This window comes from Cnephaeus nilssonii (genome assembly GCF_951640355.1).
Source record: "Cnephaeus nilssonii genome assembly, chromosome: 9".
NCBI lineage: Eukaryota > Metazoa > Chordata > Mammalia > Chiroptera > Vespertilionidae > Cnephaeus > Cnephaeus nilssonii.
In genome coordinates this window covers 41,515,494-41,587,582 of record NC_137080.1, presented here as the reverse complement: position 1 = coordinate 41,587,582, position 72,089 = coordinate 41,515,494, and the positions used below count along the sequence as shown (strand labels likewise).

Genomic DNA, 72,089 nt, shown 5'->3' with positions numbered 1-72,089 from the left:
GTCTCTCAATTTAGCTGAAAACATATCCTTTGATGCTTTTATTGTTGTTGCCTTATAACTCCATCTACCTACCTAAAAACAAATTTTAAGCATAAATTCCTCTTCTTACTGAAAGGAGTTTTAGGGGTCAAATAGGCAGGTTTAGGGAGTTCTAGATATAAAGAGGGTCCATGGGGGAAGAAGGCATAGGTGAGGGCTTGGAGCTGCCAAAGGCATACATTCACAGAGAGAGAAAAAAAGGTGCCACAGGATAAGGGGAGAAGAAGAAATCCATTCACAGAAGATAGGGAAAAGCCACAGGGTATGGGGAGAAAGAGGAAACAAACTTTCACAGAGGAGAGAGAAATGCTGACAAATGGGAGAAAGAGGAAAACAGATCTTCACAGGAGACAGAGAATTCTGAAGGGGGAGAACAAGAGGGGAGCACCACGTGGGGTTTGAGCTTTAAGCTGATACAGTGACCAATTGGAAGGCAGTATGAAGAGACAAAGAACTGCAGCCTTTATAAACCTTAGAAAAAAGGAGCTTAGTGGGTTATCCCCTTTGGGACCCCCTCCCTATGTGGGAGTCTGTACTTGTTTCCAATACATTTCCACCCTTTTTCATCTACCACCTTTTGTCCGTGGCTTCATTCTTCAAATCCACCTGGACAAAAACTCGAGAAAGAAATCACTCTTGCATCCTGCTCAGGAAAAAACAACAACACACAACTCATTACCAATGCTTTTACCCTGTAATGGGTCCTCAGTTACTATACCTTATTCTATTCCTGTAAATACTTCCTATGCTTTTATCAAATGGATTACTTTTTTTCTCAAGGGAAAAAAACCTACATCTTAAAACTTTGGTATATGTTTTTCTCTATATGTAGAATGGCACCTTCCTCCAAACATTTGTAAAATTCACCTATAAGCCATGTTAAATTACATTTCTTTATTCTACTCAATCAGTTGTAAGCTCTTTTCTAAACTTGCATAACAGTTTGTTTTTTTAACTCTTTATGAATAATTTCCCCCACTCTCTATTTGGTCTGTGAATGTGTGTGTGTGTGGATTTGTTGTATGTTTCTGTCTTATCCTTCTTATTGAATACATGTTCTTAGAGGGTAGGTTTTAATTTATTTCACTAATATTTATGCCACCTGGAGAATATTTGATGTATAATTATAAATCAGCGAAGAAATATCAGTAAGTGCTTTTGACTCTATTATATATGCAACTGTACACAAGTAATGGGGGGATACAAGAGATATAAAAAGCACAAGGTAAGTCTTGAGGAACTAATAGTATATTTAAAGAAATAAGATTAAACTCACAGAATTGTTATGACTATTAGTGAAGCTGGACTAAAAATGATAGATTTTTATGGGTTCTGTGGAATAATGAGCACATTTGTAGCAATTCTATGCTTATTTTTATAAATAAAATACTAAACATTATAATATTTATCCTGGATAAAATATTTCACTTAGGGATATCTAAAAACACTACTTTCTATATGTGATTTCAACCTGTACTTATATATTTTCTTTTCCCTTTTTTTTTTTTTTAAAAAATATGGCATAGTGAGATTACTTTACAAAGAGCCATTACATAGAAATGCAACCACTGTATAGGGCTGCAGGATTAGACAGTATAGCAGACAGAATAACATTTATATGTTATGACAAGTTTCTTACAATATTTCTGTATTATCGGACATTTCTGAAGCTCTGAGAGGCTGACAGGGAAATTAATGTATTTGATACAATCCTCTAAATGTTTAATAGAGAAATGTCACAAGAGAGTCAATCTTCAGTGCATCTCAAAGCTAGAAATTATTCTGAAGCAAAAGATGTGGTGTCAGGTGAGTGGTTAATTGGATGTCCATTGTCTTCATCAGATTCTTTATGATGGAAAGGAAAGAATACCACTGAATGCAATTTAGACAACTTCAAAAGTAAAATAAAGCAAAATAAACAATTTAAAGCTTCAAACTCTTTTGATATTAAAGCTTAAATAAAACAGAAGGTCTTTTTTTAAATATATTTTATTGATTTTTTACAGAGAGGAAGGGAGGGGGACAGAGAGTTAAAAACATCGATGAGAGAGAAACATTGATCAGCTGCCTCCTGCACACCTCCTACTGGGGATGTGCCTGTAACCCAGGTACACGCCCTTGACTGGAATAGAACCTGGGACCCTTGAGTCTGCAGGCCGATGCTCTATCCACTGAGCCAAACCAGTTAGGGCCAGAAGGTCTTCTTATCATTAACTAGTGTATGACTGTTCAATTAGAGATGTGAGAGAGCTATGACTAGAAGATTCATCTTTGAAATGTGTGCAATCTTTCAGGTGAAAGTGAACTAACTTGCAGATACTAGTAGACATCGTGGTCTCAGAATTTATTTCACATCAATCAGCTACTATATTATCTATGAAATCTTTGAGAGGATGTTGTTAAAAGAGTTTAACACATTTTATACTATATACTCTTATATTTTCTTTCATCACTACCCTATAAACTTAAATATATACTCAAATTTTGTTATCAAGTAGAGTGATAACCAGCTGGCTTAGAAAAAAAGATTGATTAAGCAAAATTTTATGAAATGTGTTGAATCTCATTTGGTGGGTCTGCTGATGACAGTTAACTACATGACTTGTTTCTTAAAATAATCTAGATGCAACAGATACATATAAATTTCGAAAATAAATATTCATAATCCAAAGGTCTCTATTTTCTGTTCATTTCTCTTCTGTCTCCCTTCCTTCCCTTTTGGAAGTTGAAAGTCTACTTCATTTACTAGCTATGTTTAATCAAGTAGCAGATATAGGGTAAAATAGAAAGAACACAGAAATAAATGTTCTGGATTTAGTCCCCATGTTTACTGCAAAGGTGACCCTAAATCTTAAAAGGAATACTGGAACACCTTCTATGCAATCCAGGGAAAGAATGTCCTTCTTAAACAAAATACTATAAAGCCTTAATGTTTTAAAAGAAACAATGTGCTATTTTTAAATCTACTAATTAAAATAAAATTTGAAAAATAAAAAATTAGATATAAGACAGAAAACAATAAAAATGGTAGTCAGAAGATAAAAATATGTTTGAGAGATATTTTACCACAGGATTCATTTTTTTTCAAAGATAAAATATGCTTTTACAAATTAATAAGAAAATAAACAGCCCCACAAGAGAAAAACAGTGAGCAAAATATATGACTCAACAATTTACAGAAGAGCAAGTTCAGATGACCAACAGGCATATGAAATCATGTTTAAATTCAATAATAGAAAATGCAAAATTATTAAATTTAAAATGACAGATAACTTTTTTTACCAGATTAGAAACTCTTTAAGATACAATTTTTGAGGGATGCAGGAAAATGTACTTTCATATATTGTTTGTAGAACTGAAATTTGTTATATTTTAAAATGAAACCTGCCAATATCTATGAAAATAAAAAAATATATTATGTATAGAATCAGGAAATCCATTATGAAAACCTACCATATAAAACCATATATACTGATTTCTTTTCTGATGTATGAAGTAACAGAAACTGGATTTAGCTTTCTTTTCCTCATCATCAATCACACAAACTATCGGGGGGGGGGGGCAGTAGAAAAAAAATACATAAAACAACAGTCTTCAAGACATTGAACATGACACAATTAAGGACAGTAATCCCTGAGAGAAAAAGAGAAGAAAGTAAGATAAGCCCAATGATTTCCACAGCATCCTGCCTTAGAAAATACTCAGGCCACAGTGCAAGGAGCTGGAATCCAGTCACACCTCCTGAATGGACAAGTTGGAGCTGAGTGGTCTCCATATAGACCAGGGAAGCCAGAATTTCAAGACAGAGTACAAGGGAGAAGAAAGCTGCAAAGAAAATCCCAGTCTGGCTGGAGTGGCTCAGTTGGTTGACTGTCAACTGTACTGAAAGACTGCTGGTTCAATTATCAGTCAGAGCAAAGGCAATCTATTGCTGTTTCTCTCTCACATTGATGTTTCTCTCTCTCTAAGCATGCCCTTGGATGAGGATTAAAATAAAAGAAAATCCCAGGTATTTGCAGAGCATCCCTTTTAATTATTCAGCAAAGTTTTGATCAGCATAAGTATTAAGGAAGCTACCCAAGACCAAGGAAAGAGTCATTCACAGTACTAAAGGGAACTGTACTTGGCACTCATAGAAGGCATGGCATAGTGCTTGTTCAGTCAAACAAAACTGGACAAATTCATAATTTGTGGAGTATGGGATGCACTACTCAGAATGGTTTTGCTCATCTAACCAATTTTAAAAACCAGGTGTTAAAGAATCAAACTATTTTGAAATTACACAACAGTGTCCCAGAACACAGCTCAGGAATATCTAAAGGATCACACACACACACACACACACACACACACACACACACACACAAAACAAAACAAAAAAACAGTTACCCAACAATATAAAATCAGTGTTTGGTATTCAATAAAAACAAATTACTAGGCATAGAAAGAAGCATGAAATATGACCCCTAATAGAGAAAAATAAATTGATCAAAATTGATCAAGAAATGACACAATTATTGGAATTAACAGAAAAGGATACTAAAACAGTAATTATAGCTATCTTCATATATTCAAAATATTTAACTAGAGACCTTGAAAATATAAAAAATATCAAATTAAACTTCTAGTGATAAAAGTTACAATGTCAGTAGAAAATATACTTAGTGAAGATTAATGGCAAATTAGATATTGGGAAAAAAAGATTGGTGGACTTAAATTCATAGCAACAGAAACTATATAGAATGAAACATAAAGAGGAAAATAATTGAATAAATAAAAAGAGTATCACTGAGTTATGACACAACTTCAACTCTTCAATAAGCATGTAATTGGATTTTTCATTTTAGGTGATAGAGGAGAGGCACAGAATATATATTTGAAAAAATAATGCCTAAAACAATTCCAAATTTAATGAAAACTATATCTTCACAGATCTAAAACATTCAAGGTTCCCCAAACACGAGTAACATGGAAAATAAAAGGCCCTATACATAGGTACATTAAAACTAATGATAATAAAAAATATTTAAAACAAACAGAAAAATATGCTACATCCAAGAGGAAGAGGAGTAAGAATGACAATGGGTCTCTCATCAGCAACAAAGTAAGCCAGAAGATAGTGAAGTACAATCTTTATAAAGTATTGTAAGAATAACTGTCAATTTAGAATTATATACCTACCAAAATATCTTTCAAAACCAAATACTAAATAGCAACTTTTTCAGACATATAGGAGCTGAAAGTTTTCATTGCCAACAGATGCAGCAGATGCAAATATATATTTACAAAAAGAAATTTAGATAAAATGGAATTCCATAGAATTATATAGCATTACAGAAAAATAGTACACACATGGATTAATACACCAGATTTTTTCATTATATAAATTATTTTTTGAATTTAAATATCTTCATTCAGCTCCTAAGTTTTCTTTCTAAAGCATCCCTCAAAATTTTCTTGCCTCCTAATGCTTTTGCTGCTTCTTCCTTTTCCTAGAATCTTGGAAAGTAGATTTGTCACAAATATCCTTGTTTACTATTATTTTTCTTCTATCCCTAACAGTTTCATTAATATTTCCTAGAAGCTGTTTTCCATTGATTTGTGGTAAGAGGAAGGATTCAAAAATATAAATGCTTAGTCTTTTTTAGTCGTTACTAGAATTGCTTGGGAATAGTGGGTGCAATAAATAACATAACTACTACAGATAGTTACCTACGTATCTCTAGGAAACGGATTTTTCTTACTAATTAAAGTTAGATGCAAGGCCCTTAAGAATACATTTAGGACTATAGAAATAACAATATTGAATGGAAGGTGGCATTTCCTATGAGAAATAAAAAACAGAAAAAGTTTTATTTACAATTCCTTGGTTAGAGGAAATTTTATCCTACATGGAGACATATAGGAGTCCTTTTTCATAGATGAACACTACCACACTTAGAATGCCCTTATAAATGCATATGTCAACATTAATATTATAAGAATTAGGGCAACTCCAATGAGGACACTGACAAGTATTTTATAAAACTTCAAAATTTCAGAAAAATTGGTCCAGAGAAAAAGATAACACAAAAAGGAAAAATTTATTTGTGTGTTTAAGTTACAATGTTAATGGATAAACATATTTTTAAAATCCTGAAAATAAGCTTTAAACTATTAAAAAATAACTAAAAAATGAGACTTATGTAATACTTTAAACAATATAGAATTTAAATTAAAAAATAAAAATAATGACTAAATAAATAAATAAAAAGTAGGATTTTTCTATCCTTCTAATGATCAACATGATGAAGCAATGGGGGGGGGGGAACACAGAAGCAAAATGCATTTTAGCTTAATACTCCAACTGATAAGTTATATTCAAGGTGAAATTTAGATTAATACTTTTTAAAACACAAATAATCACCTCAGAAAATTTAAAGTGAAGAAATGGTTTGTTTGCCTGAAATATAAGTAATATGAAGATATTTTGATTTATACACTTAAATTTAATTTTGAGGGAATTAAAAGGTATGAAATTTTAATTTTAGTTGATACTAAAGTATAGTAAATAGACTGTGTGGTCATCGTTGCATTAAGGCTCTGGCACATTTCTGATGTTTTTCACTCTCTTTGATCTCACTCACTTTTTGAAAATGATTATTGATTTTCAGAATAAACATATATTCATTGCAATCAATCCAGAATTATATGTTAAGAGTACATAATAATATCATGTTCCCTTTCACCCCACAAAAGTAAATCATATGAAGACAATGGGGAACAGCAAGAGAGTAACTATCCAAGCAAGAAAAAGAGAAAAGGCATATGCTTTGCATAGAAATTGGAATTACACAAATATGGTAATTGATTTAACATTTTAATCTCCCATGCATTGGCATTCTGTCTTTTTCAGTCCTATAACATAAAATAACAGTATGAATTTAAACAATAACTTAGATCTGCTGTCATCTGTTTTTTCCTCCTTATGAAATGATCATATTTACTTTCTTCAAAAAAGGTATTACATAGCTACAGCTTAGAGAATTTGTTCTAAGACACAGTTAGTTGAAATAGCCAAGTACCTAAACATTTTCCTCAAAGTAAATGAGGCACTTAGTGCTTGGTTTACTGAGCTTCCACAAATGCCCTGGTGTAAAAAGAATGCATCCAAGCCAAGTAAAGCAACCTGTTTTCAATCATCAAAAAGACTCCTTCCTGACCATTTCCAACTATTTATTGCTTATCTCTTCTCTCCCTGCATGCCTCACCTGTGGGCTACTCTCAAGGAAGGAGATTCTCAAGCCAGCACAGTATTTCTATTATAAAACCATTTATTATATATGGGTGGTCTAATGAGTTAAGACACATAAATATTCCACAGGAATACGGACAATACATCAACTTAGAACCTAGAACAGGTATTGATTTACAAAAATAGCTTAAAGAATGCATTCTGTAATGCTGCATAGCAAAAGTACACTTATATTTTCTCTATATGCCCATCACTTTCCTTCTTGCCCCTAGGAAGCAGCTTTTACTCAACTGTACTTATAATTATGCTATCTTGTTACACTGAAAGTTTGAATAAAGAACAGTCTACAACCTGTCACGAGAATTAATTATGAAAATATTTTTTGGAACTGTTTTTTCGTTAAAAATATTTTTCAGAGCAGTTTTTGGTGCACAGCAAAATTGAGTAGAAAGTACAGAGTTTCCATTTACCCCTTGTGCCCACAACCACACACACAACCTCTATCACTATCAACAAGCTGCACCAAAATGGTACATTTGTTACAATTGACGAACCTACACTGATGCATTTAAAGAGTGTTTTCTCTAAAAGGTTGCACAGGATACATTTTTGTTGTTTCAGAACAAAGAGTAAGTGTGTTTGGATGGATCTGACAGACTATATTATTGACCATTTGTTTTTCTGTGTCTGTTTTAACTAATAAAACAGTAAAGCCCTAACAGGTTTGGCTCAGTGGATAGAGCATCAGCCTGCGGACTGAAGGGTCCCAGGTTCCATTCTGGTCAAGGGCATGTACCTTGGTTGTGGACACATCCCCAGTAGGGGGCATGCAGGAGGCAGCTGATCGATGTTTCTCTCTCATCGATGTTTCTAACTCTCTATCCCTCTCCCTTCTTCTCTGTAAAAAATCAATAAAATATATTTTTATAAAAATAAATAAAAAGTTACAAAACTAAAAAAAAAGGTAAAGCCAACTTTCCAACTCTCAAAAGTCTCTCAACATATGTTTTGTGAATTAATCTTAATCCTGCTACATCTTATTTTCCCTATCTTTATTTTTTCTTAACTCTGAGATATTAATTTACATACTCCCTCAATTATTGCATTTTTGGCATTTTGTAAGTCATTAACTTTTTGAAACAAAGAAGGATAAAAATAAACTGCAGCATTTTACATAAATTAATAAAACAATTTTATTTGAATGTAGTTAGTAGCTTTTTAATTATCATTTTCATATGGGAAGTATGAAAGTGATACATTTTATTTGGTATCACATTTCAGAAAAACCCCCAAACTAGCAGAACTTACAAAATCTGTAATGCTCATTATAAAATAAATTAATTTATATGGATGAAAATAATTAGTAAAGACCAACACACATGTTGGGGACAGCACATACACATATTTCTTAAATTATGCACAGTGTTTACTGAATGGAGCTTTGTATAACAAGTACATGTGGGCCTTGTGATTACATGTTGACCTGTATAATTAAGAAAGTGATTTGCTTAACAAGTAATTTGTAATAAAATGCCTCACCAGAAATCATAAGCATAAGCCATATGTTTTTAAATATGACCCAAACATTTGCATAGTGTTTATGTACAATAAATTAAGGCAAAATGAAAAATCTGCTGACAAGAAATAAGTAGCAATAAGGGTAGAGCAATGTATTAAATCCTTCATTTTGGATCATTTAGGTAATGTTCCATTCATTTTAGATTCATGAGTAGAAGCCTTTACAGATTGGGCATGCATACCATAAATCTGGAGTTATCCATTATTAGGTGGCATTTTGCTGTTTGCAGTTGTACTTGTTTACTTTGTGCATAATTAACTGCATAATAGCTGTCTGTGTTTTGCACAGAATTTACACTCAGGCTCTCATCAAAACAAATGACTCCAGAAAGTAGGACACTTCCATTAAGTTCCCTGCAATCAGCATTTTCTAATGCAGGTTTACAGGAATGGTTTTGATTGTGACTGTTAGGATATTAATGTTTTCAGCAGCTAATGTGTATGTTGGAGCTTAATTTATTAAACCCCTAAGATGCATAAAGAATATGGATGGGGGAGGTAGAAGGAAGTAGAGCATACCTAAGAATAGCCAAGAAAGAAATTTCCATGAAAATAATAAGTGCAGAGCCAAGCTGGACAGGCAATTGATCACTGTGCAGTATAATACAATGGATCAAGCACATATCCATGCGGTATTTTGTGATGTACAATTGTGATGGTCGCATCAACAGCCTGAGAGAGAGCAGAGCAGCGCCGCTGAAAATGGGCTGTCAGAAGAACCGAGATTTACTCCAGCCAAATTAATCTAACCAAAAGAAACTTGTGAAATTAAATATCAACAAATAAGAGAAGTAAAAGAAATGAAATAAAAGATAATAGTACGGTGGTTGGAGTTTATTGGTTATGACTACCAATTAAAGCAGAAGTTGATAAATATTTTTAAGTAATGATAAATGAGCTGCATATGCTCTATTTAAAGAAATACTATTGTATTCTTAATCAACAGTTGTATAACACATTTCTTGAAAAAATATTTACTTTCAAGAAATGGTCACGGTAGGAGAATGTAAGAAGGGAGAAATAAACTAGCTTAACCAGTTTTCAAAGCAAGAATAGTAAAATTGTATTCATAATAATAAAGTGAATATTATGCTTTTGATGACAAAGTATAATTTTTACATTAGAGCTTGAAACAAAGAGGTGTTAAATACAAATTAATTTTCTTCCTTTCAAAATGCAAAACATCATTTAATGAAATAGGTATAAATAATATTGTCATATGTATAATGCATGACCCCAGAAATATTCATCAAAATTATAATTCTCTATTGTGTGCTTCCATTTCAAATATTTACTCAGTTTGATTAAATGGATTTTTTTTTTGCATTTTCTTACTGATATTTTCTTGTTTTGTTAACTATTAGCCTGTCTCTAAGGATACAATCCTATGCATCAGTTATTTTTTGAAATGTTAAGCTTCATATAACGTATCCAAGTAATTACTTTTCAAAAACCCTCAGAGGCAATATTTTGGTTATAAAATTAAGTATTTTAAAGAATTGATTCGGGTTTTCTTTATTAAGCAGGATGCAAGGGTGATTTCTTTCCTGGGTTGTTGTCCAGATGGATTCAAAGAATGAAGCCACAGACAAAAGGTGATAGGTGAAAAGTACAGAAGCTTTATTGCAAGCAGAAGAAATTTTATTGCAAGCACATGCTATCTTTAAAACCTAATGCTAAATTCCTAAGACTCTGTCTCTCCTGGCTAAGAAGGGTGGCCACTGCTTTCTTTGTCTTGAAGTATTAAAAGGTTGTGGTTTTTGTTTTTGTTTGTCTCTTCATGACCCTTTCTAATTGGACCCTTCCCTAACTTAGGACCCCCTTGCTTTCCTCATTGGTTACTCTGCAAAGGCAAAGCCCACCTGCTGCCCCCCTCTTTCTTTCCCCTTATTTTGCAACATTCCTCTATCCTCTATGAAAATACGTTTCTTTTTTTCCCCCTGATATTCTGTGTCTTTTCTTTGTCCTTCACATATCCATCTTATCTGTTCAAGTTGGACTTACTTTTTATCTACCTTATGGTACTTAGCAAACTTATCCTGCCAGGCCTTGAGAATGAAACCACTGGCTTCTCTGCTCAAAAGAGTAAAGTGGCCTCTTTTCTTTTTTTCTCTTTGCCAGAGATTTATTACCCCAGCTTCTCAGGCCAGAGATATCTCTGTTCTTGGTTTATGGCTGTTTTAATTGTTCAGGCCAAGATGCCTCTATACTCGCCAAACCCCTTCCCTTTCTGTCTTAAGCCAGCTAGTTAAACCTTTTCAGAATCAATTCAGATAAAAATCAAGAATGAATTCACTGGGATTCAGGGCAAAAATGGTAGGGTGCAGACAGAATTTCTATAACCAGACCCTAGCATTGTTTCACTGGGAATGCATAGTGATTATGTACTCCAAGAACGAAAAACAATACATACTTCTATGTACCAGAAACAGATTTTTAAAAATACTTATACATCAAAATACACAAAGATATACACTGTGTTCATGGAGGATATGATTTCCTATCATAAATATCCCAAATAATAATCTATATTTTTATGCTACTCTGATAAAATAAAATAATCAATATGGTTTTTCATGGAAACTGGAGAAGTGATAATTAATATAAAAGAACATGAAGTCAAAAATATATAAGATGGACCTGGCCAGTGTTGCTCAGTGGTTAGAGTGTTGGCCCATGAACCAAAGGGTTGCAGGTTTGATCCCTGGCACTGGTGGGGGTATGTGTGGGAGGCAACTAATCAATGTGGCTCTTTCATATCAATGTTTCCCTCTCTCTCCCACTCCCTTCCTCTTTCCCATTCTCTCTAAAAATCAATTGAAAAATATCCATGTGTGAGGATTAACAAAATATATACATATATTTACAAACTAATTAAAAAACATAAGGTTAAAGGTATTTTAAAGTTTATTTATATATTAATTACTCATCTGGTCTCCACCACAATACCTTTTCTCCTCCTAAGCATTGCTAGCTCTGCCTGGCCCTCACAACTAAGGTGGCAGCTGGTCTGACTTGGGCTGGGCCTCAGCCTGGTGAGCATTTAGTGGTTCTCTCAGGCCAAGGAGACCTCAACTCAGCTCAGCTCTTGCTGACATGTAGATATCTGAGACCTTGCTCATCCTAAGGAGTTCTTGCAGCCTCTGCTTGGGCACAATTTCCTTAGTAATACCGAGAGATACACAGAGGGAACCAAAGCTCAGAGATAGTAAGTGATCTGGCACTCAATAAGCAGTAGAGCTGAGAGGCAAATCGAGGTGTTGAACTTCAACTCTTGTTATGTTATATTAAAACTAGAGGCCCAGTGCACAGACTTGTGCACCAGTGGGGTCCCTGGGCCTGGCCTGTGCCCTCTTGCAATCTGGATGCCTCAGGAGATGTCAGAGGCCTGGTGCATGGATTCACCCCAATCTCTGCATGCCAGGCCGAGGGATCCCACTGGTGTACGAATCCGTGCACTGGGCCTCTAGTATGCATATAAGATCTTTGGTTAATTTCTTCCCGCCCTTCCCCCTCCCCCATTCCCTCTGAGATTCATCAATCTGTTCCATGTTTCCATGCCTGTATGTTGAGCGTCTGCCCCCTGGTGGTTAGTGCACGTCATAGCTACCTGTCAAACTGTCAAATGGTCACTTAAGCTTTTATATGTATAGACTAGAGGCCTGGTGCACAAAATTCATGCAGGGGAGGGGGTGTCCCTCAGCCCGGCCTGTACCCTCTCCAATCTGGGACCCCTCGGGGGATGTCCAGACATCCCTCTCACAATCCAGGACCAATGGCTCCTAACCACTCCCCTGCTGGCCTGATGGATGTCTAACTGCTCCCCTGCAGGCCCAATTGCCCCCAACTGCCCTCCTCTGATGGCCCGATCGTCCCCAACTGCACTCTCCTGCTGCGACCTGCCTCCTCAGCCATGACCCGCCTCCTACACGCCATGTGGAGCCGCCGGACCCCCAGGCCTCACCATGTGGAGCAGCCACTGGGCCCCGCCTCCACTGCGCATGCAGCCATCTTGTGGTGGCCATCTTTGTGGTGGCCATCTTGTGGTGGCCATCTTGTAGTGGCATCTTGTGATGATGTTGTGCATGAGGGTGCGAGGACCACCTAGGTTTTTATTAGTATAGATGGAGTTCTACAGAGGACTCCAGTCCCACTACTGCGATTTTTCCCATCTTATCCCAGGCATTCTATGAATTTTAAAATAATGAAAGTTCTAAAAAAAACCAAAACCTTTTATAGTGTTTTCCATAGTGGTTATACCAATTTACATTTCCACCAACAGTGCAAGAGTTTCCCTTTTCTCTGCACCTTCACCAGCACTTGTCTCTTGTCTTTTTGATGACAGCTATTCTAACAGGAGTGAGGTGATTATCTCCTTGTGGTTTTGATTTACATTTCCCTATTGATTAGTCATGTTGAGCACCTTTTCAAATACCTGCTAGCCATTTTAATATCTTGTTTGGAAAAATATCTATTTAGGTCTTTTGCCCATATTTTAATCGGATTATTTGGTCTTTTGCTAGTGAGTTGAATGAGTTCATAATGTTTATATAAGCATCAGCTAAACATGAAACTATGGGGGAAATTGGGTAAGTTGCATTTTTGTCATCATATGCTTTCTTAAAAACATCATTTTTTCCTTAATCTTCATTATCTTTGAAGAAAAAGTCACAGGCCAAAAAAGGCTTCACTTGTGCCAAAACCCAAATACCAAAAGGCATCACTTGTGCCAAAACCCAAATACCAAACCCAGATTTTATACCAGATTTAACTGCAGTTTCAATCTCTTCCAGAAATATAATCTTAATCAACCAGTCTGGTATTTTCTAGGCAAAACCTCTAATGTCAAGAGGGCCTTCTCCATTCCCCAAAGGGAAAAGAGGCAATCTGCATGACAAACCCTTGACACCAGCCCCCAATAAAAATGTCCAGATCTAAAAATAATCCTGTCTTTTCTTTGTATAATAACTGCCCTGACACATCTTTTCTATAAAAAACCAAAAACTTCCATTTTGTGCACCCTCCTGAGAGCACCTTTCTACTTGCTGAATGAGATGGTGCCTGATTAAGAATCAATCAAGCCAGTTAGAACTGCAAATTTACTGGGCTGAAATCTTCAACAATTATATATTTTGGATATTAACTCATTTACTGATTTGACTCTTGGCAATTATTTTTTGAATATGATACCAAAAGCATAAGCTACAAAATAAAAAAAAAATAAACAAGTCAGACTGTATGAAACTAAAAACCTCCTGCACAGCAAAGGGAACTATCAACAAAATGAAAAGGCAACCTACAAAATGGGAGAAAATATGTAATTTTAAAAATATTGATCTATAGAAAGAGATCAACTGCAAATACTTGAGAAAAAGCCTATCAACTGGGACACTGATATAAAAAATGACTTATTATTATGAGTTTAAAGTTATGTTTCCCTGCAAGAACCAAGATTCCTGAAGTGTACAGCACTGTTTATTATTGATATTCTGTGATGAAAGCTGACAAGAGTCTGAGTGAAGACTAACTGTGATGTCTTACCAAGGATTCAGATCACCTTCCAGTGACCTGCTGCAGAGAGCAGGGTTTGCTGACAGCCTCCAACTATCATGTGTTTGGCCAGGCCACACTTCGTCTGGGTTGCTCCCAACCAAGGACTGGCCATGGAAGAGCTTTAGGTCAGACCACTCCTGCTCTGAGAACAGCACTGTTGTCTGAAGCACTTCCTGCCCACTCCCCCTTCCTTCATGCTTTCCTTTCAAAGGTCCAATCCTATACCATGGTCTGAAGGTGTTCCCTGCTTTCCCTTGCTCCCTCTCCCTTTATCCTTAACAAGGATTTATCCCAAATACATCTCCTGCATGCCTTACCCCATTTTAGTGTCTTCTTTGAGAGCAAGAGCTGATGCATTCATCAAGCTCTAAAGAATGGTGGGATATCTCCCTCTTTTATGTATTTTCCTCTCCTTTTGACCTAATGACCATGGGTCATTGAAAAGAATGATAATGAACATAGGTGATTAATATGACTCCATCAAAATTGCAGAAATACTACAAAGTTATTATGCGTCATGATTGGGTCTGAATAAGCATTTTCCTATGGAAAAGTACATTTTAACATTTAATTCTTACACACTATCTTGCAATTTCGATGGAAAGACTTGAAATCTGAAATAATTCTGGAAATTTAAACAAGTTTAAAATTTTGAGTTTAGTTAATATTTCTTTTCCAAAGCCCATGGTGCTAGTAACTGACCAGTATATAGCCTAAATTTATACAAATTCTCCAAGTATAGAAATTCATATTTTAAACGTTTATTTCTAATATGAACACCGATTTCTCAAAAACAGAAATGGACAACACTGATGACATTGAAGAAGAAAGCACTGTTGTGTAAGGGGAAATTATTGATGAACTGGATGCACTGGTGTGAGGTGGGGTTTAAATTGTTGGTTGACTCCATTTACACATGTATGGAAGAGGCTGATGTTGCCAAGATCTTGGCTTGCCTCAAGTATGGATTTAAAAGCAGTGACAGTTTGGTTTAGTGGACAGAGCGTCCGCCTGAGGACTGGAGGGTCCTATGTTCGATTCTGATCTAGGGTATGTACCTCAGTTGCAAGCTCCATTCCCGACCCTGATCCACAGTCTTGGTTGGGGCCCTTACAGGAGGCAACCAATGTGTCTCTCACACTGATGTTTCTCTCTCTCTGTCTCTCCCCCTTTCTGTCACTATTTCTAAAAATCAATGGAAAAAATCCGCAGGTGAGGACAAACAAACAAACAAACAAATAATAGCAGTAAGGCACAGTTTTTGCAGCTAGTTCTTTTCTGTAGTAAGGACAACTTAATGTATAAGAATGTGAGCAAGAAACAATTGGAAAAGTAACTGACATAAAAAGTACCAAGACAAAGATAATGAAGATTAAGGAAAAAATGATGTTTTTAAGAAAGCATGTGATGACAAAAATGCAACTTACCCAATTTCCCCCATAGTTTCATGTTTAGCTGATGCTTATATAAACCAGACCATAATAATCAGTAATTATCACATTTTTAGTTAATGTGATAAACAATTTCTTAAGTGGTTTACATTCATTTTCCATTTAATTCTTATGGAACCTTCATAAGAGATCCTATTTACCTAATTTGCAGATGAGGAAATTATTATTTAAGAGGTAAGCATGTTCCCAAAGGCATACAGCATTAATTAGTGGATCCTGGATTTAAACCTAGTTTTGAATGTCCCGACAGCCCAAGCCTTTAGCTATAATACAGTACTTTCAGCTGAATAGTCTGCCCATATTTTTTGAATGTCTCAAAAAGATCCCATTATCCTCTTTGACATTTTTTAAGAATATGTTTTTATTGATTTTTTGAAGAGAGAGAAAGGGAGCGGTAGAGAGGGATAGAAATATCGATGAGAGAAACATCAACATCCATCAGCTGCCTCATGCATGCCCTTTGCTGGGGATCAAGCCCACAACCTGGCAATGTGTCCCCACCAAGAATTGAACTGGAGACCTTTTGGTGCATGGTCCTTCGCTCAACTACTGAGCCATACTGGCTGACCCACTTTCTCATCTTGGAAATTCTTTATTTGGAGATTACTATTCATTTTAAAAATAACTACCTATGAAGATATGTGTGTGTGTGTGTGTGTGTGTGTTTATTTCAAGATCTCCAACAAACAGTCTGGGAACAATAAAAACTATATGTTTATTATCTCAAGATGTTTCAAATTGAAGAATTAAAGTAATTAACACATATGGTCTGTTTAATCTTTAGCCTTAAAGACTATTAAAATCATGAGTAGAGGAATCAAGAATAAATTTCTTTCCCGAGCTGATTTGGCTCAGTGGATAGAGTGTCGGCCTGTGGACTGAAGGGTCCCGGGTTCAATTCTGGTAGAGGGCACATGCCCAGGTTGCTGGCTCAATCCCCAGTACGGGGCATGCAGGAGGCAGCCAATCAATGATTCTCTCTCATCATTGATGTTTCTTTCTCTTCCTCTCTGAAATCAATAAAAATATGTTTAAAAAAGAGAATAAAGTTCTTGAAAAATAATACGCTTGTTTTATAAATACACACACACCCTAAATTCCCAAAATCATTGTATAAAGCTAGAGGACTCTATGGGCTAATTCTAGAAGTTACCTCAATCATTGTTAGTAAATTTTATGATCTTTGAGTATAGAGGGGTTTCAATCACCTCTATCCCCAGAGCAAGTAATAAGTATTTACTGGTATAAATTTTAAATAATTGTTCCTTTTATAAAATTCAAAGAAACATCAAGCGTATATTTTTCTCAAGCAAAAAGACTCTGACTGCTTAGCCAATTATTATATCTGCTCTCAAGATAATTTTGCCTTTGTTTAATTTATAGCCAGGATACTTATTTCACCAGTTTACAAATTAGCTTGAAATACCTAATAAGAGTTAAATAAATTTCATATATTCTATTTAAATAGGTATAACCAAATACTATATTTGTCTTATGTTTAATAATTCCAAAGCTTTTCTTCCTTTGACTTTAATATTAAGATGGCTTAATTCCATTCTTAAAACTGCTTCTTGATTTATTTCTGCTTTGTGTTTCTAAAAGTTGTTCAGTAGCCTAATTAGTTATTCATTTTGACATTCTGGTCCCAGAAGAAATAACATTAACTTCATACTTATCCATCTGGCTATCAGTTATAGCTTTGTGAATTGCTGCTTATAATTTTCCAGGGACATGTGGACACCCTTCCAGTTAGGCTATTAAAATCCCTTACACTCTAACAACATGCTAATTAATATCCTCTCACGTTTGTAAATGTACAGCCAAAATACTACCATGTAGAGGAAATTTTGCTTTTTTAATATTGAAATGCAGAAATTTTAGATTAAAAGTTAAACCAGCAATCTTTATATAACTACATCTTTCTGAGGAACCAAAACCTTTTATCTTCATTTTATGAAAATGTTTAATTCACACATCATCTTAAAATATAACATACATAATTCTAGAAAATCTATACTGTGGAGAAGAAATATCTTTTCACCCACATTCGGGGAAGGGTGTTTCCTAGCAACCCCATATAACCAGAATCAATCCTTGGCTGAATTATGACTCAAAGTGCTGTTAGAAGTAATAATTAGCATGAGAAAGAGACCAATGTCTGTTCTGATTAGGAACAACAGGTCTTTCCTAATATTGGTCAGCCACAGTCCAAAATTAAGCAGCTGTTTTAAAATGTCTCTGTTTTCATGAATTTTGCCTGAGGAAGACAAGCATCACATCCTCCTAGATAGAGCACACAGGCCACTAAAACTTCAGAAATCATTCCAAACCAATTCAATCTCACTTCTCTGCTGCATTAAAATGTGTTCGTTTCTTTATTTTGTTTAATTTCTTAACTCATTTTTCTTTCACCTTGCAAGTATTCACTATTGTATATTATAAGGATTAAACATTAGGTAATGATTTTGCAGAAAACAGGTATCACTTCATTTCACTTGGATCCTTTCTATAAACATGTATTGCACATTACTTTTTTCTTAAAGTGACTATTGTTGTCCTTACATATAAATTTCACAGCAGTTTGTTTCAAATTAATTCAGCCTTAGTAACACTATCAAATCAAAATGCTTTGATTATTCTTTCAGAATAAGAATAAATACAAAACTTTAGGAGAATAACTTATTACTGATTTTTTTCTCTTACTGTGGAAATTAGCTACTGTTTATTTCTGGGGGGAGGGCAGGAAGGCGGATCATTGGCCTTAGAGATACACATCACTAAGAAGAAAACAGACCTGCTCTCAAATCGGTCATGTAAGTACATTTGGGACTATCTATAAAGACAAAAATTATCAGAATCAAATGATGAATGCTACAAGTGAGGCCTCATAAACCACAGGCTAGGAGTAACAACCTGACAGCCTCTTCACCCCAAATTCAGAAACCATATCTGTTCATGGATCTAAGTTATAGCATTTACTACTCAGACCTTTTTAATAATAAATTTATCCCAGGAAAATACAAACAAGGTAAGAAAGCAGACAATAAATACCAAAAGAATAGGCTATTCTGAAAACATTTCTTGGAATTTATTGGATAATAAATTACCTAATACACAAGTGAAATATTGAGGGTGCCAAAGTGGAATAAACAAGCTGGTAGGTAATTGGAAAATTTATTGAAGTATAAACACAGTTCTTTTTCTATGAGAGTATACAATTATTAGGACAAACAGAAAATATATACATTATATTAACATCATTTAATTTTGAAAAGGATTAAAGAAAGATTTTTAAACAAAATTATTTTGGTAAATTGACAAGAATGTGTTTATTCTGAAATCTTTAGATGCCTTTCTTTATATTTTGTTAATAAAAGCTATACAATCAATATTTTTTAATTTTATTGATTTTTTACAGAGAGGAAGGGAGAGGGATAGAGTTAGAAACATCCATGAGAGAGAAACATTGATCAGCTGCCTCCTGCACACCCCCTACTGGGGATATGCCCAGAACCAAGGTACATGCCCTTGACTGGAATCAAACCCGGGACCCTTCAGTCTGCAGGCCGACGCTCTATCCACTGAGCCAAACCAGTCAGGGCCATACAATCAATATTTAATAAAGTTCTAAAACTCTAGAAATATAATTATGTCATATATCTTTAGGAAAATATAAATTAAAAACAAAATCTCCTTCCACCCAGGAAACTCTCCACAAATTTAGAAGAAAAACAATTTTATTATTCAATAATTATTAAAACAATGTGATGTGCATCATAGGTAATCAGCTAAGAAATTTGCATGCAAAGACAAAAGACAAAAAAAAAAACAAAAAAAAAAAACCCTCACGCTTTAATAGAGCCAAACAAATACAACCCATTACACTTATATTTTCAAAACAAACAGTAACTAGTCTCAAGTAAGAACCCATGAGGAGGCACCATTTGTTGCCCACAATTCATCCTAATCTTACTTGGATCTGGGAGGAATAGACTGGTGGCTCTGTAGGGAGTGCAAAGTTGCAGCTTCCTGGTAAAGGTGTCCAAATGACCTCCCTATAATGTCTGGCTTCCCCCTTTGCTCCTTCCCTATTATTCATAACTAAATAATTAAAATGGTATCAGAACTAGCTCAGAATGTTTCTTAATTTTTGGCTAGCCTTATTTCTATTTTGTTAGTCAATTATCATCTACCTCATTCTATTACTATTTTCTTAACCCTCCTGTTTATTTTGAATCTTTACTTTTCTACATATCATTTGGCAATTTTTTTCAGTTAAGGCCACAATTCACTGATTGTTTTTGAGGTCTCAGTCTCTGTATAGCTTCTAATTATCAAGGCAAAAAGAGTACCAAATAAAACTGTAAGAACAACAAATCTGGTTTGGAATGTAACTGAAGAATATTTTTGACAAGTTCCCAAAACAAATATGAATCCTACTTTTTTTTTCTAAAAATGATCTATTGTACAATTTTAATACTCTTGGGTTATGACTCATTTTCTCTAAAGCTTTTCTCCTCATTGCTTTTCTGAAAGGTGGAGCTTACCATACAGAGCTTTCCTCTTCATCCAAACGCTTATTCCAAATAAGTTTTCTCTAGAAAAACATTAAAAGGGAAATGAACTTTCCCTTTATTTCACAAAATGTCTGTTTATCTCCAAAGCATTTGTTTTCCTTGAGCACTCAGGCACATATCATACCAGTGCCTAGCAAATACTTATCTACAAAGATCCCATTACAGTTTTCCTGTTTTTTTTCTTCTATTTTAGATTCTCCAAATTTGTGCCACCAGCACAGCCTGAGGACCCATGACTTAGTGACTTCACATGCCTCTTCTTACAACTGCTCCAAGAATCTTTCTCCTGGTGGAATCTCTCATTCTTTAATGGAATTGCAAAATGTTATCAAACATTCATTTCTCCTAATTCAAGCACAGACAGTGTTACTGAACTAAAAGGGTTCACTTACCTGTGCATATCAAAGCCCAATAAGACATGAACAGGAGTTTGCAGCAAGGAAAGTAAGGGTTTATTTAAAGAAATGGCTCCAAACAGGGATACACAGGTGAACTAAAACCTGGCTCTTCAATGGCTTCTAGGGGATGGGTTATATAGGGGACTAAGGGGATTAGGGTCATGGTTAGGTCCCAGGACTCTATTGATTGGTGGATGCTAGGGTTAGGGAATATTTGATTATTGCATTTGGTCCTAAATTTCAGCCATGGCGTACATTGTTTTGTTTGGTTTTGCAAGGGTGTGGTCAGTGGGGTCATTCCACTTTTCTGGGCCAGGAGCTGAAACACAACTGGGGCCTAGATGTTATCTTTAGTTTGACTAAAACTCTGTCTCTGTGGTCAACAGACTCAAAGCTTTGTTCCTAAGATTCTGTGATGTTGACCAGAACCTCACTGCCCTGAGGGCTTAATAATTAAGGCAGTGAATATGCAAAAGAGAGGGAGATGGGTCAGTAAGGGTATTGAATACCAGTTTAAATCAAAAGGAGAGGGGAGGGGAGGGGAGGGGAAAGAAGGGGAGGAGAGGAGAAATAAAAGGAAAGAAAAAGGTCATATTAAAGAAATGGTTACAATAGACCTTGACCACATTAGAGCTGGTCTGTAAACATCTAGCAAAAAAATCTTAGCTCATGTACAGGTACCTTTATGTAAAAGTAAACAGTTTAATAAGGAGAGATAAAGGGGCAAAAATTTAATATTATTCCTACTATCTTTGGAGAAGAGAGGATTTGTAAATGACTCTCATAATCAGTGAATCTGTAAAACCTTGCCTGGGCTTAAACCAACATAGATACACACACACTCTACTAGGAATAGACAGAAAAGTCAAATATATGGAGATAAAAATAACAGCTTTATTACTTATAAATTTTAGTTGGAGAACAGTTTGAAACTGGCTCCAAAATCGACTGACTTATATGCTCTCTATAAATCTAGACCCTAGGACATCATATCCAAGAGTGTTCAAAAGACATATCAAACACATTTATAAAGCTGTTCACTGCTCCATAACCACTAGCCCTGATTCTCTGACCTTGTTACTAAGTGTTGACTATGGTTTGGCAGCATGGGCATCCCCTGGGAGCTTGCAGGACATGCAGAATTTCAGGCCCCAGCCAAGACCTACTGAATCAGAGGCTGCATTGTAGCAAGATCCCTAGGGGATAGGAATACACTTTTTAAAGTTTGAGAAGTGCTATCTAGACTGTGAGAGATGGGCTGCTAGTGTTTCTCATATTTCTCTAGGACTCTCCATTGAAGATTCTGAAGCAGCAGGACGGATCTTGAAAATATACATTAAAAAATGACCTCATCTAATTCTTATTATTTTGGAAGTTTGGGGATAATAAAGCAGCACTTCTGAAATATTAATGGTATATAAGCAACCTAAGGGTTTACTAAAAGGTAGTTTTTGATTCAGTGGGTCTCAGGTGAGGCCCAAGATTCTGATTTCTAAGAAGCTGATTTCTAATGATGCTGCTAGCCCACAAACCACATGTTGCATGGCAAGGCTCTAGAAACTGTGCTTTCTCCTCAGCATCAGAAACCTGGCCAACCTTCTATAAATTGTGGACAGGGAGAACTCAAGTGAGCTGGGACAAGATAGAGCCACACATGCTTAGCAAAAAAGCACCTATCAAATAAAGTCCTCACTCTGCTTGTGGGTGAGTGGATCAGGAGAGTTTGGAAGATGACAGAAGGTATCTTGAGTACTGGAGCAGCCATTTCATTTTGGAACTATGAGATCTAGGAGAACAAGCTACTCTCAAACCATGTGCCCTATAGTCCAGGGGTGCTGGTCTCTCAGGGGAGGAGGCCAACAGTGAGCAAGGCAGTGCTGCTGCCACCCGAGGCTGCCACTCTAGAACGAACCATGGCTCTTTTATGCATCCCAAACTGAGGAGCACTGGCTTGTGCCTCAATATGGCTCTGGAATGGAGCATAACAATGCTTGAATTAAATCAATCCAACTATGCCTGAGGGTGGGAACCTACTCCTCAACCTATTTCTCATCTTAAATTATATCCAGTGAATTTTCAAACACAAGCTCACCCAAGATAATTTATTTTGTCCATATATCACCATAGAGATACTGTGATAATATTTTTGACATAACAATAAGAACAATACCAAAATGTCCCAAATTTCAACAACAGTAACACCCCTACACTTTAATTTTTAGGGAGAAATTGAAATCCAAACATTATCTTACCTTCCTCTCATAAACTCAATTTAGAATTACAAAGATATGTTAAAACCAAAATTACCACCCCCCCCCCCCCAATTCTTAAGCCCCATTCTAGACCAACTAAATGAGAATCTCTGGTAACAGAGACATAAACTTGCATTTTGAATAAGTTACAAGGTGAGGTTGCTGCTCTTGGTCTGAAAACCAAATTCTGGGAAATACTGCACTAGAAGTAGTCAACATGGTCTCACCTAGCAAAATCAAAGAGCCTTTTATTTTCTTTTTTATACAGAAGCCGTGACTCTGTTGAGCCAAGTCTTTACAGGAACTAAGAGCTTTTACTTTCCTGGTGATCTAATTCCTTTCTCAGCTGTGTTCCTGAGGTCAAAGTCAACAGCAAAGCCTTATTCCTGGCACTCAAGTCTGCTTCAACTGAAAAATAAATCCATAACCAGTGAACAAGGATGGCTTCAACTTCTATAACCGGAAAAAGTTGACATAAATCTAATAACTTAAACCTATTTGTTTAATTGCAAACAATGTTTGTGGGTCTATTTCAGAAGGTTTTCTAGATCATGTACTTTATTTGGGGGTTTATTGATATTATTCAGATAATTATTTAAGATCAAAGGGGGGAAAAAGTCTTAGTACTGACACAGTTGAAACAGAAAATGTACCCTGGACCTACAGCAAATAGGATTTCTAACATACACACACTTCTCCCCAAATCTACTCAAGGGAAAATCTAATTAACATCATTGAACTTCCAGTGCAGGGTCAAAAAACACACCACAGTCCTACCCTGTCTCTTAGATGACCCTGGACCACTGCCCTAAGGATACTGCTTAGAAGACAGGTGCCAGAGGAGAAGGCCACTGTCCTGTGCACATGCAGACACAGGGAGAGCTTTCTTCTCTTCCAATGTCATCAATCAAGCTGGAAAATTACCTCTTTGTTATAGAGAAGACTGAGTGAAGGAGTCAGATTAACTTCCACATACGTAGTTCCTCTCCTATGGAGTATAGTAAATATTTCCTTAAGGAAATGGGCAGAAGAGAGTAGAAGAGTCCTAACACTTCTTACTGGCCAAGAGGGGAATGGAGGAATGTGCATTTTTAACCAAAGCAACAGTTAGTCCCATGAGTTTGACTCAATGTTAGTGACTCATATATTTTGTTTATTGCTTTAACATTAAAGTATGACAGGTAATGTATTTGTCTAAGTTTAAAAAATAAATACTTAACATCATAACACTAAAGAAACAATCTTTTGTCCATATCCCCCAAAACTCAGTTGGTAGCAGCGGTCCCTCTTTCCAGCAATGTCACCTGTTAGAGTGGGAGCAGCCATCCCGGAACCAAAAGTGACCCATTCTTCTTTTCTGGACATAATTGGTCCAAGGGTGACATCTTCTTCAAGCTGGGCCAAGTTTGCTCCCCATAAGAATTTGAAATTAAGACTTAATGATGCCAACCTTAATCTGGCTATTGATATGTTGAAGAAGAGGTGCTAGTCAGAGAAACCTGGGCTGCAGTAGAGAGAATAATAATGTAGACACACAAATATGAGTAGAGGTGACAGAAGCAGAAGGCATTCCAGATTCTTCCTATATTTTCTGAGACCAGGGTGGATCCTTGCTCTTAGTTTCCATGAGACACTTCTAAGAGTTATCTGAACAAACAGATACAATCACAAAGAGGAGAGGAGAACTACCTTTTACTTTGGGAACTTGAGGAAGACATCATAGAGGATTTTAAATTTAACTGGGGCTTGAAGGGGAGATAATTGTGTAAATACGATTACAAATCATGAATGTGCATATTCATTAAAGAAATACTAGCTGTACTTAAAGCTAAAGAGTTGGACGAAGGCAACTTGTTAAAGTCTCTGCTAAGGTGATGGTTCTTCAGCTCTGAGGCAAAGATGAGACTTCAAAGTTTTTTTTAAAAAAAAGAGGAAACCAATTGGCCTATATTTTAGAAAAATAACTCTCAGAGGAAAGTGAAATGTGATTATGTAGGTGTGCTAGTCAAAGCAGGGAATTTATTTTAAAATTTTAAAGTCTATTGCAGTCGTCTTGTTTAGAGGGATCAAAGTAGAAAATTGAATCAAGAAATGTTTCAGAGGTAGAATTCGAGATTTAATTATAAGACTTACTGACCTAAAAGACATTGGTGTCTAGAGAAAGGGAGGACTCAAAAATATACATTAGTTTCATCAGAACAAACAAGATCTCATTCCCTATGTGAAGGCATAACATTAGTAGACCTCCCATTCTTAGCAGGAAAGATGAACAGATATAGGTGTAGATGTGGATGGAGATAGACATACAGAGATAGAGGACTATATATTTACCAATATAAGTACAGACATAAAGAGAGATATATCTGCCAGTGCATAATCCCTCTTATAAAGCACAGAACTCTTCTGAAAATGGATTAGCAACCAACATTTTTCACCAACCTCAGAAACTTCCACCTAAACATAACTTATTCTCTCCTACAGCCACATTTATATGTACCTGCTTGGAAGCTAAGCTATAAATTAAGGTGGTAAATAAAATAAGAAAAAAAATTATATACATCTTATCAACAATCTAATGGAAGTATGAGCTTTTACTAGTCAAAGTTATTTTATCTGTGACACTTGGATCTCACGAAATACTACTGCAAAATTAAGAGCTAAGAGGCCTTGACTTCCCTAGTGAGCAGTTTAACAGGCACACATATATTTCTTCTACACACCTGTGATTACTGAAATATTACTTCTAAAATTTCCATGAAAAAAAAACCAGTCATATATTTCTTAAGTATATTTAAGGTTAGTAGAAAAATATAGACAAATATATGGAAAATATACCATACAATAAATATACGGTTCATCAGAGAACGTTTACAGAACACTGTTAATTTGTGCAATTTATGCTGATTTCTATTTCATTAAAATTAGTGGAGCACAGTCTGGTCATTAGCAGATAGAAGGAGAGTAGGGGGAAAGAGAAGGGGGTAGGGGGGATACATGTTGACGATAGGAGACTTGACTTGGGGTGGTGAACACAGGGTGCAATACACAGATGATGTGTTATGGAATTGTACACTTGAAACCTGTATAATTTTATTAACCAATGTCAACACAATAAATTCAATAAAAATTTTTAAGAGAATATATATAATAAAATTAATGAAACAAACAGTTCCATGTAGAAAACAAACACAAAATAAGTCATATTTTCTACCTGGAAAGTACCAGTCACTTTTGGTAAGCCTCTTGGAAGTATGGAAGGACAGGCCTCATACTGTTTGCTGGTCAGGAGTAATTGAGCAGGTGCTTACCTCAAAGTAACATACAAAAGAAAAGTTGCAATTTCATCTTTCTTTGCATACAGGGATAAGAAGGCAAAAAAAATCTTCTTGGGATATTTTTTAAATGATGGAAAAATCTAATTTGTAATCAATATAGTTATAATATAAAGTATTATGAAACCTTAGGTACATTGCACTTTGGTGTTCAAAAAGAAGTGAAGATAGAAAACTGTGTATTTTAGATGTTTTTTAAAAATGTCTATGGGTCTCAGCTATAACTCCAAGATTATAATACTTTCTAAGAGTTGTTTTGAGGAATAAATAAAAGGAGAATGGGAAAGTCCTTTTTACACCATAAAGCACGTTTTACTGCAAATCAGAGGTTATCAGTCCTACAGAAAATAAATGGGGAATTCTTCTAGGATGCATGGACCACCCAGAACTGCTAGCCTCCGTGGTGATTGCATATGCAACCTTCAAATGAAGAAAATACTTGACATTAAGCATAAGAATACAAATAATATCTGGGTCCCCTGCCTTCATGTCACCATATTTAAAACTTCCAATTCCATAACACTAAACAAAGAACAAAAAACAAACACATGTTAGTCATGTTATTTTCTTTTTATTTTAATGTATCTTTATTGTTGAAATTATTACAGATGTCCCCTTTTCCCTCCAATTGAAACCCTCCTTCCCACTACCTCTTGTCTCCCCAGGCCCTCACCGCACTATTATCTGCAAAAGTGTTTTTCATATAATCAAATATATCAAAGCTATCAGTATACCTAAGGAGTGAAGGAATTAGGAAGAAGGAAAGATACTCTTGATTTAGAGTTTGAGATCATGCTCACATTCTCAGTGTTTTATTCTATATGTTATATCCTACCTAATAAAAGAGTAATATGCTAATTGACCGTACCTTCGCTATGCCCACAGCCAATGAGGGCGCTATGCAAATTAATCCAGCAAAGATGGCGGCTCCCACGCACTGCCCTGCCCCCCATCGCGAGAGTCCCGCCGCCTACTCTTCACACCACCAGATTGGCCGCCGGCCCCATCGGCCGATGCTGAGGGAGGAACAATTGGGCTGGTGGGAGGTGTGGGCGGCGGGACTCACGAGTCCCGGGGGGCTACCGATTGGGCTGGTGGGAGGCACGGGCGGCAGGACTCAGGGCGGCCAATCGGGACTCTCCCACCACCCGCGCCTCCTGCCAGCCCGATCAGCGGTGCTGAGGGGTACCCATGGGGCCAGCAGGAGGTGCAGGCGGCGGGACTCGCAAGTCCCGCCCCCCGCGCCTCCCGCTGCTCTGATGGGCGGGTGGCCAGAGCCAAGGCCTGGGTCCCCAGTGCCAGAGGAAACTGGTGCCGGCAGAAAACTGGTGCTGGCAGCCAGGTGAAGGAAGGTCTATTGCACGAAACTTCGTGCAATGGGCCTCTAGTAGTTAGATAAAATAACTAAAAGAACAATTTCTCAATGGCTTAACCTAAATATAATCTTAGATTGCTGTATAGTACTAGTAAAGGAAATATTTAAAATTTTTTTAAAAGCCTTAATTTTTTCTTTTTCCTTTTCAGGAGAAAAAAATCTAAATGATAAGTGCAAATCAATAGATTTAATAAAAGGATATCAAGACTATAAAAGTCAATGCTATCTACATTCATAAAGATTAAATATAATAATTAATATAATAACCTAAATTATCAAATATTACATATTAAAGAAAATCTGGAACTTCTGCTAAAAAGGAGCAAAGAGCAAAAATGACCATAGTCTATAAATTATAGTTAAAATGACTTTAACTACAGCTTTGCTTCTCAATATGTAACTGCAACATGATATTGACTTTCTCAAATAGCATACGAGTCAGAAACTCATCTTATTCATGGAAGCAAGTAATCTGTGCTAAGTGTTGGATGTAAAATGTCACGTTTTTGTAGCATAGTGTACATCATGTCACAAAAATATATGAATAAATTTTCATCTGATCAACAAATAGGTATCTTAATAGTATACACTGTGATAGGCACTGTTCTAGAAACTGGCTGTGGGTGAGGGTTATGAATGGCAGTAAACTTTGAATTGGCACAACTCTAAAGGAAATTCCAGATGAGATAACCAACATATTTATATATTAATTTCAGACAAACACCAACATTTCACAGAGTATGTGCACTGTTCTTAGCCAAGTAGGAAGCTAAGCAAAGCAGATGTACAACATTTAAAACAATTAAAGCAAAATTTCAAGTGCTGCACCCAGCATGAACCTGGGCATGCAACAGCGGTTCTCTACATTTTATTGAACATTGTGCCAATCAGGATGTATCAAAGTTAGGAAAATTGCGAACCTAAATTTAGAAGGTCATGGTTTTTTGTTGTATAATTAGAGCTGTACCATTAATCTTAACAGCTCTGTTACTTTTCCCCCTATTCAGAATATTCAAGAACTCAGGCTGATAGGAATAAATGAGGAGCTTGACTTTCTCAGAGAAGTCTAGTCACACAAGGAAACCAGTGCAATTCCTTTGTATTCTCAACTCCCTGGTGGGAAATTGAAAAACACTTTACTTAAGCAAGTGGTTTACTCAAGACAGTATCCAGGCCATGATGATTAGATGATCATAACTCCCTGTTGGCAGACTTGTTCCTCAGGCCTTACATAAACCCAGCGGCTGAAGGACAAAGCTGCAGGTTCCCTCAGAAAATAAATCAAACTATATTTCTCCTGATCTGAAATCCCTATATTTGCTATTGGTTAAAAAATAAAGACGTGTCCTGACTTTTAAATTGCTCTTTTAATTCAGGAGGTAATATCTGGCCTAAGTCCAATGTTCTTTTTACAATGTCTTAGCAATTTATGTTTCCTGGCCAGCTTCTGAACTCTACTGAGACAAATCTGCTTCGTGGCTCAAGCCCATTTCAGGGCTTTATGACAAAAGGATATTTCTATAACCTTACCATGTAGAATTCTCTTCTGATTACAATGCATTAGCTTAGGAATATATTAACTTAAATAAAACTTTGTACCAGTATTCCTCAGAGTAATATAGAATTATGTAACTATATTTCTCATTACTCATAGGCAATTAGACATTTCCTTTACAGTTTGGGACTTAGAGCTGAAGTTAAGGACTTGGGATGTATAAATTAGATATTTTTTAAAAGAGGTATCAGCTAGTGTGCATGCACATGTACACACATATATCCACAAATTGTTCGCATTGCTAAGTTCTAAGTAAGACACAGACTTACATACAATGACTTTTGCAATAGAGTATGCTCCCTTGTTAAGGCACCAAATCAATCTTACTTTATTGACTGAAAGAAAAACAAACTAAAAATGGCATCAGTAGTTTGGGTATGCAAATGATACAACTAAGTGTATGATGTTTATTAATAAAAAATTCAGGTTTAAACACTCAAAATATGGAAAAGTAAGTGAAAAGCTTCCTTTATCTGTACTGAGAGTTCTAATAAAGTTCAAAGGATATGCTAGAACTAGAGACCTGCTGAGACCCCACAGCAGTATAGTTTTAGTCTGAAATCCTCTTCAGGAGGGCATTACTCCAGAGAAACTTTTCCTAATAATCATTTCTTCACATCGCAATGTCAGTGGATCCAACAACACTGTCTGCCTGGGATGTATGAAACAAAATAAATAAGTGCTGACTTTCTTGGCATCAACATATGGACAAAGATAAGGATCCACCATCTATTTAACACCTATTTTTTGTCTGATATTCTGCTGAGCACTTTATATACATTATTTTATTTATGTTTTATAATGAATTTATAAGGTACATATTATTCTGCTATTTTATTTCTTCGCTTTACTAAATCAAATACCACAAATATTTATATAGTAAATGCAAATAATATAGTTGTTTATAGTTATCTTTGGGAAAATTAGCAAGATTAAATATTTCCTGTAACATGAAAATTTATCATGCATTTCTAATATTGTTGACTATGATATATCAATCTTAAACAAAGCAGGCAGATTTTGGAAACAACTCAAAACTTGAAGTAACCAGCAAAATGTACATTTTTCACTCTGTACCTTTGCTCTTAGGACAGCAATAGCTGCAGGGTGATGCAGGGCAGCTAAAACCTCAATAGGAAGACAGTCATCTTTCTGAGTCAACAAACCTAGGGAAGAAGTCTGCAGTACAGAGGCCCCAGAGGGCCACAGGGGAGTGGAGTAGGGTTGGGGTGGGGGTAATCTCAGAAAGGAATGAGCTAGTAAAAGGAAACACCAAATTCCACACATAAAACTTGATCCTTGTATCACAGCTTTTTTATCCACTCATCGATGGGCACTTGGGATGTTCTCAGATCTAGGCTATTGCAAATCAAGCTGCTATGAAAACAGGGGTGCATATATTCTTTCTTATTGGTGTTTCAGGATTCTTAGGATATATTCCCAGAAGTGGGATCATTGGTTCATATGGCAATTTATACAATGGAATATTATGCAACTGTAAAAATAAAAAAAGCTCTCTTACCCTTTGATAAGATAAACATGGAGACTATTATGGATAGCATGGATAAACCTGGAGACTATTATGCTAAGCAAAATAAGCCAGTTAGAGAAAGACAAATATCACATGATTGCACTTATAAGTGGAATCTAAAGAACCAAATAAATTGATGAACAAAATAGGTCCAGAGGCATGGATGCATGGAAAAGAATAACAGACCTTAGTCAGGGTGAGGAGGTGGGGAGGGAGGGGGCAAGAAGAGATTAACCAAAGAACATATATGCATAACCCATGGACACAGACAATAAATAGCATAGTGAAGACATGGGGTGGGCTGGGGCAGGGGTTGGGTGGAGGGGGTAAAAAGGGAGAAAATGGGAGACATCTGTAATACTGTAAAAAATAAAATAAAACAAATAAAATAATAATAAAATAAATAAAATAAAAAATTGTCTTTGACTGACGCTTCAACCACACATTCAAAGGTCAGAGTTCACACAGCCTGAAGTGAAAATTTCATTGCCATCCATCCTAAATTGAGAAAAAGTTTATAATTTGTGTCTAACCAAGTTAATTGTCTGCTAAAACAAAATTATAAATATTCCTCAGAGTGCTATAATAAAATCCAGAGTTCCCACACCCAAATATTCACAATGTACAAAAGAAAATCCAAAATTATTCAACATACTAAAAACTAGGAAAATTGACCTGTTCTCAAAAGAAAATCAATAAGGCTCATCCCAGAAGACAGTAGATATTGAAGGTTTCAGAGAAAAACTATAGGCTATTATAATCATGCTAATTAGGTAGAGAAAACTACACTATTAATGCATGAAAACTGAGTAAATTTCAGCAGGGAAACTGAAAATATTAAATATTAAGAAGAACCAAATGTAAATTTAGAGCTGAAAAATACATTCTCCCTAAACTAAACAAAACACTGAATGGGCTTAACAGCAGAATAATGGAATGGCAATGGCAGAGAAAAGTGTCAAATAACTTGATCAGTGACATTCATGCACCTGAAAAAGACAGATAATAAATTGACAGAGCCCAGATGGCGTGGCTCAGTGGTTGAGCATTGACCTATGGACCAGGAGGTCATGGTTCAATTCCCAGCCTGGGAACATGCCCGGGTTATGCGGTCAATTCCCAGTGTAGGGTGTGCAGGAGGCAGTCGATCAATTATTCTTTCTGATCATTGATATATCTATTTCTCTCTCCCTCTCCCTTCCTCTCTGAAATCAATAATAAATATTTATTTTTAAAAAGAAAAAAAAATTGAGAGAAAAAAGTGTACAGAGCCTTAGGTAACTGTAACTCAAAATCAAAAGGCTTAATATCCATGTAATTGGAACATCCAGAAGAAGAAAAAAAAGACAAAATGGAGAAAAAATTCAAGATCTAATATAAAGGATTTTTATCCAATATATACAAAGAACTCTTAAAAATTAACAATAAGAAAGTAATTAGATTTTAAATGGACCTAAGCACCTAATAGACACTTCATCCCAAAAGTTATACAGATGGTAAATAAGCATATGAAAAATGCCCCACATCATATGTCTTTGGGAAAACACAAACTGAAACAACAATAAGATACTACTATATACTTATTAGAATGGCCAAAATCCACAACTCTAACAACATCAAATGCTGACAAGGATGTGAAACAACAGGAACTCTCATTCATTGCTGAAGGGAATGCAAAATGGTACGAACACTTTGGAAGACAATTTAAAAGATTCTTACAAATATAAATATACTTTTACCATGTGTACCAGCAATCATGCTCCTTGGTACCTATCTAAAGAAATTGAAACTTATGTCCACACAAAAAATTACATGCAATTTTTATTGCAGCTTTATTAATAACTAGAGGCCCAGTGCATGAAATTCGTGCATGGGGGGGGGGGGGGAGGAGCACATCCCTCAGCCCAGCCTGCACCCTCTCCAATCTGGGACTGCTGGCTCCTAACTGCTCACCTGCCTGCCTGCCTGATTGCCCCTAACCGCCCTTCCCTGCCGACTTGATCACACCTAACAGCCTCTTCTTCATCCCCCACCTCTGTGGCTTTGTCTGGAAGGAGGACCGGATGATCAGAAGATGTCTGGATCAACCTAGTCTAATTAGCATATTACCCTTTTATTAGTATAGATTGTCAAAACTCAGAAGGTGAATGGATAAACTATGGTACATCTAGTGGGTGATGTACATCATGTCACAAAAATATATGAATAAATTTATTTGTAGGTGAATGGATAAACTATGGTACATCTAGTTGGATACTTATTATTCAAGTCATGAAAAGACATAGGGGAATCTTACTAGTAAATACATATTTCTAAGTAAAAGTAGCCAATCTGTAAAGCTTATATACTATATGATTCCAACTATATGACATTCTGGAAAAGTAAAAACTACGGAGAGAATAACATCTCAATTTCATTTAATTTATGAAGGCAGAGAAAATTTTGACATCTTATCTGAAGATATATATAGAAAAATGATCACTGTAATAAGTCTAGTTAACATCCATCACTACACAGTCACACATTCTTTTCTTATAATGAGAATTTTTAACATTTACTCTCTAGCCATTTTAAAAATACAGTAGAGAGCATTGAATTTGAATAGATATTGTTCCAAAGACATCCAGATGGCTATAAGGTATATGAAAAGGTGCTCAACATCACTAATCATCAGGGAAATGCAAATTAAAACCACAATGAGATCTCACATCTGTTAGAACAGCTATCATAAAAAATATAAGCGATAACACATGTTGGCAAAGATGTGAAGAAAAGAGAACTCTTGTGCACTACTGGTAGGAATGTAAATTGCTGCAGCCACTATGGAAAACAGTATGGAACCCAAATTCGGCTGCCTGCCCCCACAAAATCCAAACTCATGAGACAGATGCTGGTGAAAAAGAAAAGTGGTTTATTCAAGTGCTGATCAGGTGAGGAGAAGAAGGATTCTTGTCGCAGAGCCCATCTCCACATCTCAGTGCAAGCAAAGGTTTTTAAAAGGAAGTAAAGGGAAAGCAGAATAAAGAAATTAAGAAGAGTGGAAAAGTTATCTATGTGCAGGCCAGCACAGTCCATTCCAATAAGGACCTGGAAACTGGTCAAGTGATGGTCTGACGGGCATCACCTTGGTCTTTGTCATCCTAGTTCTATGCTTTCCTGGTTTTATGGTTGACAGTCAGAAAACCTCCCAGAACTAGGATGACTAAAGGTTGGAATCTGTATCTTCTGAAGTTAGTTGTTAGGATTCTTATACAAACAGGCTGTTTATCTACAAGCTACATATTAGTCAGAGTCAGCATCTGCAGAAACAATCTCAAAAGAATGATACAGTGGGTTACAGTTGTCCATTGTTAGACCACCTAGTCCCATTCTAATATTTTTAGTGGGAGGGGGGCTCTGATTATGTGTTGAGGGAAGTATGTAATCATCAGAGGAATAAATGACAACCTGCTAGGTCAGGAGTAGATATTGAGACTTTGATAGAAAGAAAGAAGAGATAAATCTCTCTTTTAGTTGGTAAAGAATGTATTTATTTAACAAACTAGAGGCCCAGTGCATGAAAATTAAGAGGCCAGTGCACTGGAAGGGGGGGTCCCTCAGCCCAGCCTGCCCCCTCTCACAGTCCGGGAGCCCTCAGGGGTGGGAGGCGACCTGGCAATCAGGGTAAGATGATGCCCCATCACACCTCTGCTGCTGCCACTGCCGGCAGTGCAAGCCTTGGTGGGCCCTCGTTACCTGAGCCCCAGGCGGCCCTGGGCAACTGGGCAGCCACCATCTGAGGCTTGTCTGTGCCTCGGGCTGGCCCTAGGCGGCCCTGAGGGGACTGGGGGACTCTGGAGGCAGGTACACAGAGCAGCCAGCCCTGCTTGGGGTCGGGCCCAGCCTTGTCGCGCACCTGGCACCCCAGTGGGGCTGAGGGGATTGCGCACCATCATCTTGTGGCTGTTGGCGCCGCCGTCTTTGAGGGTGTAGCAGTCAATTAGCATATTCCCTCCTTATTGGCTGTGGGTGCCACCATATTTGCAATGGTGTGAGGGTCAATTAGCATATTCCTTCTTTATTAGATAGGATATTTACTGAGTACTTAATATGTACTGTTTTAGTGCTGTAGGTATAGCAGTAAGTGAGACAATACTTAAGATTTCTAGATGGTCTTCATCCTTGAGGAAGAACAGAAGTATGTGGAGTATAAAACCTAACTAGAGCTAAAAAAGTGCTTATTAGATAAAATATGACCTGTCACATATATCAGGAATCTGCCATTAATAATATGATAATTTTATTTGACCAAGTAGAATGAGAAAAGATATGGAGATTAGCTACTATGAAAAGAAATGTTCCTAAACACTAATTATATGGACTGAGCTCTATGCCTTTGAATAAATCATTTCATTTTGCTGAACTACTTTTTCATGTATAATGTGGGAAAAATAAAATTAATTCATTTACCTTTCAATTAATAGCATCTGAGACTTATTACACAGTTCTTGATTCAGTGGAATAAAATCAAAGTGATGATTGCAAAGGTTATGTGACACAGAGGCCAGAGTTATAAGCAGCTGTATTTAACCCAAGTTTTATAATTTTATTTTTCCTAAATATAAATTGTAGAGGGCTGCCTGGGAGGTACCTGGGCATTTCTTTTAATTATCGTCAGCTGAACTCAGGGTTTAGGCAGAACCACGCCCTGGGAACATGCTTCCCCAATAAGGCTGGACGTGTTAATCAGTTCTGACTTCATAGCAGCCCAGGTGTAAGCAGGGGCGGGTCTAGATATGTAAATCCAGTAATGCTGGGGCCTAGTTAAGAATGCAAATAAGCTCCTTTGATCCTAAGTTTTGGTGTTACTTCCTGGATTTTTGGGATATAAGATAAACCTGCTGGGTGGCTCATGGCCGTCGTCATGCTGCCTCTCCATCAGAGAGGAAAGATGGCGTCCCACCCAGCCCCAGCTTCATGAATCTATTTTTGCGTCTTGTTTTCTTTATTTCTATTATTTCTCAATCCCTGGCCGCCTCCATTTAGGACCAGTTCGTTCATCTCTCTTTCCGCGCGGAACGTGGAAAAGGGAGATCCCCGCCATGTTTGGCCCCCGCCGCAGCAGGCCCCAGCAATAAATATTTAAGATCCCATGCCTTATATATATATATATAAAAGGCTAATATGCTAAGTGTCCATCCGACCAGTAGGTATGACGTGCACTGACCACCTGGGGGCAGGCGTTCAACGCAGGAGCTGCTGAGCTGCAGTGACTTAGCAGCTGCAGTTCTTGGGTGACACACCCTGAAACCAGAGAGGAGGGAGCCCAATTCCTTGCCAGGCGGCATAGATTCCACCTACAGCTGTGGATTATGTTGTTGCTGGGGCACTGTCAGACCCAAATCTGGTTTACTGCACACTTGCATTTGCGTTCCACACCCTGTTCGACATCAACTTTGCAGAGTGCCCTCTTGCACTCCAGGACCTCTCAGGGGATGTCAGAGAGCCAGTTCCTGCGGGACCCCTTCTGCAGGAGGGAACTTGCTCACTCCGCAGACGCTGGGCAAGGACTGTGGGAGGTTGGCTCTAGGGCGTCTGTCCTGCTCCGCAGGCCACCTTCTAATTAATTTCCTTTCAATGTGCACGAGTCTATGCACTGGATCACTAGTTGTAATAATAATTGGAAACCTGTGTAATAAAAAGTTATTTTGGAAAGGAGAACTGGTATTATTTATGCCTAGAAATTATTTTAAATGTATTTCAAAGAAAATTTTTGATGTTTTTAAAGATCTATGTTATTTTACAGAGTCAAAATGAAATGTATTTGTAAATAATTAAGCAGTGAACTTAATCATTATGTGTTTGCTTAAAAATATGACTTTCCTTAAGAGGCCAGTGGAATTATCTAAAGATTTAATTAAGGAGATATATTATGCTAGTTATTCAACTTGACTAATCTCATTCCATAGAGACCGTCTTTTTGTGTTGTGTTCTTTGTCATTAAACCCAAGTATAAAAATATTAAATATTTACTTAATGTTGCCTTTAAATTATTCTCTAGAATCATTTCATTTAACAAATATGTCTTGAGCACTGGTCTCATGAGGTTGTTAGCAGGATCAAATGAGAAAAAAACATATAAACACTATGTGCATTCTGAAAGGTAGTCATCAATTATTATTACTTCCAAGTTTTCTGCTAGGTGCTTGGGCAAAAGTTTCAAGATGCTCTATCAACAAATATACATGTTCTATATTTTCATATAGGTTGCAAATGAACTATTCTTCTACCTACCTCCTCGCTCAATAAAATGTGCATGACAAGTGTTGTCAGCAAATATATACTAAAAGGAATGATAAATATTTTATAACCCATTATTGGATCATAATTTACATTTTGGTTCACTTTTATAGAGCACTACAGATTTGAAACATTTTAGTCATCAATAGCATTAAAAGAGCTTTCTAGCACTTTAAGTTAATTTAGATACAGAATTCTCATTTATCAATAAACTAGAGGCCTGGTGTATGAATTTGTGCACAGGTGGGGTCCCTTGTCTTGGCTGGTGATAGGGGCCAATTGGGGCCGGCCAGCTGAGGGGAGGGACCACTGGAGGGTGGCCAGCCAGCGGGAGGTTGGCTGTGGGAGCACACTGACCACCAGGAGCCAGTTCCTGCATTGTGCGTCTACCCCCTGGTGGTCAGTATGCATCATAGCTACCCACTAGTTATCTGGTGGTAACAGTTGCTTAGGTTTTTATATATATAGATTTCACTTACTAATAAATGAAGTGGTTAATTATGCAGCTTTACTTAAAGACTGTATTCTTGAGTCTCATGATCTAAATTACTTAGAGGTGAAATATGGATTACAACAGAAACCATAATTTAAAATAAAAAATAAATTACTAGAATTTGTACAGTAGTTTTATCTATATATATATATAAAAGACTAAGTGACCATCCGACTGTCTGACCGGCTGGTAGGTATGACACACACTGGCCATCAGGGGGCAGATGCTCAATGCAGGAGCTGCTGAGCTGCAGTGACTTGGCAGTGGCGGTTCTTAGGTGATGCACCCCAAAACCAGAGAGGAGGGAGCCCGATACCTTGTGGGGCCATGCGATTCCACTTTTGGCTGTGGGTTATGTTGTTGCCAGTGCACTGTTGGGCCCAAATCTGGTTTACTGAACACTAGCATTTGCGTTCCACACCCTGTATGACAGCAACTTTGCAGAGTGCCCTCTTGCACTCTGGAATCCCTTGGGAGATGTTGGAGAGCCGGTTTTGGCCCAATCCCTGCAGACCAAGCCAAGGGACCCCACCTGCTGGAGGGACCCCGCTCACTCCTTAGATGCCCTTCCAGCAGCAGCACTGCCCCAGGTGCAGCCAGCCGGGGGGAGACTGTGGGAGGTTGGCTCCAGGGCGTATTCAGCCAGTCTCGCCCAGTCCCGCCCCACCGGACACCTTCTAATTAATTTCCTTTCAATGTGCACGAATCTGTGCACCAGGCCACTAGTCTATAAATAAAAGTTAATCATCTAGTAAAACCACCATTATTTAACTGGGAAGAAATAATCTATGGTAAATGTTTATAATAGTACTTTGAATGTTTTAATTATTGGTAAGGTACAAATCTTATCTTAATAACTACTGGTTAAATGCCTATACATGAAGTTTATTATTAATATTATTAAACATTGTACAAATTGAAATATAAATATATATGTGCATATGTATCATTTATGATATGATAAAGAACATATGAATGCGAGCCCCAAATGTTTCAATAGTCTGGACTCCTTTCAGTTTCATTTAAAATAGAAATATGAAGAATTTTGATTGCAATACAATATAACTTGATTGTGTGTTTGTGCTTGGTATGTATGAGAGAATGTGTATATAAACCTTAAAGTAGATTTTCCCCTTTTCTACTAATATAGATATTTATAATCATACATATTTGCAGTTGTAAATTGGAGAAACATATTAACTGCCATTTTGATGTTCTCTATATATTTATTATCACTTACTAGTTCATTTTTTATCTGCCAAGAGGAGAAAATTTTCTAACACTTTTGTCTATCAAATTATTTAAATACGACGAATATGACTAGTAAGATTAACTACTACTGCTCCTTAATGGTAGAGTTCCCATAATATAATTTACTTTAAAAATTAGCAGGCATACTGGAAAGGCCTTTCAGGTGATTATTTAGAAAAAGTAACAATGCCTCTTGGGATTTTATGTAAGACAAAGTAAAAGAGTTTTTACTCAGGTTAAAAATGCAACTCTAAACTTCTTATTGGACAGTAGCCATTGACAGAAAACAGAATATGGGAAATTAACATTTGATGAGTGGAAAACAAAGCATATATAGGTCATTATATATACAGGGTATGGGAAAAAGGAGGTTTACAGTTGTTTATATGGAAAATAGTACAATAGTTAATAAATAATACCAGAATTCACTCTGTGTTTCATGTACTCATATATGTAAACCTACTTTTGCCCTAACCTGTGTGTGTGTAAGTTTCAAATACTAAGCTAATCATGGGTAATGATAGCTGATTCACAGGTTATGACAAGAGAAATGAGGAAATAATTAAGAAAGGTATATACACTTTTTCTTATCTAGTACCAAGTAAACTTTGCTTCAATGACTATGTTCTAATGGATTGTGATATAATCATTAAAAGTCACAGGATTAGGTTTTCTTAAAATCCATTTGCTTTTAAAGCAAAAAAAAAAAAATTGTGTTTTTTTTTTTTTTTACTAATTTTTCTCTTTGACTGGGAAACATGATTCTAGATTTCAGAAGAATGCCATCCTTCAAGCAATATATCTTACATTTCATTAACCATTGAATTTTATAGTGTTGCTCTCAGTGGCAGTTTCTATAACAAAAGAAACAGAATAAAAATACAATTTCAGGCTATAAAATGTATGAAGAAGGGCAATGCTATCATATTTCAACTTAGAGGATAAAAATTTATAAAAATTAGAAATTAAATATATTAGAGTGTTATCCTTTAAAAACCACTTGATTTTCCATTGTACCTGAGAGGGATAAAGCATGGCCTATGCACACTTCCCTTTTTATAAAAGTGAGTGTTTGTAACATAGCCCAGCAGCTCTTTACTTCTGTAGTGACTATGTGGCTGCTCTTGCACTACAACAGGAGAGTAAGCAGTGGTAGGAACCAAATGGCCCACAAAGCCTAGAGTATTTACTATTGGGGCCTTTACAGGGAAAAAAAAACACACAAAAAAAAACACTGTTTCCTGTATTAGACACTTATCACTTGAATTTTATGTTGTTGAAATCAAAGTAAATACAAAAAAATGTTGCAGGAACTTTTGGTAACAACTTTGGATTTATTTTTAGCTGGTGTTCTGAAATTTTATTTTTTCTATTACTTTCCAATTAATTCAAAATATTGATTCTATTAAACTCAAAATTATTTATGATGCACACACACACATACACATGTATAGTTCACCCCATCTCTGTGCAATAAGCTTTTAATATTACTCAAAAAGGATAGTTAATTCTTCAATATTTAAACTAGTTAGGTCCTTCCAATGGCAGGTATTGATTAGTAAAACTCTCCTTCTTGTAATACAACTATGCTTTATTGATATTTAGAGCGTAATCTAAAGCTTATCATTCTGGTTTGATATTTCCCTAATGACAAGAGTTTTTAATTTCTCTCTACAGGATTTTACCTCCAGGATTAAGTTATAGTCCTGAATGGGATGTGTGTGTGTCTGTGTATGTGTGTAAAAATAGGGTGTTTTGTCTTTAGGCCAGAACCGCCATCTTCCAGTAATTTGTCAAAAGGGAAGACTAACACCAAAGGAAAGAGGAGAGATACCCGCTATCTGTTCTCTAGGCCTTTTAGAAAACACGGAGTTGTTCCTTTGGCCACATACATGCGAATCTACCAGAAAGGCGATATTGTGGACATCAAGGGAATGGGCACTGTCAAAAGGAATGGCCCACAAATGTCACCATAGCCAAACTGGAAGAGTCTACGGTGTCACCCAGCATGCACGGGCATTGTTGTGAACAAGCAAGTTAAGGGCAAGATTCTTGCCAAGAGAATGAATGTAGGTATTGAGCATATAAGCACTCTAAGAGCTGAGACAGCTTCCTGAAACATGTGAAGGAAAATGATCAGAAAAAGAAGGAGGCCAAAGAGAAAGGTACCTGCGTTCAGCTGAAGTGCCAGCCTGCTCCACCCAGAGAAGCACACTTTGTAGAACCAATGGAAGGAGCCTGAGCTGCTGGAACCCATTCCCTATGACTTCATGGCATGATCAGTGACAAAAAAAAGACTTCTGTGCTGATAAAAATGTTTCTCTTAAATGAGTAGAAGTCTGGCATCACTCCCCCCACCAAAAAAAAAAATTTAAAGAAAATCTTTGTGTCCTAAATTTAAAAATATTAAATATTTTAAATATTAAATAATTAAAATATATTAAAGAATATATATGAGTAATACTCAGTTATTCATATACATTTATATCGATACTAGAGGCCTGGTGCACAAAATTCATGCACTGGGAGGGGTGTCCCTCAGCCCAACCTGCACCCTCTCCAATCTGGGACCCCTTTCACAATCTGGGACTGCTGGCTCCCAACTGCTCGCCTGCCTGCCTGATTACCCCTAACCGCTTCTGCCTGCCAGCCTGATCAGCCCCTAACCACTCCCCTGCCAGCCTGATCGACGCCTAACTATTCCCCTGCCAGCCTGATCGTCCCCAACTGCCCTTCCCTGAAAGCCCAGTCACCCCCAAATGCCCTCCCCTGCATATTCCCTCTTTATTAGATAGGGTTTTTTCTTTAACATATTGGACAGTGAACCCGCCATGTCTTGACAAACCAGTAAAAATGTAAACCCAAACTAAAAGTGTCATAAAATTAACTCCTTAAACAGGAATTTCATGAGACCTTGGAAAGGTGATATCAAGTGGTTGTTTCTTCCTTTTGTCCTTCTTTTTCTTTTTCTTGATGTTGCATCTTTTGTCCTTTCTTTTCTCCTTTTATTCCTTTTCTGTCCTCTCTTTCTCTTAACTTTTCAATTGGTAGAATTGTCAGTACTTGAATCTGTCTTGTTTCCAGAAGACGAAGGGGGAAACACACTGTCATCTGAAGAAAAAGATGATCTATGTTGGGATTGGTGGTGTTTCTGGTTTTGCTCTTTTTCTGGTTTGTTTGTCATTTCTGCCGGCCCCGGCATCTTCAGACTGGTGCATGGGCACTTCTTATTCATGTCTACAAAACCTCCCTGTCTTGGTGAAAACTGTAGGGGAAAAGGCCTTCCTGGGTGGGCTCAAGCCCTGCCCAAGATGCTGAGGAACCAGGGTGGGGAGCACCCACCACCACCCTTGCTGAGCCAACCTCCGGACGTTGGGGTACTCTCCAGTAATGTAACTGTAATGTCCCCGTTTGCCTTCAGAAATTAGTTGTAAGTTACTTCCGATGTGAAACCCTACCTCAGACATTTCCTTTGCAGTTTATAAAGATTTTAAACAAAACCCATTCACCTCCCTAACATGGTCAGAAGTTTCTACCCAATGGGAGAGGTTTGCTGGGCAGCATAGCCCAGATTACCCCCCCCCCCCCCCGCCCCGCCACAATCTCCAATCACTTGGCTGGGGGCAAGGGAATTTCCAAGGCTATAGGTGTGTGTGGGGGGGATCACTCCATGTGGGCGCAGGCCCTTTGGAGGCTTACACCCCAGGCTGCCTCCCAGGCCTACACCCCCCCCCCCCCGACCCGCGGATGGGAGCTGATCACTGGGTGGGAGGGGGATAGGCAGTGCTGGCGCCTCCCAGGCCCAGGTCCTGGCTGGGAGCAGAACGTGTGGGGGGTGGGGGGGAGGTGCTCAAGGCCTCCCAGGCCACTGCCTGGGTTGTGGCTGGGAGCAGATCAGGGATGTGTGTGTGTGTGTGTGTGTGTGTGTATGTGTGTGCGCATGCACGTGCGTACGTGTGCCTTCTCCCAGGCCACTGCCCAGGTCCTGGCTGGGAGCAGATTGTGCGGGGGTTGGGGGGGTAGGGAGGTGTGCGCGGCCTCCCAGGCCACTGCCCAGGTCCCAGCTGGGAGAAGATCATGCCCGGGGGTGTGCGCCTTCTCCAAGGCCACTGCCCAGGTCCTGGCTGGGAGCAGATCATGTGGGGGTGGGGAGGGGAGGTGTGCACGGCCTCCCAGGCCACTGCCCAGGTCGCGGCTGGAAGCAGATCGTGCCTGGGGTGCACGCGGCCTTCCAGGCCACTGCCCGGGTGGCGGCTGGGAGCAGATTATGCCAGGGGTGTGCGCCTTCTCCCAGGCCACTGCCCGGGTGGCGGCTGGGAGCAGATCGCGCCGGGGGTGTGCGCCTTCTCCCAGGCCACTGCCTAGGTCTCATTTGGGAACAGATCATGGGGGATGGGGGGGTGCACACAGCCTCCCAGGCCACTGCCCAGGTCTCAGCTGGGAGCAGATCACGGGAGGTGGGTCACGGCTGGGAGCAGATCGTGGGGTTGGGGGGAGGCGGCCACCTCCCAGGCCAACGGCTAGGGCCGCAGCTGGGAGCAGATCAGCCAGGGGTACAGGGGAGCCTCCCAGGCCAACAGCTGGGGCCGCATGCTGCCTACTCTCAGTGGAAGCCCTCCCTGGGACTGGGGGACTTCGGTGGGCCTGAGAGGACTGGGCACCGCCATCTTGTGTCTATGGGCGCTGCCATTTTGTCGTGGAGTGATGGTTAATTTGCATATTACTCTTTTATTAGATAGGATGTTAATAAATATAGCAATGTATAAATTTAAAAGAAATACAATAAAAATTAGAAGGAATTTTTTCATTTTTAAAGTCCATTTTTTGGGATGGCCTGTTTCCTACACCATCAGCAAGATTTGAAAATTTTCTTGCAAATTTATGAAAAGCAAATGGATGAAAGAAAGGTACACCAGCTTATGAGAATGTCCTTCTATGATGATCTAATTAGGGCAAATATTTTGACTACCTTAAGCACTTAGAATCTTTAGATAGATATGAAAATACACATGAGAGAATATGGCCTAAAAAAAAGCTTTTATTACCCAAAATACCATGCAAAGTACCACCTGAATATATTATTGTGTAAGTTCACCTAACTTTCAGCATGTTAATAAATGAAACTAGAGTGGTAACATAGAATAATTTTCATGACTTTCAGAGCTAACAGTCATATATTGAAGTCATTCAGTCACATTTCTCATGTGTCTACCATCAGTTACACCCCCAGGAAGGAGTAACAAGCAGTAGTCCTTCCACCCAAGGCTTGGCCTCCTAGTTAAGGAGAATAAACTAAATGAGCATATACACAAAACCCAAGCATTAGAGAGAGGTTTTTAAAGTTGCTTTTTAAGAAAAATACTGTATACCATGGCAATGGTTTTCAAATATGTCTTATTATAACCTATAATAAGAAATATGTTTTATTTTACAAGCAAGTATACATCCACAAACACACTAATAGCTCAAATAAAACAGAAACAAAATGTCAGGAAATAATACATACCCTTAGCTCTAGTATATATTCCAATCTATTCTGTTCCATTTGATGAAATTGTTGATGTAATTATCAAACATTTAATTGATAATATGAGTCACTAATGGGTCATAACCTGAAGTTTGAAGAATATTTCACTAAGACATATTATTAAGGACTTATAGATTTTAAGATAAAGGACTGCAAAATGGGGTATAAAAGAAAGATAACTGCATGTGAAATCAAAAGATCCTGATTAATATTGCAGTTCTTGCATACTGAACTTTACGAGTTACTCTCAAACTCAGAGCTTTATTTTTTCATCCATAAAACATAAAGTAAAATTTTGTCTATCCCACAAAATATGGCATTCATGAAAATGAATGGTAAGGATAAATGTGGAGGCATTTCTTAAATTGCAACATAACAAAAATTACTATTTATTTGATAGTTTAAGTCGCTAGAAATAGACCGCTGTCCTAATTTTTTAGCGACTCCTATGCATTCTTACAGAAATTTTAATTTGTCAATTTTATCTTTACAATAAAAAAAATGTTCTGCAACAACAAGGGGGAAAGGGTGGTGTTTTAAGCCAATGCATGTGGTTGTGTAGATATCTGGATCAGAAGCCAAAGGCCATGCTGTCCTTAGGAGCTGCAGTATACTTTTCTGATTTATATTAGTCTGCCAGGGCTGCCATAACTAAGTGCCACAGACAGATTGGGTACCTTAAATAGCAGAAATTTAGTATCTGTATAGTTCTACAGACTAGAAGTTGAGAATCAGTTTCAACAGAGTTGGTTTTCTTCTGAGGCTTCTCTCCTTGGCTTGTAGGTGGTTGTTTTCTTTAATTACCTCTAAAGACCCTATTTCCAAATATAATCAAATTCTGAGTTACTGGGTGGGCTTAGGACTTCAATAGACGAATACAATTCAGCCCATACACCATCTAATTTCTTTTTCTTTTTCTTTCTTTTTTTTTTTTTTGGTTATCAGTTATAATTTTTTATTCAATGCTAAGGAAAACATTGCTATTTATTTCTGCATAATGTTTTGTGTATTACCAAAAATCTCATTAATTTTAAATGACTCAAAATTGAATTATTTCTATATTACCAAAATGTCCATATCTCATTGATAATTTATCAAATTTTGCTACAGTTTAATAAGATCAATTATTATTTAATAAAAATCATTCTTTACTTTCTCTTAATAAATTTTTTAAAGGATAGCAACTCAATTTCCAACTTGAATATGGAATTAGTATTTGTTTCTGTGAAGACAGAGATTTTTAAACAAAAATTTACATATTCAAAAAGTAAAATGAGGATGCTGAGATGAAATATTAACACATTCACATATTTAGAAGTAAATAAAAGCTTTTGATTGCTACTAAACTGTGGTTCAAATTGCCTAGGTCCCCACCAAAATTTGTAGTCTTTTTCTTTTTTTGCAGCAGCCTGAGACTAATAAAAATTCATTTTAATTAGCAAGAATACATTACCACATTTTCAGCTACAGACACAAATGCATTCCTACAGGTCGAGGCTGTATAAAAAAAATTATATTCTTATTTAGATTTTGCATAGCTTAAAAAACTTCTGTATTCACAGTGAACATCATCACTACATTCCTTTAATATGATTGAGCAGATGGAATTTCTATCAACCTTTCTGGAAACAGCAAAAAATCATCTCCTTTTATATTTAAAAAGAAACTTATTGCAAAAAATAGTAGTAAATGCCAAGATAAGGTTAGTGTAGATATTGGGAATTTCTAAAAGATTCTCAGCAGGAAAATAGGTCCCATTTTATTGAAGGATGGCCAAGATTAAACTAGGCTCATTTAAAGAACACTGTCATCTCCCGACCACTGTTGCCCAGTGGTTGAGCATCAAACTACGAACCAGAAGATCACAGTTCAATTCCTGGTCAGAGCACATGCCAGGTTGGGGGCTCAATCCCCAGTAGGGGTGTGAAGGAGGCAGACAATCAATGATTCTCTCTCATCATTGATTTTTCTATTACTCTCTCACCCTCCCTTCCTCTCTCTGAAATCAATAAGAACATTTAAAAAAGAAGAATACTGTCATCTGACTATTCAAGTAGGTCTTAGTATAGATATCCCAAATGCCTTTGACTAGAAAGCCATGGAGAAAGATGGGGGAGAAGCCATTAAATTTCTAGACCCAACTCTTATCAGATCAATCAGTTCAGGAGCCCTCATTCATTACTCCAATACTCTGGGGGGAATGAAGGAAAATGGACTTTTGCTCCACCCTGTATATATGGCATATAAAATACCTGGAGTGGAATAGAACAGACTTGACTCTGTCCCCATACAGTTCTCATTCTACTAGGGAGAGGCATACTGTAAATAATATAGTTACATTTTTAAAATTCTAGTGTTTCACATGACCACATTTACACAGAATAGTCAGAGATGTCTTTTGTGAATAGGGGGATTAATAATTTATCATCCAGGCCATGTCACATTTGAAAGTGCCAGGGACAGATCAGAGCCTGGGACAACAGATATAAATCAGGTTTGTTGCAGGTAAGCAAGAATGTCACCCTATTACAGAGCCTGGTTTCATTTAAGCTGAGATCAAAAGAAAGAAAAGAAGTAAAAAATGCAGAAAAGCGCCCTGGCTGGTTTGGCTCACTGGATAGAGCGTCGGCCTGGGGACTGAAGGGTCCCAGGTTCGATTCCAGTCAAGGGTATGTACCTTGGTTGCGGGCACATCCCCGGTGGGGGGGTGTGCAGGAGGCAGCTGATGGATGTTTCTTTCTCATCGATGTTTCTAACTCTCTATCCCTCTCCCTTTCTCTCTGTAAAAAAATCAATAAAACATATTTTTAAAAAAATGCAGAAAAGCAAGGACAAGAATATTCTAAGTGGTAAACAGCTGCACCTGAAGTGGGGAAGAGCATTCCCTGTATGGGGAAATGAAAAATGGCCAATGTGGCCAGGGAATGGTGACTTAGTGCAAGGTTGACAAGCTATGGCCTTCAGGCCAAAACTCATTTATGCTTTTATAAACAGTTTTATTATATCACAGCCACACCCACTTGTTTACTACTGTCTAGGTCTCTGTGATGCTGCAAAGCAGAGTAAAACAACTGGTAGTAAAGCCTACTAGGCCTGCATCTGTCTATAGACCTGTACTGTTGCTACTATCATCATTCAACATATCTGACTTAGAGACTGCCAGCTTAGTGACCTGATCTACAGGAGGCATCTGAACTGGCCATATTTTCTGGCCAGTGATTGAGAGAGTTCACTACCTTCCAAATGGGGCCAGACTTTCATCTTCAATGAAACCCATTCTCTCCTCACTCCCAGACACCTGTTCTACCCAGATAGCTGTCAGGCCCCAAGGGTGTACAGCAGCCAAATCAAGCCATTTCCTTCTTTGAATCAGTTAGTTTTGCCAAGATTCCAGATCTCTTCTGAAATAGTAGCATTTTCTCAGTTATGCACCTGTTTATCAAAAAAATAACTCCTGCACGCTACCCAACTCCTCAATACTACCTGGACAGTAGTCTATTTCTTTCTTTCTACAGATGTCAGACAATGTTAAAAGGACTAGTTGACTAGTTACAACAGAGACCATATGTCCCACAAAACCTAAAATATTAGCTATCTGGCCATTTACAGAAAACTTTGCTATTGCCTGATCTAGGGAGAGATTAGCATGAAATGCAATTGGAAAGGTAGGTGCCCTGCTATTAAGAGAGACTATCTCAGAATGCTCAAGAAATCATTATTTCAGTGTCCCATTTTGAATACCCGTAATTATAGAATGATAGAAGCAGAAGGTACCTCAAGAGACAAATCTGCCATCATTATATAAATGGATTATGCAGATAGATAGGACATTTTCCACATCATTCACCATTTGCTTTTTCCTTTATTAATTTCTTTGGGTGAAACAGAACCCTTCTTTTCAAGTAGAGCCATGGTTATTACAGCTAAATGATAAGGTACATTTTGATAGCTTATAATGCCCTCAGCTGTGTGATATATAAAAGAAATGCAATGCATGAATGATTTCCACCCATTATTTTCTGTCTGTAGAGTGGGAATAAGAAAAAGTGATACATGAAAAGAAAAAGAAAAGAAATACAAAGATATCATATAATCATGTGCCAATACAAAGAATAAAACATAATTTATAAATAATGACTCCAAACTACCAAAGTCAAAGGGGTGTTTAATGGTGTTACACAGACAGTGATATAATGCAACACAATCAGAAAGCACTATTACCTTTGAGGTGGTTTTTTCCCCATTAATGTCTTCCTTTACCACAGAAAATAAAGGGCAGGCAATTTAACACAAAGGGAGAGAATACATATGGTAAACAGAGAGACAGATGGCTTTACCCAAAGCCATTCCTATTTTGAGAGCATAGTAAAGGAAGGTAAGATCAGATACTCAATCCTGGAAGTAAAGTTTGAAAACTTTTATCTGCAAACACTGAGCACTTGCTGCAAGTGCCAATTAGGGAACTAATCACTACAGGAGACCGCAGTTGTGGTAGTTCAGTGTGAAACAAGAACCACAGAGAACCCACCGCTGAGAATGCATGCAGCACAAGGGGAAATTCTAGGCCAGAAGGAGCAATTTTCCTTTGAGCCCTACTAAGCAAAGGCTCTGATGAAGTGAAGTTTTAACCAAAATATGTGCCTTAGATGAGAAAAGATTAGAGAGTCCTATCCATGCCAAGGGAACACCATCAAGTTAATGTATCATAAAAATAACATAGTTCTTATAGCAAAGCTTTGAGTTTGGTGACTTTTAACTAACTGTTTCCTCATTTCATAAAGACCAGAATTATAGATAGATATCTTGAGAAGGTGGACAATTCTGTTGCCCAGGTTCAGGTAGCACTTTTACACAATAATGCTCCTTTCCCTCTGGGCTTCTATGAATTAAATTGCCTGGCACATTCCCTTACTCCCTAGCTCCCAATAAAATTTGTTCTCTGAGAAAGGACTTCTTTCTTTATAAATATTTAGATCAATTTTGTACATAAAATTTTTGTGTGTTACTACAAAATTCTTCTCCAGGATAAAAATCACAGCTGATGTTAATGTCTACCATAACTTAAAACTGACTTCAAGTCTCTATCTCATCTGCTAGGATGGCAGTCTTTACTAAACAGCCCAAACAGTCTGTACCAATGATTACCTTTTTCTTAGATTTTTCTAGTACACTGCTAGGTGTGTTAAATGTGAAGATATTAAATTACTCCATAATTTTGCTACCTCACCATCCATTTTGTGTGGCACTGCAGGAGTCTGGAATTGACACTAGCCCTCACCCCCATCCCCGCCCCATGAGCACAGGCCCTAAATAACAGCCTCCAGGGTCACAAGTAAATGTAAGTTCCTGAAATGACCCTCCCAAGGACCCATGTGATAAGCATCCTCCCCTGTAGCCCAGGGCCTTGCAGTCTGTGGGCCCCTTAGATAAGACCCCATGAATCTTACCAAAACCCTGCTCTTTTGGGTTTGAATAGTGCAATCCTGCACTAGCCTGGGAACCCCAAAGCACTCCACCTTGGTAAAGTCATGTGTCCCAGGTCCTGGGTCAGTGCTCTCTGCCTACACCCTGCCTTGTCCTCCCAATATGGCCCCTCCAGGCATGCCGAGCACCTCATCCAAACCTGCGAGTAATAAACTACTTCACTTTCCCTTCATGTTCAGTCTTTGTTAAATATGGCTCACCATCCAGTACACCAGGTCTCTACCTAAGAAATGTTAATTTAACAAAAAAAAGTCACAATAACTATTTTCAGAAGGAAAAAAAATCACCATCAATATATATTTTATGTTTTTAAAAAATACTTGTTTTCATATTTTTGTTTTATTTGTCTTCAGAGAGATCCATAATTTGATGCTGCTTTGATTATTTGTATATATATTTTGTATGCTGGGAAGATGGGAAATAAACTAAAAACAATTGTTCATGGAGTATAGGGTAGACTTGAGTCTTTTCTGTTTCTTTGAACAGGAAAAATTACCTTTTCACCTTCCTAAAGACTATGTGTACTTATGCTATTTATTTTGCTTACCAATTTTATCCCTCTACTATATTGCACAGGATCTGAGATAAATCAATAGGAATGGGGCAATTTTGGATATTTGTAGAAAGATTTAGAGTGTGAAGTAAAGTCCATAACCTGAACTGGTAAAATGAACTCCAATGAAACCCTTAAATATATTTTAGTCTCATTGCATTAAAACAGGCTACAAAGAGAGAAAAATGCACCCTTCGTGTCTAGGAGTCCATTAATAAAAACTATGAGATTATTTAGTTGTAGTTTTGCTGGAGTCATTACAATGAGGTAGAATCCTTCTCACCTTTTCTAAATGCCTTATAATGCTGAGCTTTAGTTCAGAATAAACAGAACTTTCCTTTTTAAATGAAATATAATTTGGGTAAAGGTTCAGTGTAGTTTAATATGTTTGGTTTCATTAAGAAAAGTGATGAATAATAAAACAAACATGCTATATTTTATTGGTGGACGTCATATTCATAAATGCTAAAAATATATAAGAATGAGTGAAATTTATGTCTAAAGAACAAATAAAGATTTTATTTTACATGTTAGGTTTGTGTAAATCTATCTCACCACATTTTTTCTAATATTCATATCCTATATAATAAGAGAGGAATATGCTAATTATCCATTACGCCCTGAGGCGTAACGACCGACCACTTTATGACCAGATCATGGATCTGTAGGAGGGTGGGGCAGCGAAGTACAAGTGGGCGGCTGAGAGTTACAGGAGGGGGCAGGGCAGCAAGCTATGGGGCGGGGAGAGCTGGGGAAGCGGGGTAGCTACAGGAGGGTGAGGCAGCGGGCGGAGAGCTACAGGAGGGCCGCAGTGACCTACTGGCGCACGAATTCGTGCACAGGGCTACTAGTATTTGTATATTTAACCAATCAATCACTATCTATAAAGAGCCCACTAAGTAGTAAGATATGACAAGAAAAAAAAAAAAGAAATGTCCTGAAAAAGCTTACAATCTCTTTGAGGAAATAAACAATTAAAAATATCCAACTAACATAAGGCCATAAATAATAAGTTTCAAGTGAGTTGGAATAAGTTCATAAAAAATTTGGGACCAAATTAAAGTAGTTCCTTAAGACATAGTATCCTTTAAATATTTATTGTAAAGCCCATGTACTCCTGGTTTTTGGTGATTACGCTGGCTAGGTTGTTTATCTATACAAAGAGAAAAACTTTATTAAACTTCTAAGAAAACCTACCAATTCCACTCTGCTGGGAGTTGAATGGACCCAATGGATGTGAACAAGGCCTGTGTAGTAGCACTGCCACTTCACCAGGTCTGACTTTGCTTAATTCCCAAGAAGCTGTGGGTACTTTGTTAATGGATACATTTTGTAAATAGAATTTTCAAAAGAATGCTCACAGTTGGGCCTCCTGTTGTTTTCTATTGGTTTGAAAGGGGCATTCACAGCTGCAGAAAGCAGTTTGCAATTAATCAAATTAGCTTTTTCTACAATGTAAGATGATACTAACACGTGTAATTTCTGGCACTTTCACAACAACCACAAGCCAATCATTTGCATTGTCACATTAGGTGTGAACATTTCCCCTCTGGGTCTAATTGACCTTATACAAGTGATAGAAAAGAAAATTTGAAGAGTTAGAGAAAAATCCAATTTCAAAATCAAACTACTGAACCTGAACCAGATTAAGGGCACCTAATAAACTGCCTGATGGGTAGGTTTGCTCCTCCCTGCACAGTGGTTTCCACTTTTCAAATATCTCTCTATCAGAATTATCAAAGGAACTGGAATGCTGCCAGATCCGGATATACTAAGACAAATACACTTGAGTAAATCTAGATAAGAGATAGAGGATTTTATAGGATCTTATAGTGAAATTACACCCAAATACCACCACATAAAAACATCATGATAACATATGACAGTGAATATAAAATGACTATAGTAGCTGAGCATTTATTTTCAAATATGTCTCAGTATTTAAATGTCATTATATTGACAGCTTTCTAAAAATTAGCATAAGAAAAACAGTGCAAAAGACTAATCTCATAGTTTATATTGTCACAAGTAATGAGACACAGTATTGGGGCTCAAATTGAGTCTTAATCACAATACATAAACCACCAGTCTGGGAATGAATATGAAAGCTGATCAAAATCTATTAACAGCATAGTAAAGTAGATGTTCATATCTTAATTACAATTAATAGAGTGTGTCAAATGTGTAGTTCTTATAGTTTATGAAGATAGGTTCCTTGTAGAGAAAGATGGTTTACAATTTGATAAGAAGACTTTCTTGTACATCTGAACCCTATATAATGTTATTAAACAATGTCACCCCAATAAATTTAATTAAAAAATTTGGCAGAGAACCTGAATAGACCTTCTTTCAAGAAGACATGCAAATGGTCAACAAGTATATGAAAAGATACTCAATTTCACTAGCTACTAGAGAAATGCAAATCAAAATTATAATGAGCTGAAACCGGTTTGGCTCAGTGGAAAGAGCGTCGGCCTGCGGACTCAAGGGTCCCGGGTTCGATTCCAGTCAGGGGCATGTACCTTGGTTGCGGGCACATCCCCAGTGGGGGGTGTGCAAGAGGCAGCTGATCTATGTTTCTCTCTCATCGATGTTTCTAACTCTCTATCCCTCTCTCTTCCTCTCTGTAAAACATCAATAAATAAAAACCAAAAAAACAAAATTATAATGTGATACCACCTTACACCTGTTAGAATGGCTATTATCAACAAGACAAGTAATAAGTGTTGAAGAGGTTGTAGAGTAAAAGGAGCCCTCATTCACTGCTGGTGGGAATTTAAACTGGTACAGACACTATGGGAAACAGCATAGAAGCTTCTCAAAAAAAAAATTAAAAATACCATTAAGTTACTATATGACCCAGCAATCCCTCTTCTGGATATCTACTCAAAAAATTTGAAAATATTTATTTGCAAAGATATATGCACCCCTATGTTCATTGCAACATTATTCATGGTGGCTAAGACATGGTAACAACCAGCGTGTACTTCAATAGAGGACTGGATAAAGAAGGTGTGGTACATATATATAATAGAATACTACTCAACCATAAGAAAAGGTGAAATACTGCCATTTGCAACAACACGGGTGGCTTTTGAGAATATTGTGCTAAGGGAAATAAGTAAGACAGAAAGGGTTAAGAACAATATGATTCACTCACTTGGGATATCAAACTGAAAACAACAAATGAAAAACAAGAAAAACAAACAAACAAAATTCATAAATACAGACAACAGTATGGTGATTACCAGAGATCAGGTGATTGGGGTAGTAGTAAAGGGTAAAGGGGTTTAAATATATGGTGACTGAAGAAGATTTGACTTTGGGTGGTAAACACAATGCAGTATACAGATGATATATCATCGAGTTGATTTTATCTCTCTGTAAGATATTTTCTAAACTACTTCTGAATGTATTTATTAAGTTTCAAGTAAAGCATGCATTTTGGTAATTTTCAAAATGCAAAATGGAAAAGAAAAAGCTGGCAGTTCATTCTTTAGCTAGGGCCCATTTTTAAACATTAATTACTTCTAGCTTAAAAGCCAATAATGATTATGCACTGCCATCACTTATGGTACAGTAAGTATTTGTCCTTTATAGATTTAATATTTACTATTTCAATAATATGCTATTTATGGTGATTATCCATAACAGATTAATCTATCATTTTTTCTTTATTACTTAATTTTTATTTATTGATTTGCGAGAGAGCAAGAAACATTTTTTGTTCCACTTTTTCTGAAAACTTCATTAGATTTTGGATTTCTGTTATTTCCCACCCCTCTTCTTTTCTTTCTTCCTTTTTTTAATCTTTATTGTTCAGATTATTACAGATGTCCCTCTTTTCCCCCCCGCATAGCTCCCTCCACCTGGTTCCCACCCCACCCCAGGCCCTTGCCACCCCACTATCCTCATCCATAGGTACTGCATACATACATATAAGATCTTTGTCCTATCTCTTCGCAAACACCTCCCACACCCCCTCCTCCCCAAGAATTGTCAGTCCACTCCATTTCTTGCCCCTGATTCTATTACATTCACCAGTTTATTCTGTTCATCAGATTTTTTATTCATTTGATTTTTAGATTCACTTGTTGATAGATATGTATTTGTTGTCACTTTGTTGTTCATAATTTTTTATCTTTACCTTTTTCTCCTCCTCCTCCTCCTCCTCCTCCTCCTTCTTCTTCTTAAAGAATACCCTTTAGCATTTCATATAATACTGGTTTGGTGGTGATGAACTCCTTTAGCTTTTTCTTGTCTGTGAAGCTCTTTCTCTGACCTTCAATTCTAAATGATAGTTTTGCTGGGTAGAGTAATCTTGGTTGTAGGTTGTTGCTATTCATCACTTTGAATATTTCTTGCCACTCCCTTCAGGCCTGCATGGTTTCTGTTGAGAAATAAGCTGACAGTTGTATGGGCATTCCCTTGTAGGTAACTAACTGTTTTTCTCTTGCTGCTTTTAATATTCTCTCTTTGTTTTTTGCCCTTGGCATTTTAATTATGATTTGTCTTGGTGGGTCCTCTTGTTTGGGGTTCTCTGTGCTTCCTGGACTTGTAAGTCTATTTCTTTCACCAGGTAGGGGAAGTTTTCTGTCATTATTTCTTTAAATAGGTTTTCAATATTTTGCTCTCTCTCTTCTTCTGGGACCCCCATAATTCGGATGTTGGTGCACATGAAGTTGTCCCAGAGGCTCCTTACACTATCTTTATATTTTTGGATTCTTTTTTCTTTTTGCTCTTCCAGTTGGGTGCTTTCTGCTTCCTCATATTTCAAATATTCGACTTGATTCTTGGGATCCTCTGCTCTACTCTTGAATCTCTGTATATTATTCTTTATTTCAGTCAGTGTATCCTTAATTTCTGACTGGTCCTTTTCTATTTTTTTGGTATTCTCACTAAGATCCTTGAAGGTCTCAATAAGTTCCTCAGATGTATCAAAAGATTCTTGAGTAACCTTATAACTGTGGTTTTTAACTCTATATCCAGTAGTTTGCTTTCTTCCATTTCTTTCATTTGTGACACATTTCTTTGTCTCCACATTTTGGCTGTTTCCCTGTGTTTGTTTACCTCCAGGTCAATTGGCTGTGAGGACCAGCTGTGTCTACAATGGAAGAGCTGCTGTGCAGGAGACACCTTATGGGGCAGGACTTGCTTCAGTGGGGCTTTGGTGCTCACTGAGTCTGCCCCTTGAGTGTGTCATTTATGAATATGAAGAGTTGTAATCTGGTATAGTCTCACACTGACCACTGGGTATACTGGCTCTTGGATCTCCAAGGTGGTGCAAAGTCAACCTCTGCCTGGGGCCACTTGGCAGGAGCTACAGAGATATGCAGATTCCTCCTCTTTGTATGGGGTTTGGACATGCCCAGATGAGGCCCAGCTGTGAAGCAATGCAGGCTGCTGAGGTGCTGGCCTTTGCTTTCTTTTGATAGCTTTTGGAGCTGCCTGACCCAGCTGCAGTTTGACAGGTTTAAGGCTCAAAAAGGACTGGCCATTCATATGCAAAGGCCGCTGCTCACAGCTTGGGTGGGGTTGTAAATTGGATGGGGCAGGGTCTCAGGGAATTTCCAGGGCGGAGCAAACAGCAATGGCTGCCAGTCATCCCTGCCCAGGGGAGATCCCAGCTCAGGAACAATGACTGTTGCCAGCACCTCCACCTGGAAGAAAGCTGCCCCCGTGTTCCTGCTCCAATGCCAGACAGTCCAGTTTCCCCCCATATGTGTCTGGGTCCCCCAAAGTCTTGCCCGGCACTGGAGCTCAGAGCAAGTGGGAGCTTGTATCTCCCTCCCGATTAAAAAAGCGGCATACCCGGGTGCCAGCCTGTTCCGCACCTTCGTGCCTCCGTGCCTCTGTACCTCCTACCAATCTCAATGCATTTCTTTACTTCTCTATTTGTAGTTCTTCCACTCAGCCAGCTTTCCCATGGTTCTGGATGATAGTTGTTATGTATTTTAGTTGTAATTTTGATATGGTTGTGGGAGGAGGCAAGTACAGGTGTTTACCTATGTAGCCATCTTGGTTCTTTCTCATTGGTTGATTTTTATATGTGCCCTGACTGGAGATCAAACCTACAATCTTGGCATATTGGGATAATGCTCTAACCAGCTGAGCTACAGGCTAGTGCTTCCATCATTTTTCAAGTGCAAATTTAAACCGTGTGTGTTATAAAGTCTTAGTTAACTCAACTAGGACTCACTCCCCACACATTTACATATAGCATTCTACACACAGTAATTTTATTATAGTGGAAAAAATAGTTTTTAGCTTAAATAGTCATTGAGTTAACTTATATAAAATACATAAATTTCAACCTAAATATCATTAAAAAGAAACCATTTGAATATACGTGTCTATTTTAATGAATTTGAATACCCAAGAAGATATTCAGACATATCATGAGTCTACAACATATTCTAAATACAACACAATAAATGTTTAACATTTGTTAATAATATTACCTGTGATCTTAGCAAATGGCTAAAAGTATGCATGTCACTAGAGCACATAATTTCCAGCATTACAAAAAACCCACCCCACCCCTGTAAGTGCCATAAATTACATATATGAAAAACAGCAGAGATCTGGTTGAGATGCAAATATTGAGAGATTTAACTAGGTTCACACACCAGCTAAAATTAGGCTATGTTCACTACAGAAGTTCAATAATTTTAACTCTAATATTCCAATTGAAAATAACAGTGTGCTTTGCAAAGGATCCCATACAGTTGGTACCCTAAATTCTAATCTATGAATTCCAATAAACAATTTTAGTAAAGGTAATACTGAACATAAGCTATACTCCAGTAAAGGTTCTGATTCAACTTATGATGGATAAATCCACAAGAGAACATCACTTCTACCCTAACAACAACAAAAAACGCCAGGAAAAAATTACAAAATCATAACATTCAAGCCCATCTGAGAACTGAGGAGATGGGTGAAGTAAATTCCAAAAGCCTTCTAAAGAAAGAAGGGACATATGAACTGAGCACAAGAGTAAGTGACCAGCATAAAAAGAAAGTAAAAGAAACCAGTGGGGACATTACTTTGTTCTTAAAGACCGAGAGATGACAAAGGTGAAAGTTTAGAAAACCTGGGACAATTTCACTCTGCGATCACCCTATAGTTCTTCATTGTGAGCCTCCATTATGTGCTCACGAGAAGACTGGGGGCAGACCAGGAGACCAAAAAAGAGTTCCCTCTTCATGGTGCACAGGCACAAATCCATACTCAGTTCTTAAACTTTTTCTTATGTGAATTGAAAGTGGTAAGCCACTGGATAAGAGGCAGGCAAACCTAACTTCTACTCCCAGCAAAGGTAAATGGTAGAAGCAAAAAACTGATTCGTCTATCGCAAGTCTTGCCTCAAATAACAAGCAACAGAACTCTGCTGAAACAAGGGGATAAATCATCTGCCACCAGTTCCAGGCGAAGGCACACAGCTTATAACTTCTGATGGAAGTACAGGAGCAAACTTGTCTGCCCTGTGAAAGAGCTCAGCTTCTGTTGATTTAGGGGCAGGAAACTTGCCCCTTGGGTTTTTTGTAATGCTGGAAATTATGTGACTACCTTTGGTTTCATGTGGAGCCTAAGATGTCAGTGAGATTTTCTTTGCATTCCTGTTCCACGAGGCATGTGGCAGGAACAAGAGATGTTTCTAAGATTTTATGATCCAGCTTGAGTTTTAGGCAGGTCCTCTCTACCTGGGTCATAATGATGGATCTTTCTCAGCATCTCTGTTCTCCACTATGACATTCATATTGGGGAATTTGAACCTTGTGATTCATTAAAGGTAACTACCACCACAGCCAAAAACAAATTTGACTCAACTACTCTTTAGTTTGACTCAACTCCCCATAGTAATAGACTGACAATAGAAGAGACATGAACCTTTCTAGGCATAGGAACATTTTGTTTCAGTCTCTACATTTCAAAATTCAATTAAAAAATGACCATATACACATACGTATATACAGATATAGCAAGGCAATAAAATGAATCTTTGTCAAATGATAAAGCAGACAACAGGACCAGACACAGAGATGAATTAGATATTGGAACTATCGAAGACTTTTATCATTAATATGTTAAAGGACCCACTGGAAAAGGACAACATGTATGAATTGTCACCAGAATTTCAGCAGAAATATAGAAACTATAAAAGGTGGCAAAATCGAATACCTAGATTAAAGAAAAAAGTATATCAGAGATGAAGAATTCTTTGTCAGTAGATAGGACACAATAGAGGACAGAATTAGTAAATTTAAAGATAGATCAATAGATATTCTCTACATTGGAATAAATAGAGGAAACAATTAATGGAAAACAAAAACAAAATAGAAGCAAGTATCCAAGAATTGTGGGACAATATCAAAGGATCTAAACCCTGGGTTAAGTATCTCTTCTGCCTGTCTAACATAATTGAGGAAATTATATTGATATGGATACTTGGATAAAGACTGAATTACCAGCCTTTAGTAACCAAGTAGCCAAATTAGGGTCAGTGGGATATGAGAAGGTCCTGTATGTGTGATTATTAGGATACTGTCTAAATTGAAATGAAAAGCCATTTTTTTTCCCTCTTCTTTACACTTCTTACTGGCTGAATGGGGGTATCCTACTGAAGACCTTAGAGTAGTGGTTCTCAACCTTTCTAATGCCACGACCCTTTAATACAGTTCCTCATGTTGTGGTGACCCCCAACCATAAAATTATTTTCATTGCTACTTCATAACTGTAATTTTGCTACTGTTAATGAACCGTAATGTAAATATCTGTGTTTTCCGATGGTCTTAGGCTCTACAGCAGTGGTTCTCAACCTGTGGGTCGCGGGCAGAAGCGATACTCAACCCTGGGTTTAGATCCTTTGATATTGTCCCACAATTCTTGGATACTTGCTTCTATTTTGTTTTTGTTTTCCATTCATTGTTTCCTCTATTTATTCCAATGTAGAGAATATCTATTGATCTATCTTTAAACTGTCGCGACCCACAGGTTGAGAACTGCTGCTGTAGAGCCTATGACCATCAGAAAACACAGATATTTATATTACGGTTCATTAACAGTAGCAAAATTACAGTTATGAAGTAGCAACGAAAATAATTTTATGGTTGGGGGTCACCACAACATGAGGAACTGTATTAAAGGGTCGCGGCATTAGAAAGGTTGAGAACCACTGCCTTAAGAGCAACACTTTTATAAAAACCTGAGTCCTTGGTACCATGGATTTATCATCTCAATTCTGAACTAATTATGCATGGTCTATTATCTGAGATATAAATAAACATTTTTTTTCTACAGTAAAACGCTGGATCTTATGCAACGTTCAAAGAAAGATCAGAAACTAATTTCCTAGCAGAAATATATTCGCCCCTCAGACACATAATTAAGTTAGGGGAAAGGTTGCTTTTAAAAATGTTACACATCCTAAATGTAGAATTTGAGTATTATGATAAATGTCATGATTAGATACAGAAAAATTATGCATCTTTAAAACACTAGATACAAATAGCTAGAGAAGTGAATAATATAGCCAAATATGTAGGCAGCATATAAATTCCATCAAAAACTTTATTCTCCGAAGTAATGAATAACTAAATAATTTCAGTCTGTGCAAATACACATTAAAATTATACAAAGCCACTGTGAAACACAAACTATCAAATGATCCAAATACCATCTCTTGTAATATTCTTAAATTTATTCTCAATATAGATTTAAACTGTTGTATCAAACTGCCATTAAAATTAATAATCAAACCCGGCTGTCATGGCTCATGGGCTGAGCACCACCCCATGAACCAGATGGTTCAATTCCCCATCAGGGCACATGCCCAGATTTCAGGCTCAATCCCCAGAGGGAGGTATGCTGGAGGCAGCCAATCAATGATTCTCTCTCATCATTGATGTTTCTATCTCTCTCTCCCTCTCCCTTCCTCTCTGAAATCAATAAAAATATATTTTAAAAAAATTCACTAATAATCAAATTTATAATTTTAATCCTATTTTCTTTATTCAGCCATCCATTGACTAAAAAAAATGTTGGCTGTTTAGAATATGCAGAACTATACATTGTGCAATACACACATTATATTTCAAATGTTCTCATGGAGTTGATTGGATTAATTTAAATATAAATATAGTACACATTAAAGTAACTATATAATAGAAATTAAAATAAAAACTGTTTTGCAGCACTAGTAAAGAAATCAGTAACATTTCTTTCCTGGCTAGATTCCATGAGCAAAGGTATCATCACTGGGCAAAATTGCGTTTTCATAGAATCTAAGAATTGAGGAGGATATTGGAATGGAAAGGTAAAACCAAGAAGTCTGGGAATGTAATAATGCTTTTGTAAAAGAAACAGCCACATTATAAGACATAGAAAGAGCACTTATTTGGGTATTGGGAAACCTGGCTTCTATTTATTGGTTTTCCAATACGTCTTTCTAATCTTAGAAAACTTATTGTGTGTCTTAGATATCTCATTTATGAAAGGAAGGTGAGTTCTAATGCTCTATAAGTTTTCTTCTCCTTCTTTAATACCATAAGTTTATGTTATGCGTAGATATGCATCACATGCATGAGCTTAAACCCCTTCTCTAGACCATTGATTCTGAGGGTCCCTACCCTCCCTATATTTTCACCAGGTAAATTGTGTCTATCATTCAGCTGCTCTTTGAATGTTTATGACATTGGGGGTATTTAAAACCTGATTCACTGAACACTGATAATAAGGATCCAAGAGGCAGGTGGCCAAGAGCAAGGTATAGGGGGGATAAATGCTGATGGGGGGAAATAAAATAGAAAATAAAAACACTACCTAGAGTAAACCTGGTGGGACTACAGTCTTCACTACTGCCATGCCCTGATAAAGTGGCCTAACCAGACCCTGAGAGCCCACAAGCTGGTCCTCACACGGATGCTGTAGTAACTTTAAAGAGCCATAGTTGCAAAAAGTCACAATCACATGTCTGTTGATTTAATCATGACCATCTTAACTTTTATTGGTGCATTCTCAGAATGCTTATGGATGCCACTCTAGGTATACTCAAGTTAGTATACTGAGGAGGCAAACAATATGAAGTGGAAATAGCGACCCATGATGCTGTTTTAGACACAAAGGATTTTATTTCAAAATTCAAGTCTTTTATATATAAAGGCACACTCCTTAGAGAAAGGGAGTTAGCATATTTTATTACTCCATTTTCAGACACAGAGCAAGTACAAAGGGATTTCACAACCTGTACAAATAGGCCAGCATTAGAGTTGGGAATAAAACAATCCAAATTCTATTAACCTAGAGATGTTGTGTTATTCCAAAACAATGTTGCACAAACAGATGCCAATCTGATTGTAAAATCCCAATGTGAAGAGACTTGTTTTTGAAAAAATCTGGAAAAGGTGGACTAATTCCTTGGTGAAATCCATCCTTTTTTGCAAAGTACAAGAACAACATTGGTGACTGAATATTTCAAAAGAGATATTTATCTATTTATTTACATATGAATTTATAACCTAGTTCATCCCACAAAGGATTTGAGACATCACACATAACTAAAATCACACAATAAAAAGGGATGAGATTAGAGGAAAGCACAAATAAACTAAAAGGAAAATGGTAGTCAAACAATAAAATAGAGTAGAAGTTAGTACACGATTTTGTGTGGTACAATGCCCCATAAAAGTTGTGACAGTTCCCTACAGGCCATAACAGCAGAACTCACTTTAGAAATTATTACAAGCCCTGCAGTGGGATAGTGTAAGGGCTGTGATGGGAAATGATTGTACTGTATAAACAATGTCCTCTAAATACATACCTATAAAGCTCTGTATTTTAGTTTCATGCAAAAAAATTTTTCTCTATCTAGAATATAGAGGTTCTTATTTTGAGGCCCCAAGATGGGCTTCACAGGTGGGTATAGGAATTCTAAAACTGAACTCATATTTGGACGTTTGCACATTTTTTTTTTTTTGAGAGAGAATTCATAAAAAAATTCTATCATATTCTCAAGTATCTTCAACCTCAAAAGCTCAGTTGCTATTGATACAGAAAAAGTGTTGGTGAACTCTTATTTATCTTGCAGTTCTCATTAATATTATTTTTTAACTTATTTTTTTTTAACTCAGGTTATGATGTATTAGGGAAAGCAAATTACTGGCTGGTGTTATTTATATTGGCAGAAGCCTGAAGTGCAGGTGTTTTGTTGCCAATTATATGCATTATTATACACTTTTAAAACCTTGTGGAGAATGGAAAACTTCTTTCCACAAATTTATGTTATGCATAGATATGCATCACATGCATGAGCTTAACCCCCTTCTCTAGACCATTGATTCTGAGGGTCCCTATCCTCCCTATATTTTCACCAGGTAAATTGTTTCTATCATTCAGCTGCTCTTTGAATGTTTATGCCATTGCGGGTATTTAAAACCTGATCCATTGAACACTAATAATATGGATCCAAGAGGCAGGTGGCCAAGAGCAAGGTATAGGGGGGATAAATGCTGATGGGGGAAATAAAATAAGGAAAATAAAAATACTACCTAGAGTAAACCTGGTGGGACTACAGTCTTCACTACTGCCATGCCTCTGAGTAGAAGATTGAAAGACATGAAGAAGGTTAGTTAGAAAAACTAAGAGAACTAACTCACTATTGACATAGACCCAAGTTATTACATTATTTAAGTCCAAGAATAGAATTTCATGGGGAAAATAATATACCTATCCCGTGAACTGTTTTGAGAATTAAATAGCTATTGTACATCAAGTGTTATAAGTGTGTTTACTATTATTATTACTGCTACTATTCTTAGCATTATTACTATGGATTCTGCATCTATGTAAAAAAAAACATTGAATAAACATAGAAAAGTGAGATAGTCCCTTTAAATAGCTTTATTTACCTTTCAATAAATGAATAAAATAATTCTACATCATGTAGCATAACTTCAATATAGTTGGCCTAGCATATGATTTGTTTCGGGAGATTTTTCTCACACTAAATAGCTCCAACTTTAGTGGTTTAAAACTATAATCATTTATTATTGCCACCAAGTCTACAATTTGGACAGGCGATTCTTCCAACCTGGCCAGGCTTGGCTGATGGGAAACAAAGCATGGACATTAGAGGCACAGGAAGCCTGTGGCACCTATAGCTATAGAAAACACTAACACAAAGCTCAACTTGTAGCTCAGCATAAATTCTCACAGAGAGGCCGGTGTATCTCTACTGTAAACTCTCATGTCCAGCTTCCAACAAAAATTTATGAAATCATCAAAGGCAAGAACAGCAATCTGAAAAGACAAAGTAATGATTAGAACCTGACTCAAATAGATATAGATGTTAGAATTAACAGGGAATTTAAAAGAACTAAGACTAATACGTTAAAGGCTCTAATGAAAAACCTGGACAACCTGCAAAGACAGATGGCTATGTAGGCAGATAGTTGGAAATTCTATGAAAGAATCAAAATGAAATTCTATAAATAAAACACACTGTAACATAAAGAACATCTTTGGCTCATTAGCAGGCTCAACAAATGTGCAGAAAGTATCAGTGAGTTCAAATATGAGTTAATAGAAACTTTTCAAACTGAAAGTCAAAGATAAAAAAAACAGAAACATAATCCCATATATGTGAGAAATTTTTAAAGGCGTAATATATGGTTAATTGGAATATTAAAAGGAGAAGAAAGAGAATAAAAGAACTATTTGAAGTAAACTAGCTGAAGACTCATCAAAATGAATGACAGTAAAATTATTCTAAAGTGAAGGTAAAATAAAGACTTTCTCATCAGGCAAAAACCCAGGATATTCACCATCAGAAGACCTGTACTGTAAGATAATTTTTTTTAAGGCAGAAGAAAACTGAGACATGTCAGAAACTTGTAACAAGATAAGGAACAGAACGGTATCAGAGAAGAAAAAAAATAAAGGTTAAATTTTTTTTTCTTACTCTTAATTGACCCAAAAAGCAATCTGTTTATTTAAAGTAATAACAATAACAATGAATTTGGTGACTATAGTATATAGATAATTGAAATGAATGAGAACAGTGTCACAAGGGATATAGGGAAGAATTAAAATGTTCATGTAGTAGCCTGATCAGTGTGGCTTAGTGGTTGAGCATCAACTTATGAACCAGGAGGTCACAGTTAGATTCCCAGTCAGGGCATATGCTCGGGTTGTGGGCTCAATCCCCAGTGTAGAGTGTGCAGGAGGCAGCCAATCAATGAGTCTCTCTCATCAGTGATGTTTCTATCTCTCTATCCCTCTCCCTTCTTCTCTGAAATCAATAAAAATATACTTTTAAAAATAGTGCTTGTAGTATGCATGAAGCAGAATAGTGCCATTTGACACTATGCTTGGATTAGTTTAAAATGTATATTAAATTAAAATATATATTTAGAAAACAACCAAAACAATTTTTAAAATAATATAGTTTATACACTAAGAGTGGAGATAAAATAGAGTCAAATAAAATAGAAAACTAAGCACTGGTAATAAAAAACAGTTACAAACATTGTAGATATTAATCCAAATATGTCAATTAATTCCTTTAAATGTGAACAGTTTAAATATACAACTGAAAGACAGAGATTGTCAGAGTGGATAAAACAAAACAAAAAACTTAACTATAAGTTAGCTACAAGAAACTCACTTTAAATATAAAGACTCAGATACGTTCAAAGTAAAGGGGTAGCGAATGATAAACCATGTAACACTAATCAAAAGAAATATGGAATTTCTATATTAATTTTAGAAAAGGAAGAAGTCCAAAGAAAATTATCAGATATAAAGATAGGCACAGTGTCATAATGAATGAGTCAGTTCTCTAATGTGACATAACAATCTTAAACTTGTATGGACCTAAAAGCAGTGTCAAAATATGAGAGGCAAAAACTGATAGAACAGAAAGGAGAAATAGACCAATGCACTATTATAATTGGAGAATTCAATGCCTCTCTATCAGTAATTAAAGATCAAGCAGACAGAAAATCAATAAAGACATAGTTCATAAAAAGAGCGCTATCAATCAACTTGATCTAATGGCCATTTCTAGATTATTCTATCCAACAGCAGCAGAATATACATTCTTCTCAAACTTCCATTGAACTTTCACCATGGTAACTCACATTCTGATTCATAAATCATACCCTAACAAATTTAGCACAAAGCATGTTCTGAGACACACGGAATTTAACTAGAAACCAATTAATTTTAATTAAACTAGAAACTAGTGGAACAACACCTAAAATTTTTTTTGAACAAAAAACAACATACGTCTAAATATCATACCGGGAAAATAAAAATCTCAAGAAATTAAAATATATTTTAAAAAATGAAAGTAAAAATATAATATTAGAATTTGTGGGGTGCTTCAATTTTAAGTGGTGCTTAAAGGCAAATTCATAGTATTAGGTGCACATATGAGAAAAGTGATTTAAAATCAATAACCTAAACTTTCATTTAAAATTATATCAAAAAGTAATTTAAGCCTCAAAGAACCAGAATAAAAGGCATAATACCATTTAAGCAGAAATCAATGAAATTAGAAATGGAAAATATTAGAGAAAATCACCAAAAATTGTTTTTTTAAGATCAATAAAATTGATAGACCTCTAACCATAAAAAAGAAAAAAAAAACTAGAGATGACAGATTATAAATATCAGAAATGAGACAGAGGTCATCACTACTGAACACATGCTCACTAAACAGACAATAGAAGATTACTATAGAAAACTCTATTACTACCATTTTAATAATCTAATGAAATGGACCAATTCCTTGAAATATGCAAAGCACTTAAAGCCACAGAAGGAGAAATAGATAACCTGATAACCTAAACAGCCTTATATCTATTAAAGATATTTAATTAATAAATAATGTTTCCAAAATAAAGAGGTCATTAGACCCAAATGATTTCACCCTTGAATTCTATAATTTTTAAAGAAGAAATTTAAAAAGACAAAAATAAATGAATTACTAAGACACAAAAAGACATGGATAAATCCTAAATGTATATTACAAAGTTGAACAAGCTGGTCTGAAAAGGATACATGTTACATTATTCCAAACACATGACATTATAGAAATGGCAAAAATATAGAGACAGTAAAAAACATCAGTGATTGACAGGGGGCTAAGAGTGGAAGAAAGGTTAAATATGTGAAGCAGATTATTTTAGAGCAGTGAAACTATTTGGTATGATATTATCAGATATAGCACTGAATTTTTCAAAAGCCATTGAACTTTACAGCACAAAGAGTAAATCTTAATGTACACAAATCTTTTTTTAATTCTTTACTTACTGATTTGAGAGAGAGAGAGAAAATGAGAGAGATAGATTTGTTATTCTACTTATTTATGCATTCACTGATTGCATCTTGTATGTGCCTTGACCAGGGATTGAGTCCATGACCTTGGCAAATTAGGATGACACTCCAAGCAATTGAGCTACCCAGCCTGGAATTAATGTACACACATTTTGAAAAATCATCTAAGAGGTCAGAGGAATCCCAGGATGAAATGCAGGATATGAAAAAACAATTGACTCTATTAAAAACATATAATAGAACTTCATTGAAACCCTTCAATAAATGGTAGTGGAGGAGGATTACAGATCTACATAACTGCAAACGGATAGAGTATATAAAATTAAAGACAAAATAAATGTACATAAGAACTCTACTCTAGTTGATAAAATTGATTCCTACTAGGGTATAGGTTAACAATTCTGACACTATTATACATGTATATTAGAATTAAAGATTAAAGCGTTTGTTGGATCATGGGAGTTAGGTTAGAATGTGAGTTTACAAATAAGCAAGGAGGGGAGGCTAGAATGGCCCATGTGATACTGCAATAGGGTTGAACGCATCTATATGATTCATGTTTAGCTTAACATAGATAGGAATTGTTACATATAAAAATACTTACATACACAAGTTAGCATGTATATATACAATTTCTTCCTATTGGCTGACAGGGCCTAGAAGCATTAAGACTCAGTAACAATGAGCACACCTAGCATCCTAATCTTGGTGTCTAATACCATTCTCCAACAAAAGGAACCAGAGCTCCTTAGAAAAATAGATAATTCTAGGAGTGTGTATGTTATATTTCCCCAAAGCAGGAAATACACAAGATGAGCCTGGAGCATTTAGTAGTACCAGAAAGTAAGGAAGTGTTCAACATACACACACATACACACACACACACACACACACACACACACACTAATGGGGAAGGGGGGATCATGATGAGCTGTTCAAAGGACATAGAAGACAAATAAAAGGGATTTTAATGGTCACACCTGAGGTAATTTGAGCAATAAAATAAAGTAGTATTGGATGACAACTCAAAATATAAAATAAATATTCATGAGTCTATATTGATATAAATAATTGAATTTTTAAATAAATTGGGGAGAGTAGACAAATCTCCGATGCATAATAATTCCAAATAAATTTATCAAAATACTCCCCACTAAATTAGGGAAATATAAATCTCCACTCTTCAAATATGGGCTTGCATAGTGACTTCCTTCCAAATAGTATACTATGAAAAGGGATAAAAGGGGACATCTATAATACTTTCAACAATAAAGATTTATAAAATAAGAATGTAAGGAACAGATTAATTGAACTAGAAAATATAGCATAACGGCCAGGCCTCATACTGATCATGAATCTTAAATGAAATCAATCGGCATGTATCTGTGTGTATGTGTTGTTTATATTTTTCTTCATCCATGTTTCTTTGCATGGGCACATGCACAAAGTAGGAGAATAATTTATTTTAACTAAGGTTGGTTAGTGAAGAGAAGACACAAAATAAGGCTATTGAGAATGTAAGTAAGGAGGAAAGCATAATAACTGTAAGTCATGGAGTTTATGCTGAATAAATAAGAAAAAGGGGAGGACTGACTTTGGGGGCTACTAATGGTAATGAACTAGAAAGATAGAACTGGGTGTTCAGAGAATGGGGTACTTGCAATGGGATTATAGGAGGTATAGTTATATATATATATGTAATAAAAGCCTAGGTGGCGTCGCACGATGCTGTCTCCTGACATCGTCACAAGATGGCCGCCACAAGAAGGTCACCACAAGATGGCCGGGGGGAGGGAAGTTGTGGGTGATCAAGCCAGCAGGGGCGGGCAGTTGGGGGCAACCAGGCCTACAGGGAAGGGCAGTTGGGGGCAATCAGGCTGGCAGGGAAGGGCAGTTGGAGGCGATTGGGCCAGCAGGGGAGGGCAGTTGGGGGCAATCGGGCCAGCAGGGGAGGGCAGTTGGGGGTGACCAGGCCAGCAGGGGAGGGCAGTTGGGGGTGACCAGGCCTGCAGGGCAGGGCAGTTGGGGGCAATCAGGCTGGCAGGGAAGGGCAGTTGGAGGCGATTGGGCCAGCAGGGGAGGGCAGTTGGGGGCAATCGGGCCAGCAGGGGAGGGCAGTTGGGGGTGACCAGGCCAGCAGGGGAGGGCAGGTGGGGGCAATCGAGTTGGCAGGGGAGCAGTAGGCATCAATCAGGCCGGCAGGGGAGCAGTTAGGGGGTAATCAGGCTGGCAGGCAGAAGCAGTTAGAGGCAATCAGGCAGGCGAGCAGTTAGGAGCCAGCAGTCCTGGACTGTGAGAGGGATGTTCGACTGCCGGTTTAAACCGGCAGTCAGACATCCCACAAAGGGTCCCAGATTGGAGAGTGTGCAGGCCGGGCTGAGGGACACACCCCCGTGCACAAATTTCGTGCACTGGGCCTCTAGTATATATGTAAAACCCTAATATGCAAATAGACCGAACAGCAGAACAATTGGTCGTTATGACATGCACTGACCACCAGGCAGCACGTGCGGAACATGGCGGGCTTCGGCTGTGGTGGGATAGTGGAGCAGGTGAGCAGGGGCACCAGACCAAGGCGGGGTGCTGGTCGTTGTCATCAAGGCGAGTCTCTGGTGGTTACTGAAAATTCTTTGCTCTGTGCACCACGGTCCTGCCTGGTGCTCGCACCTGCTGCTCGCACTGGAGCCTCTGCTTGCATCCACTGCTGGTGCTGGCTTTATCAGCGGGTGTGAGCGGGGCAGTGCCATCAGCACATGGGAGCGGCGAAGGCGGGAGCAAGGCTGCTGGTAGACAGGGGACTGGGGGCTGCAGCAGGAGGGGCCAGACAGGGTCGGGGAGGATGGGCCAAGACCTGCCCCTGTGCCCACCACAGCCTGGCAGCCCACAGTTCCTTTCAAGGTGCACGAATTTGTACAGTGGGCCCCTAGTTGTTAATAATAAGGTAGAGAACATGGAATAAAAATAGTGGCTGAGAAAGGAGGAATCACAGAATCACAGAAACAGAGGTCAAGAACAGGAGGCTAAGGTGTTGGAAAGACCATCTACATTGATTTTCAAATCTTCAAGAACAATGGCCTAGGTAGTGCTAATGAAAGTAACAATGAGTCATGGCACAAAATCTTTAAAAATGAAGAGTGTCTAAAAACTGAGGACGGGGAGAGATAAGAGTAAATACATGACTTGTAACAAGGCAAGATAGTAGTAAAGTTTGACAACAGGAGCTTTATGCAAATGACTAGGGATAAAATGGGGCGGGGCGGGGGGTCATTGGAAGTGTTGCAAAGAGGAGCTAGGAAAAAAAAAACCTTCCCACCTCCAAACACAGAGGTACAAGTGAGGCAGAGGAAAATATCCACCACTTAAGAGTGATGCAGGAAAGCTGGGTCCTCAGGGAAGAGACAGGTTTCATGAGAGCGGAGCAAGAAGATGAGGGAATGTCGTAGAAGAGAACGATACAGGAATGACTTCCTAAGGCAGTGGTCGGCAAACTCATGAGTCAACAGAGCCAAACATCAACAGTACAACGATTGAAATTTCTTTTGAGAGCCGAAAACAGACTTCTGCGCATGGGCCACAAAGTTTCAATCGCACTGTACGTGCGCGCCCGCACGTGGTATTTTGTGGAAGAGCCACACTCAAGGGGCCAAAGAGCCACATGTTGCTCGCAAGCTGCAGTTTGCCGACCACTGTCCTAAGGCACAGTGAGTGTCTCAAGGCATTGCAAGGAGCTCTGTGAGGACTGGAGTCTGTTGGACAGGAGGTAACATGATGGCCTACATGACTACGAATAATGGGCATGATAAAACGGGTCTGGACATCATTTAGCAGAGTGCTGGGAAGGTGCGTGCCTGGGGGAGTTGGCATCTCACAGGTGCGGAGTATTGAAGCTCCCTATTCTTTTTGAATCATCTAGACCAGTGGTTGGCAAACTCATTAGTCAACAGAGCCAAATATCAACAGTACAACGATTGAAATTTCTTTTGAGAGCCAAATTTTTTAAACTTAAACTTCTTCTAACGCCACTTCTTCAAAATAGACTCGCCCAGGCTGTGGTATTCTGTGGAAGAGCCACACTCAAGGGGCCAAAGAGCCGCATGTGGCTCGCGAGCCGCAGTTTGCCGGCCACGGGTCTAGACGATATAAAGAATATTACTGGAGTCTAAGATGTACAGAATTAAGCCCTAATTGTTCCAGGATTACAAATGTGGAAAACTCACCCTCCTCTAATGAGGATCTGAACTTCTGTGATCTCCTTCCGCAGAGCCCTGCCACAGACTATAACATTCTAGAATCTGCTTTTAAAAAAAAATTGTACTTTTAGTGCTATCACCTCTAAGTTTAAAAAGGTTGTAATCAAAAAGAGGAAAAATATTTATTTTCAGATCAGGCACCTGCTGCTTTCAATTTAGATTTTGAGTAAACTATTTGATGTGAAAACAGCAGAGTGAAATGCACTGTGTTCTAACCTCCCTAATTAACAGCAGTCGGTTCAGAGCAACCTTAGGCAGGGTCTCCTTTTCTTCACTGAGCCGACCAGGGGAGACCTTGAAGGAAAATGTGTGAGCTCTGTTGAAGAAAACCTCAAACAACAGATAAGCACTAGAGTCTTTGAAGAAATTGTGAACACCCTCTGGGGAGAAAATTAGACTTGTGAACTTAAAAAAAAAAAGGCACACAAACATTTTAACACAGAACTGAAGACAGAAGTCAACAGGGATATTTCCAACTGAAGATTGCCTGTTGAGGAAGAAATTAGTTTTGAACATCAAAAATAAAGGAACAAAGGGAGCAGACAACAACATTAAATTAGTGTTCTTTCCTCAAGAAAAAAACCCCCTTGACCCTCTCACACACAAACACAGTAATCAAGCTCTGCTAATGAAAAAGAAAATCTCTCTCCAAATAAGAAAATCTAACCCTAAGAAACCAATCATAAAAAGAGCTGTCTTTATAAGACCGCTATATTTTTGCTCCTTCAATAAAGTAGCTGGTTTTTTTTTTACTGACCTCTTGTTACTAAATAGATTATTAGCTTTATTCTTCTATTTATCAACAATTTATTATCTGATTCTATTCATTTATTACCATTAACTAAAAAGGTGCAAGGCTTCAGACTACAGACAATTGATGCCATTTCCCCCTCATAATTGTGTTGGGAAGGAAGAATTTTCTTCCACCCTATAAAGACTCTTTCAATTGGTCTGATAATCAACTTGATGTGAGAAAGTATGACAGGAGAAAAACAAATTTAATGTTGTACATACATACATGGGAGGTTAGACAGCA

General features: G+C 37.4%; 1 pseudogene across 1 annotated transcript; it reads left to right on the top strand.

Moving 5' to 3' along the window:
* Window positions 1-15,176: 15,176 nt before the first annotated feature.
* Window positions 15,177-41,177, top strand: LOC307105426 (large ribosomal subunit protein eL21-like; annotated as a pseudogene). Its single transcript has 2 exons — window positions 15,177-15,244; window positions 40,664-41,177. The product of its transcript is annotated as a large ribosomal subunit protein eL21-like (transcript).
* Window positions 41,178-72,089: the final 30,912 nt, after the last annotated feature.